At 36.5% G+C, this 72,089-nt stretch overlaps 3 protein-coding genes across 3 annotated transcripts in view; 2 read left to right on the forward strand and 1 right to left on the reverse strand.

Annotated features, from left to right (window-relative positions):
- Window positions 1-20,245: 20,245 nt before the first annotated feature.
- On the forward strand, window positions 20,246-23,399 carry fgfbp3 (fibroblast growth factor binding protein 3). The gene is given in 4 exon segments (XM_051134221.1): window positions 20,246-20,415; window positions 21,446-21,599; window positions 21,601-22,062; window positions 22,064-23,399. Coding segments are annotated over 4 exon segments (918 nt in total). The 5' UTR covers window positions 20,246-20,275; the 3' UTR covers window positions 22,226-23,399.
- Window positions 23,400-29,723: 6,324 nt separating this feature from the next.
- Window positions 29,724-32,553, forward strand: ppp1r3ca (protein phosphatase 1, regulatory subunit 3Ca). The gene is made up of 2 exons (XM_051134065.1): window positions 29,724-29,917; window positions 30,517-32,553. Exons 1-2 carry the CDS (start codon window positions 29,904-29,906, stop codon window positions 31,472-31,474), a joined length of 972 nt encoding a protein of 323 aa, XP_050990022.1. The 5' UTR covers window positions 29,724-29,903; the 3' UTR covers window positions 31,475-32,553.
- A 32,243-nt stretch (window positions 32,554-64,796) lies between these two features.
- pcgf5a (polycomb group ring finger 5a) overlaps window positions 64,797-72,089 on the reverse strand; it is an 11,572-nt gene continuing 4,279 nt past the window's right edge. The window contains exons 3-9 of the mRNA XM_051133468.1: window positions 71,780-71,876; window positions 71,624-71,679; window positions 71,441-71,500; window positions 71,199-71,344; window positions 71,009-71,107; window positions 70,642-70,731; window positions 64,797-67,279 (exon numbers count right to left, since the gene is read on the reverse strand). Of these exons, the coding sequence (XP_050989425.1) occupies window positions 67,232-67,279; window positions 70,642-70,731; window positions 71,009-71,107; window positions 71,199-71,344; window positions 71,441-71,500; window positions 71,624-71,679; window positions 71,780-71,876 (596 nt within the window). The 3' untranslated portion in view covers window positions 64,797-67,231. The remainder of the gene's footprint in view (window positions 67,280-70,641; window positions 70,732-71,008; window positions 71,108-71,198; window positions 71,345-71,440; window positions 71,501-71,623; window positions 71,680-71,779; window positions 71,877-72,089) is intronic.

Here is a 72,089-nt window from a genome sequence, read left to right on the forward strand (position 1 = left end):
GTTTTCTTCTGGAGCATTAGTGAGTATTTGAACCTTCTGTAATAGTTGCATATGAGTCCCTCAGTTATCCTCAGTGTGAAAAGATGGATCTCCAAATCATACAGTCATTGTTGAAAAGGGTTTAAATACACAAAAATGCTGAAAAACCAAAGAATTTTTGGGACCTGAAGGATTTTTCTGAAGAACAGCGGGCCGGACAAACAAGGGACTCATGAACAACTATCACTAAACAAAAAAACAAAGCTGTGGATCATTCAGGTAACAACAAAGTATTAAGAATCAAGCGTATGTAAACTTTTGAATGGTGTCATTTTTATAAATTCTACTATTTTCTCTTGTGGACTATATGTAAACGTCTTTTATGTATAAACATTTTATTCAGGTCAGTCCTAAATAAAAAAGAACATGCATTTTGTATGATCTCTCTTATTTTGGTAAAATGTATTAACATTTTGCTTATTCTGCAAGGTGTATGTAAACTTTTGACCTCAACTGTATTAAAAAATAAAATAAAACAATTGTATACATCCGTTAGTGCTATAGGTTAGCACTTACAAGCCATATATAAAAGCAGTAGTTGTCTACGGAATGTTCACATTTATGAGGCTAAGTAAATGTGTGTGTGTGTGTGTGTGTGTGTATGTGTGTGTATGTCTAACTGTGCCAAGGTTGTATGTTAAGGCAGTAAGAACCGGCAAACACCTGCTTTTGATGCAACAAAACCAACACCAATTCTAAGAAAGATGTTATGAAATGTTACGTTCTTAATGAAACAAAGATGATATTTGAATTCTGATCTGTCATTAGTACTGCAGCACACTCCAGTCTGTAGTAGTGCTTCCAATTAGCTTGTACAATCTTCAGCTCTCATGCGCAGACCTCTCGGACATGCAGGAACAGCAGTTGAAATAAATAAGTGAAGAAAAGGCAGGTGAATAATGAGAAGTTAAAATGCCACATGAATCATAGACAGTTTCATGAAGGTAGAGGTCGCAGGCCTCAAAAAGGAAACAGTGCAAGAGACAGAGACAGAATCCTAATATACTTTCATTAAATGTGACTTGCTTGTCATGTTCACAAAACATAAAAATAAATAGGATAAATGTCACAAAAATAAAGATATATAGTGGCGATGTGATTTCTTGCTGCAGCTGTAGTCCCAAACTGCCCATTACAAATGAAGACGTGGGTTCAAATCAGAAAAAAGAGGAACGAGCCAGATTCTTTTGTACGAGAGACTCTTCCGGAAACTCTGGAGAATGATGGTGGCCACATTCATCAAGGATTCTTACGTAAAGCCAATACATTTCAAACAGCTTGAGAAAAACTAATGTCACATATCAATATTTGAATGAGCGCATAGGAAATCTATAAAAATAAAAGGTGAAGTGTTGCATTCTGAGGAAGTCTTGCGCTTGAAAGGGGAAATCCAGGGTCACTAAAACATAACCTGATACCGCTGACCTGTAAAAATATACATAATGCATTTATGCCAGTGAAGTCATGCTGAAACAGTCTCTGACACATTCCCACAGCCTAAGTCATGGCTTATTGACCTGATATGTTCTAAAATCGATTAAGATCAGCACACAGTGGAAAAGGATTTCACCTTTGTTATTAATACTGAATACAGCTTTATGAATGAAAGATGAGTGGCACAGATAGTCAAACCACCCACTGTGTTTATGCTGCAAATAGATGAGTTTGATTTGAAATTCAATATCATGCCCCATTTCAGTCAATTTCTCTGCAAGAGGCCACTACGCACAACATCTGCAGCGGGCCAACAGAGAATTAAAAGAGGGAGACAGAGAAATTCTTTCCTCAAGTGAGTATGAAAAAAGATGCGAACATTGAAATAATCCTCATTTATATTGTGATCATCATTCTGAAACAAAACAGCCATGTTCTTGCTCCAGGCTGTGTGAAAAGCCTCCTTACGATGACTGTAATGACCAACTCGCTCTTTTCCCAACGGTAAAGTCACACAACCTTGCAGTTCATTTAACTCAAAATGCATTGCGCGTAAACAAACTAACCACAAAACCTCAAACCACCTTTTCCCAGAGAGCTTATGTATGATTGAGCAAAGTAAATCTTTTGTTATTGTCTCAGGGAATTTTTTTAATCAAGTTGTCAAACAGTTCCAGTCCTGCCCCATTTTCTATGAATTTTGCAGTGTTTGTTGAGGACACAAACAACGCATCTGTAGTTTTTGAATGTGCAGAATGTCAGAGTGCTTCAGAAAACAGTACGATATTGCTGCTGCATCATATAAACACTGCTTTCTCAGAGCCACATATTAAAAAGTGTCTTTAAAACACTGAAGAAAAAATCTCATTCAGTGTAGCAAATGTTTTTTCTAAAAATGGAAAACATATAAATATCTGAGAATAAAATAGCAAACCGCATTGGACTCGGTACAGAAATGAACAGATGGCAAGTGCAATCATACTCAGAGCTATGCCAGAATTATTTTATGAGATACAACTGATGCAGTGCAATATTATTAGAAGTTTTCATATATCGTTAGTATTTAATGCTAGAAAAACTTTCATCAATAACAACTCCTACACACTAAAATATGTTTTCTCCTAGGAGTGGAAAACTCCATTTCTAACACACACACATTCAAACACATATATACAGTTGAGGTTAAAAGTTTACATTCACCTTGCGGAATCTGCAAAATGTTAATTATTTTACCAAAATAAAAGGGATCATACAAAATGCATGTTATTTTTTCTGTGGTACTGACCTGAATAAGAGATTTCACATAAAAGACGTTTACATATAGTCCACAAGAGAAAATAATAGTTGAATTTATAAAAATGTCCCTGTTTAAAACCTTACATATGCTTGATTCTTAATACTGTGTTGGTACCTGAATGATCCATAGCTGTTTGTTAGTTTTTTTGTTTAGTGATGAGTCCCTTGTTTGTCCTGAACAGTTAAACTGCCCGCTGTCCTTCAGAAAAATCCTTCAGGTCCAACAAATTCTTTGGTTTTTCACCATTGTTGAGTATTTGATCCCTTTCCAACAATGACTGTATGATTTTGAGATCCATCTTTTCACACTGAGGACAACTGAGGGACTCATATGCTATTACTATTACAGAAGGTTTGAACTGATGCTCCAGAAGGAAAAACTATGCATTAAGAGCTGGGAAAACTTTTTGAATTTGAAGATCAGGGTAAATTTAACTTATTTTGTCTTTTGGGAAACATATAAGTATCTACTTATGAAGGGTAGTACTAAATGAAAAACAAATGATATTTAGGCAAAATAAGAAAAATGTACACATCTTCATTCTGTTCAAAAGTTTACACCCCTGGCTCTTAATGCATAATTTTTCCTTATGGAACATCAGTGAGTGTTTGAACCTTCTGTAATAGTTGCATATGAGTCCCTCAGTTGTCCTCAGTGTGAAAAGATGGATCTCAAAATCATACAGTCATTGTTGGAAAGGGTTCAAATACACAACAATGGTGAAAAACCAAAGAATTTGTTGGACCTGAAGGATTTTTCTAAAGAACAGCGGGCAGTTTAACTGTTTAGGACAAACAAGGGACTAAAACATCATTTTTATAAATTCAACTATTATCTTCTCTTGTGGACCATATGCAAACGTCTTTTATGTGAAATATCTTATTCAGAAAAACTAATTTTTTATGCTTGTGAAACAGAGGGATGTTAAGTTATGAATTCAATTACAAAAGCACATTTTAATATTTGTATAACATTATGACCATTATATCTAACTCCATGAAAGTTGTCTTAAAATTCTGTTGAATTCAAGATGCCAATTCAGGCCAGGTACATTAGGGTTATGTTACTGATATGTGTAAAAGGGAGAGTAAAAGGTTGTGGAGCAGGCTTCAGATAGCCGGAGGCTTTCAGTACTCTGGGTCTGCTCTCCTCAAGAGCCTCATCAAAATTGCAATCACCCAGCAGCCTCCGTCTTTCGTTAGTGTGTAAATCAGACCTTCAGAAGAAAATTTGTCTCTTTTTATCAATCACTCCTACCCCCTCTCATTTTTCTCTATCTCTCTTGCCTTAATTCTGTCCCCACCTTTGTGCCATTTAGTCCAATTCAAACGGCTTTATTATAATAACTGTCACATTATTTCCAAAGTTTAAACTTTTTCAAAAATGGGATAAGAAAATTGACAGGATAGAAATTAATATATATATGTGACCATGGACCACAAAACCAGTCATAAGTAGCACGGGTATATTTGTAGCAATAACCAAAAATACATTGTATGGGTCAAAATGATCAATTTTTCTTTTATGACAAAAATCATTAGGATATTAAGTAAAGATCATATTCCATTAAGATATTTTGTAAATTTCCTACTGTAATTATATCAAAATTAAAATTTTGTTTAGCAATATGCATTGCTAAGAACTTCATTTAGACAACTTTAAAGGTGATTTGCTCAACATTTAGTATTTTTTCCACCCTCAGATTCCAGATTTTTAAATAGTTGTATCTCGGCCAAATATTGTCCTATCCTAACCAATACATCCATACATCAATAGAAAGCTTATTTATTCAGCTTTCAGATGATGTATACATCTCAGTTTAAAAAAATTGACCCTAATGACTGGTTTTGTGGTCCAGGGTCACATATATATATGCAGGTGAAAAGTCATGTGCCAGTAGCCAGTACCCATATCATTTCACTATGAATGGTGAATACTCGGTCAATGAAATCTTTAGAAATCTTATTCAGCAAAAAATTACAAGAAAAAGAAATCACATCATTTGGTGGAAATGATGGTGGAAATGGACAAATAAGTGACAAAGTAAACAACTCACCCAATCAGAATTCACAGTTTCGCTCACGTTCATATCTGAAGGCACTTTAAATGGTAAACAGGTGTTTTTTTGTGCTCACTCAGAATAGCTACGATAACCTTGCACCATCACTTGGAATGTGCCCTTTATTTCATATAGACATCTTTTCACAATTCTAGGAGTCTGTAGATACTTTTTTTTTTTTTGCCTTACTGCTTACCTTAACAAAACAAAAACAAAAATCTCTTGAATTTCTATTGACTTTCGAGAAGGGGAAGAATAAAAGAAACGAGAAAGAAAAAAAGGTAAAGTACTATTATAAATGCATTAAATAATTACAAATATATTTACTGAAATGATGCTATAAATTAAAGGATTAGTTTACTTCCTGATCAAAAACAACAGTGTAAGACAGTTTGGAAGTTGGAGGAGAAAATTAGATTTTCGAGATGAGTTTTTCACCCTACCCTACCTTTCTGAACCAAGGTACACAGACGAAGTACTAACCACACGTGACCTTTCCAACATGATTACATGATGCATGAATTTGTGAATGCATATCGCATAGCTAGTTAATACCCTAGGTAATATCCTTATTTCTCAGCTGGGATCGTGTTGAGCCCTTTGAAGCTGCATTGAAACTGCTGTTTGGACCTTCAGACCTTAGGACCTTCGCTGGCCACCATTGAAGTCCAATATATAAAGAAAAATCCTGGAATGTTCTCCACAAAAACCTTAGCTTCTTTTTGACTGAAAAAAGAAAGAGATGAACATTTTTATTCTGGAAGTGAACTTCTCTTTTAACCCTTTAACGGTCACCCCCATTTTTGAACATAGAAAAAAGTGCACTTAAATTGTTATAATTCATGAACAAATACATTTTGTAATATGATTTGAAAGTCCCTTTTCCATGGTAATGCAAGGACTGATTTTAAAATGGTTTTCAAAGGATGAATGTATGAGGGTTTTAGCTTTCAAATGATTTATAATTTCTGATGATTTCTAAAACGTGATAGGGAAAAAGGCAATGAAAAAGTCTTTTGTGACAAAGGTCAGAACGATGTAGTTATGATGTAGATTTTTAAGGTGCACTCTTGTCATAAATTAATCTATTACTGTTAAATTTGTAACAAAAAACAGTTGTAAAATATCTATTTAGGAGTCTTAGACCTTTCCAACGATATATAGTTTGTCATGATTAGATTAAGATTTATTTGTAAAACAGTGAAGTACACTTAGGCGTCCCACTGAGAGGATGGAGACAGTTAAAAGGTTAAGGTACAAATGCATCAAAGAGTCCAAAAAGAGTCAATTTCGTATATACCTTTGACCCAAAACCCATTTTGTGTCATGGGGGTATCTTGCCTATATTTCCAAGTAAATATGCATATAATGCAGGCATTTTAATACATTTTAAATTGTTATTTTGTAAATACACAAATACATTTCTCATTTGTGCAAGTAGTTATTGAATGACAAATCTACATTTTGGCAGATAATAGTTATATACACTGCTTAGTCGTCTGCTTTCAGTAAAATCTGCTAAATATAAAGTGTTTGTGCATCCTGCCATTGTATGTTTACCTTGAATCAACCCAACACATGCTGGCTTCAAAGCAGTGGGTGAAAAATTCAATGCTTTATTTGTTTAATAAAAGCATACTTTGAGATTGTGTTGACAAACATGTGTATAATGCATTATTTTAAGTACATGTATTGCTAAGTTTAGCACAGCAAAATACAATGTGATCTGGTTGCCATGACATCCTCACACACCTGCTGCTGATCTGTAATCATAGTAAAATCACTTGAATATGTTACACAGAGTGCGAATTTGTACGTTTATATAGTAAAGCAAAAAGGTGACTAACCAAATCAGCTGGCTCGGTTTGAAGTCCATGCTCAACTAATTGAGAAGCTGTTTCATCACTTGCACCTGTAATGACTGGCAGTCACGATATGTTTCCTTCCTACACTTTCAGGATAATGCCTGTTATTGTTGAAACTTTGAGGGGGTGTCTGTATTCTGCCCTGCACCGGAGAAAACCTAGCCAATTGGCCAGTAGAGTTGTTATTATCTGAACACACACTGTGAGAAAAGTGATTGTGTTCCACATGCAATTTTAACTTATTACACTGCTGGAAGTGTTACAGCAAAACCGGATCTACAGTTTGTTTGATTATAAGGGCTTTTCCACATTTAGTCAAAACCTGCCATGTGGTCAAATCAAACTGACAGTTCAAGGTCCAAATGCTCAAGAAACATGACAAAAAGCAGTTTTGAAAGTGACTTTATGCTGCAATTTAATGAGCTATGTTCTGTAATCAAAAACAGCATTAACAAAAAAAAAAACTCTACATCAAGAACATTTTCAAAGGGATAGTTCATCCAAAAATGAAAATTCTGTCATTTATTACTCACCCTCATGTCGTTTCAAACCTGTAAGACCTTTGTTCATCTTCAGAACACAAATTAAGATATTTTTTATAATTTTTTATAAAATCCAACTACCACATTCATGGCACAGTAAGGTAGTAAGGACATCGTTGAAATCGTCCATGTAACATCAGTGGTTCAACCAGGGTTGCCAGATTTTCACAACAAAACCGGCCCAAATACTACTCAAACCTAGTCCAAAACTAGCCCAATCGTGTTTCAAGGGGGGTCCCCCAATAAAAATTATGTTCCAGGGGTAAAATACACGCTTTTTGGCAGGGTTCCCCTGGTACACTTCACATTCCAGAGGCTAAATATAACATTATTGGGGTCGCTTCAGCCCGTGGACATAAAAAACAACATGCCGTTTTTCCACTATCGGGAACCGTTCTCTTTGCTCAACCGTTCTATTCCATGCCGATCCAGGCCAGTTGGCACAGAGTCCAAAAAGAGTCCAGGTCCCTCAGTGTGAATGAAGGTCCAAAGATGAATGAAGGTCTTACAGGTTTGGAACAACATGAGGGTGAGTAATTAAAGACAGAATTTTCATTTTTGGGTGAACTATCCCTTTTACAGAAACCGCTGAACTGCACCATTGGTATTTTTAAGATGAGATAGGGTGAATAGGGTAAAAAAATTAACTAATAGTTATCGCCTTATCCAGTTGATTGACTACATTGATAATTGCAAACATTTTTGTATTACAAGTTTTCTAAAATGTTACGTTTAAATATGCAAATTAGGCATTATTTATATGTACTAATTTGCATACATTCTTGTTAAATTTTTTTGACAATTAGAGTCAAAAGCTTTTACAGAGGGAATTGTGAGTATCTAATTTTTTCACTCCATAGCTCAGAAAATACTTACACTGTAAAAATGACAGTGAATTTAACAGTAAAAGACTGTAAAAATGCTACAGTAAAATCCTGTTAAATGGTTAACGGCAAATTCCCCTACTATATACGTTGAAAAACTGTATTGGACATTGGATGTAATTTCACAGTAGTATACTGTTTTTTGAATTGAAAAAGAACAAAAATTTACAGTGAATAACTGTAAATTGTCATTCCCAGAATTCCTTCTGTTACATTTTAGATTTGGTGGGGGATTTTTTCTTGAAAATATGTTTCTTCTTAGTTTTTACTTATCAGTTTTGTTCATTACAGTTGTATGTTACATCTAATGTTGTTAAATTAATGTTTATTGCATTATTTCAGTTTCATGTATGTTACCATGATGGTGTTTAGTGTTTGTGTGAATGACACTGTGCATCTTTTGTATATATGTTATTATTTAAAAGCTGCTTGTGATGTTCTTTGGTTCATAATGTGATTTTCTCATCACCAGCTGATTTTGGTGGTTATCAGTGTATTACAAAATTACAAAACAGATTTCAGTACTTCAATATATTGATTAACATTACATCAGTTAAATTTTGGTATTTAAATTTAAGTTAAAACCGTAAAACCTAAAACGTTGCTTTTTTTACGGTAAAATTCTAGCAACCACAGCTGCTGTTTTTTACTGTAATTTTTACGGATTTTTTTGCAGTACAGAACAGACAGAAAATGTTACTAATTTTTGGGACATTAAATGTTGTATATAATCAAGCAAATTATATATAAACAAATCCCTCTGTAAAAACCTTCAGGACTTCAGGATATAGACAGGAATAAAAATGTAAAGTCTGGTGTGTGTATGTGCTACTGAAGCGGAGATTTATGCTCAGTGTAGGAGAAAAAACTCATTTTGAGAAAACGGCCTATAAATATGTATTGTAATTGAAATCTATTGACGCAAATAGATAAAGTGCTATAAAAGAAACACCTTTTGTCTTTTTTATGTTCTTTCCACTAGTCTGAAAAAAACACTTGAAAAACCAAAAGAAAAACCAAAAAGCCCAAAATCTCAAACTTGACAGGTGCATGAAAAACAGTGTTTTTGCCTGCAGTGTCTCGCCTTAAAGGAGAAGTCCACTTCCAAAACAAAGATTCACATACAATTTACTCACCCCCTTGTCATCCAAGATTTTCATGTCTTTCTTTCTTCAGTTTGAGGAAAACATTTCAGCATTTTTCTCCATATAATGGACTGCTATGGTGGCCCAATTTTGAACTTTCAAAATGCAGTTTAAATGCGACTTCAAACGATCCCAAATGTGGTTGTAAACGATCCCAGCCGAGAAAGAAGGGTCTTATCTAGCGTAATGATCAGTAATTTAAAAAAATATATATATACAACTTATATACTTTTTAATGCCAAACGCTCATCTTGTCTTACTCTGCCTGTACTGTTTTTGTTCCGGTTCATAACAGTTAGGGTATGTCGAAAAACTCCCATCTCATGTTCTCCTTCAACTTCAAAATCGTCCTATATCGTTGTTTTACAGTTTTTGTTAGGGGGGTTTGATCTTCTTTGCATGTTCACTTTGCAAAGACTGGGTCGGTACTTCTGCAGTGATGTAGGATGATTTTGAAATGATTTTTGAAGTTGAGGGAGAAAATACAATCAGAGTTTTTCGACATATCCTAACTGTCTTGAGCCAGAATATACAGAGTTCAGGGAGAGAAAGGCAAGATGAGCGTTTGAGATTAAAAAGTATTTCAATTGTATTTTTTAAAATGAAAATAACCGATCATTTCACTAGATAAGACCCTTCTTCCTCGGCTGGGATCATTAACAACTGCATTTGGGATCGTTTGAAGCCACATTTAAACTGCATTTTGGAAGTTCAAAATCGAGGCACCATATCAGTCCATTATATGGGGGTGAGTACATTATATGTGAATCTTTGTTTTGGAAGTGGGCTTCTCCTTTAATGTTTTTACAATCATGAAGTGGAAAAGAAATGTCAAGTGATGAGATAAGGTAAGAATTTGCATAATAAATAGGCTTAAACTGTATTATGTATAATACAAAATCCATTTTTTAATATTGAAATGTTAATGAATTAAATAACTAAGTGTTATTTGAAGTATTAAATCATGTTGTAAATCTTATAGAAGGACTACAGCATTTCTTTCTTTCTTTCTTAACTAAACCACTGAAATGGTGTTGAAAGTTCAGTCTGAATATTTTCCAAGTGATTCATAAAAAAATCACTCAAGGTTATTCCCTACATTCTCTGTGTGTAATTTCTCACTTCTAACATTTTAGATGGAACTCTATAGTCTACTACACTGCCATTGAAAAAAATAACAATGATTATGGCACAGGATCCGCTCTGTTAATATTCGAAACCTTGTGTGTGATCGTGATGGTGCCTGTGAAACAGGTTTTGCTCTGAAAAACAAGCTTTTTGTCCTGAAACCAAACCTGATATTGCAGCATGTCATGCTGAGACTTTTTCACATTATCCTTGGGACCCACATGCACTAGATCCAGAGGCGTGTCACTCTGAGTTAATACTAGGTCATTTCAACAACCCTAATGACCCTCTCTCTTTTGAGACACATCATTATGTGGCTGTCTGAGAGAACAAGTAACTCAATCACTCAGTCACAACAGGCTAAAGGGCGGCTCTATCAACAAGCCAATCAAGCTGCCATCTTATATCCACAAATGATCAATATGACACGGCATGTTTATATGGCAGTCAACCTTCATATATAATAAAAGCTGTTAAATACACATGCACTTGCTGGTATGTAGACGCACAACCATTTAAGTGTGTATCACGACTCTCCAGCAAGCAACACTAAGCACCTACAGCTTTACTCACTAATTAGCTGAGTAGCCATGACAACAGCAGCGTTGCTCCCAAAGGACTGTTGTTAGCGTAATAAATCGAGTCATGTTTGTGTGTGTCTGTGTGTGCGCGTGTTTGTAATTATCACCGTTTGACTTTTCTTTGCAGCACTCTTGCTCTCGCACTCTTTGCGCTTTAATTAATCACCAGTTTGGCAGTCAAGTTTCTTCAGGTGCATTGTAGAGAAATCTGCAGTAAAACATTCTTTACCTCATCAGACTTTTGGGTTAATGTGCTTTTAATTTACAGCACAAGACTAACGCCACTTGGGAAATTATATCTGGAATTGTTTATTTGGGCAGTGGCCATTTATTTGAATTTCAAAATGTTCAGACTTCTGGCCAGATTGTGTATTAATCTAGTTTGTACTTGAAACTTGGCATTGTGTACTGCACATATTGTTGCCTCTTATGATAAATTGATGCCGATGTTCCTTGTTTGTAAGTTTCTTTAAATAAGTGTCTGCTAAACGAATAAATATAATTGACAGTCACAACGTGTGCGGAAAAAATGCAAATGCAAAACAAGTTTATGCATTAGCTTGAAAAAAAGATGATATATTTTAAAATGTCTTTTTAAAAGTACAAAAATGACCAGTGCATGAAAAAACAATGGTTTCTTGCCCTAAATTAAAAAGGTAACTACACTGTAAAAAACAATTTGTTGAGTCAACTTAAAATAATTTGTAACCTGGCTACCTTAAAATTTTAAGTTCAGTCAACTTAAAAAACAGTTTATTCAACTTAAAATGTTAAATTATACTAAATGACAACTTAGATATTTGAGTTGAATTAACTTAAAATTTTAAGGCAGCTGGGTTACTTACCCATCTGTTAAGTTTAGCAAACACAAATATCTAAGTTGTTACTTAGTACAACTTAACATTTCAAGTTGACTAAACTTATTTTAGTTGACTGAGCTTAAAATTTTAAGGCAGCAGGGTAACAAATTATTTTAAGCTGACTCAACAAATTGTGTTTTTTATTTTTTACAATGTACTTCGATACTCTGATTTGTAAATCTTGTAATAAATATTTCCTATAGACCTCACTGAAGACTGTAGAAGATGTAGCTTTGCGCTTCTGAACAAGAATGGTTTCTTATCTTCTCTGCAAGACAAGTTTTTATGAAACTTCTGTTATATTCAATGTATGAAGCTTGAATCATCGTGCCAGTGACTGTTCCAGAAGCTGAGTAAGCTCTTTGCTTTACTTCCTTGTCATTTTAGGATGGCTTTTAGGTACTGTAAATAAGTTGCAGCTTTGTTGTTTTCTTGCTTAGTTTTGTTTTGACAGCTGGAACACTGTCTTTAAAATCCAGTTTGGTGGCTATATTGCATACTAAGCAATATATGAAGTTTTGAGGAAAGCCACATGACACTAAAAACACTTTATTATTCATAAAAATATATAAATAATAAATCACAAAATAAGAAAAGCCTGAAATATACTGTAAAGAATATACAGTGTGCTTATCTTTCTTTTGCCTTAGAAAACTACTTGCAGGTTTGGGCAGCTGATGCTACGTGACCACTGAAGGTCAGTTTATTTTCCAGGATAACTTTTCACACACTAGGAGACAATGATCATTTGACCTTCACTTCGAGAGACAGTGGGGGAGGCTTTGGCTGTGATAAAAAAAGAACTCAGTTTTATCAAGGTTCATGACAATCAGTTGATGAGTAGCCATTCAAGTAGGCATTTTTGAACGGTAGGCTGATATCTTACCTACCTAAAGCTGAAGAGACAAAGAAAATGTATAGTATTCTGTATTAAAAAACAAAAGGCATTTTTTTCATAATATTACGGTGTATGTTTTCATAACTATATGTTTATGGTGATTTTTGAAATCATCTATCTTCTAGAAAATGTGGTGTCCGAGGCAAGTGTCTGCAAGCAAATCAATTCTTTCAACTGAGCCAGTCAATAATTACTCCCAGTATTGATCTGACATTCAGGAGACTGATGACAGTTGGATTCTATCAACCGCTAAACTAAGCTACCGATTTTGGCACTTTGGTGTGAAATACATTTACCCTAAAGCTATTATTCCCTCAAATCTCTCACCTAAACAACACACACTTCACATTTAACTGTGTATTTATGTGAATAATATGTAGAATGATGCCAGTTTCAAGAGTAGGCCTACATTTAGGGGTGACTTTTATCATAATAAGATTGTTGATTGTTGTGAAATAAACACAGCTGTTATGTTGCTTATCATATGGCATATTTAAATACATGAATACATGAATACTGTTTTGAGCTAAAATTATTTAATCATTTTACTTTTCATTTTATCAAGTAAAAAACAGTCCACATTGTAAACAAATTTTAAAAAAAATAAAAAAATAAAAATAGGGCACAATGCATTACTGTACAGTATTACAAAGAAGGAATTTTCCACCTGTATTTTGAATTTTCCACTTTATTGCATTATGTTTTACAATTAACAGAAATGTCATTAAAAATTACCAGTACATTTTTGTGCACTAAAATATACAAAACAATCAGCCAAGCAACAAAAATAAAAATACACTATTACAGTAATATTAATAACAACATTTCCTTGAGTAATTTCCAATACAATCCATAACTGAGATGCAAGATTGTGTTATAAAATCTACAGTGTCATTTTGAAAAAAAAAAAAAAAAAAAAAACAGTAAAATTTTGAAATAATTTAACTATTTAAAATTCCTATTTGAATATATTTTAAAATATTTATATTAATTTTTTTTTTTTTTAATGTATAATTTATTCCTGTGATTTTAAAGCTGGATTTTTAGCATCATTACTCCAGTCACATGATCCTACAGAATTCATTCTAATATTCTGATTTGCTGCTCAAAAAACATTTATTATTATTATAATGAAAACAGCGGAGTAGAATTTTTTTTAGGTTTCTTCACTTTTGATCAATTTAAAGCATCCTTGCTAAAGAAATGTATTAAAATATATATTTTTTATTATTGATTCCAATAAATTTCACTGCTTTTGAATGGTATAGTTCGTTTATAATGTTACAAAAGCTTTTTATTTCAGATAAATGCTGATCTTTGGATCTTTCTATTCTTTAAAGAATCCTAAAAATTCCTAAGAATATTGATAATAATAATAATAATAATAATAATAATAAAAAAAAATGTTTCTTGAACAGCAAATCAGCATATTAGAATGATTTCTGAAGGACCAAGTGACACTGCAGACCGGAGTAATGATGCTGAAAATGTAGCTTTGATCACAGGAATAAATTACATTTTAAAATATATTCAAATAGAAAACAGTTATTTTAAGTAGTAAAAATATTCCAAAATTTTACTGTTTTTGCTGTACTCTGGATCAAACAAATACAGGCTTGGTGAGCAAAAGAGACTAAACATTACAAATCTTACTGTTCAAAAACTTTTGACTGGTAGTGTATCTGTGTATAGATATGTTAATATCTTCTTAATGAGTGTAATGAAGTGTTACAAATCATTAATTAAAAAATAATAGTCAGAAAAGTACACACTCACAGCACATGAGCACTGTGGTTTTTCCTATGTTGATCACTTGGAGTTGTTAGCCCTTGCTGTTGTTTTTTTGTTTAGTCACAGAATCCTCAGTCCTCTAGTGTGAGAAAAGAGAAAGTCATATCTGTTAGTTTGTGGAAACTAAAGTAAAATGAAAAAAGTTTTCTTAGAAGTGATAAAGGACCTTGTTTACCTCTGAGTCAGAAAGAGGGCTATAGAACAAATCAAAGAAGTTCAAGGAGATGAATGCACTCTGCTGCAGTGTGAGAATGCTGGACATTCAGAACTCAATAAACCTGCAGAGAATGTAGAACATTTTGCATTCTATTCCGTCAATGTGCCAGCTGATTACAGAAAATACACCTCAACAATGCTTAGCTTGTTATATATTTCTTTTGCGTCAAGCTGAAAGTGTAAAATATTCACACTAATTCACACAGACACGCAGACAGTAACAAAGGGCAGTGCAAAATATTGATTCTATCCATTTCTGTAAAGAGAATGTCACATTGTCAGGTTTAAGGTTAATGTGATACAGAACTTACATTTAATAATAAGCTACATAATATAAAGGTCAATTACTTTAAATGTTATCATTTGGCTTCAGAAGACCTAACGTTTTTGTCCTTTTACCAGCATGACAGACAAGGTCACTGAATCACTGAACTGCTGTTGAGAAAAAGAAATGTAAACATTTTTTACTTTCAGAAATTTCAGCTTTTTCCAAAAGAAACGTTTCAATGCATATGGGTTTGAAATAGTTCTGGGTAAAAAATATAAATTTCTCTATTTTAATCGATTCATATCAAATCCCAGGAATTGATTAGTCTAGCCTGTTTTCATTTAATGAACGAAACATAGTGTGCATCCCAACCAGTAAATCATAATAAGCTTTGTGCTTTGTTGCTTTTTATATGAAAAACAAAGTCTCCGATTTCAAATTCTGTCCATTTTATTACAATATTCAAACAACAGTTCTCATTTTGGTGCTGTTTAATAAGAGTGACAGATTGTTGTAGCGCCTCAGTTCAGAGAAGCGGCAACTCGAAGCTCCACTTTAATACCAGTTTAGCACAAAATAAACGTGAATAAACATCCGAAGGTATGTTAAAAGAAAGAGTACTACTTATCAAAATCCGTATCCTGTCTAATCGCTCAATCAGTGTTTCAACCGTGGAAGGATGTCAGTATAACAGCTTGTAAAAAATGTCACATAACATCACATTTACCTCAGAAAAAACATATTCGGTGACCATAAACTTGTTAGTCAGCTAGAAAAATTAACTGTAGAGATGAGAGTTTGCTAAATATATGCACCATATAACATATTTCTTAAAATTTTTTTACTGTTCTTCAATATTTTACATCCCTGCTATAAAAAAAATAATAGAAGGCATCACAGAAATTCTAATGGTTTCCACTTCTAATGGTTTAACCATTAAAACCATTTCCTGTAGTGTGTTTTGGGACAAAAATCAAATTGGAGTAAAAATATAATTATGAAATTGTGAAGTTTATAAAAACTTAATTGAGTGTAATTTAAGTGTTTGTATACAAATCAGTTCATTTTAACCCCCAATATTATAATGTAGTACCAGCTGACTCTCACGTATAATTTACAGCTTTATCTAAGAGATTTTCTTTCCTTGAGGAAATTTGCCATGTATCGTACCTGATATATATCCAAAATAATCAATATTGATTTGAATCACAAGCTTGTGAAGAGAAATTTAATCGTGAGATGCATGTCAAAACCCAGCTCTAGTTTGAAACATGTAAGACTGTTCTTTTTTTAATTTGTAAATCTAAAATTAGGCCAGGTATCTAGAAACATTTTACTTTGAGTAGTAATTTAACCCTCTCTTTATATCAAACATATGCTTGAAGGATCCCAAATAGACAGTCAACAGAAATCAATTACAGATCCATCAGAGGTCAGAGGAGGCATGCAACAATGTCTGGCAGAGGTGCCGAATGCTCTCTGGGGTGGAAGGGGTGAGCTGAGCGCCACCTGTCCTACACAAAACAATAATCACTACTGTATCTTGACTAGGTGATGGCCTGAAGCACCTTAGCTGACTCCACACATCTCCATCTCTCACTTCCAAGTCAAGTGCCTGTAAGTGGGGTGTTGTCATGGTGACCATATTCATAGGGTGATCATTTGTTCATTTACATAGCATAGGATGGTTGAAAAAATCTGAATTCCATGCATTCAGATCCCGTTTGATGGGCCTGCAGCTGCCCAGAGTGCCTCGGCCTCCGTCTGATTCACAATTAGATTCTCCCCCGTCATTAGCAGCCCGCAAGGTCGACACGGGGTGCATCTCGCCTGCTCGGTAATCACCGTCGATGGGACTGGATGGCCACTGCGCTCGCTGATTGCAGAACCGCTCGGCAGATAAACCGGGACTGGGTGTTGAAGAAACGCCGTTCTTCATCAAGGACTCGTGTAGTGTCATCAGCCGCTCGCTGAAGAATATTATCTCACATATCATCAGTCGTTAGGGGAGAATAACAGACGCAAGGACTTCGGCATTACGCCAGAGAGGAGAAAAGTGTCTGAATGTCATTAAAATGAAAAAGGCAGAGTGGCTGGATTGCGACTTTGAGTGATGTGTCTGTTGACAGGTGCTGGGAGCACTTCACTCATCTTACGCTCCGCATAAAGACCTCTTATTGACTGCAGCCATTACATGAATTCAGCTGCTGTGCTACCACAAGGGAACGTAAAATTTCTGATTTAACCTTAAATAGTGACACTGTTGTAGCAGTGTAGGGTACAGAAAGAATATGTACTTTTTATGCTTCCAAAGTTCCAAAATATTCCACAAGCTGATATGATTCTTTAGGGTCTTAATGAAAAGTCTATAATATACTTTGGTTAAAAATTCTCAATGGTAGTGTAAAACAACACCCTTTTACCTTGTCAAAATGAGCTCTGCATCAACCCATTCTGATGGATTGTTTCTTTAAGTGCAAACAAGCTCTGCTCACCCCGCCCCTCTCTTCTCTCTGTGGAGTGACTAGCTGTGCTCTGAAAGATTGTTTACTTTAGTCGCATTAAGCATGTTTAGCCGCAAAACTTGCTAACTAGCACATTATTAGGAAAGGTGATTGCAGAAATTCATAAAAAAACCTTTTACTCACTTCTGCTGTAGGTGAAGCTGGATCCCGAATGATTTGTGCGAACATAGACACATTTATGTAGATTGGGAGGCGCATTCCCTTCACAAACAAACGTAATCCACTGCATCTTCAGCAACTCAGATGTCGGGAGTAAATGACGATCACTACGTTCATTATTACATCCAGCAACACAACACCTCAATCGCTCAATCGGAGATATTCTTGTCTAACTTACATCCCTGCTCCGGCATCGAAACAATGGAGGTCAGACTGTTACAGCTGATTTAGGGCGGGTCTGAGGTAAGACGTTTACGTCAATCAACTATTGTGGGAGCGGCCTTTGTCGATGTGACGCCACAATGACAGGCATCTGGAAATGGCTCGATTTGAAAAAGGGGATATTATTTTTACAGATTAATTAAAAACCACTGCATGGATTTTTATCATTATAGGGTAGATGTGTACATATACTGCCAACACGCTAGTCAAACGAGTGCGGAAATGGTACCGGCAATGAGGCAACTTCAGTAGAACAACAGTGAACAGTGATGTTGTCATTATGTCAGTAAAAACGAATTTACCTGTTCTGTCAGCTGTTATACTGTGCTCGTTGGTGTGCTCTTCAATTGCATGCACAAACGTGGCAGCATGCACTGCCTGAAATGAAACTATGAGCATTCGTGCTTTAAGTTCACCAGTGGCAGCTCTTAAAGTAATAGCAGCCAAATATCCTAAAAACCCAACTACTGTGATGTCAATTATTATTAACCAAAGAACAAAAGAAAAAAGAGGAAAGCAATAACTTTAAGGATTTATCTACACTCTAAAACAAATGTAGTTTTTTTACCCAAATGCTGCCCGCTGGGACTTTTTATTGGGTTATTTTTATATATTTTTTACCCAGGTGCTGGGTAATTTTTCTGTAATTAAGTTGCTGGGTCATTTTTAATGCTGGGTTATTATTTTACCCAGCCGCTGAGTTACAGTCAGAACATGGGCTTTTTGAGTCCTCTACAGGAAAGACTGATTCTCAGCATTGCCAGTTTGGTGCACTTCTTCAGCAAAATAAAGGTTTGTATACATTTTATTTCATTTATAAAGTCTTTACTGTGTTGTAAATTGTATTATTTAGTAGTAATAGTAGTAGTAGTAGTAGTATTACAAGAGGTTTTATCTAAGTCCACTTTATTTTTAATGTAAGAGCAGGCGTCGACGTTAGAAATTTGAATGATGCTTCCGGTGTCGCGCACTTGTTTTATTTGTACAAAGTCTGTTTTATATTGCAAACTAGTAGTTCTTTTATCATATCACAATCACAATTTATTATCATAAACATAATCACACTGGTTTGTAGCACAAATAGTGTTACTGTTTAATGAAATTTGTTATTCTTCTAATAGCAGGTAATGAATTGGAAATCTAGCACAATCAACAAAATAATTTACTTCTGTGTTGCAAAATAAGGTAGATAACTCCTGTAGAAACCTAAATCCAAGCACATCTCCACCACCAGCAGAGGGAGATGTTGCTGCTGTGATCCCCACAGTCTGCTGAGAATCCACTGCTGAGATTTTTTCTGCATCTTAACAAGAACACATTCTTTGAGCTGAAAACCCTCACACATGCCACACATTCTTCTCATGCTCAATTCAAACCACTTCATTAATCTTCAAAATGAAGAACTATGCAGAGCATCTCAGGGCCATATTTAATATCCAAACTGATTTTGTTTTCTCAGTGGCACTCACCGGTCAGTCACTTGATAAAGAGAAGGCAAATGCGGACAGCAAAAACATGATGTAGCACACAAAACCTGCACTGCAGTTTATCCTAGGAAAGTGTACAGACAAAAAGAACAGCAAAAAGCCTTTTGATGCAGTGAGCAGAAGCAGACTCTATTCGTTAATTTGATTCCCGCAAGCTCCTCACTCATGAGATGCTCATAGCTGCATCACTTTGCCGCTGAGCTCAACACGTAATTCCCAAAAGCACATTCAGGGTTTGGAACGAATCCAAACTGCCCGTGAGGCCCTGAGCAAGACAACAGCCATGTACGACGTTACCAGCGTCTGCTGTGGGTCAGCAGCTGGGGTTCGGTTGGTATGGAGACACAACTGACTATCAAGAATCTGCATTATCTGAGCGGAAAAAGAGCAGAGCATGACACGGCCACAGGGATGGTTTAGGATTAGAAAGCGTTGCCATATACGCAAGCATAGACGCAAATGCAAATAACACACATAAATACAAAGTTTTTCAAGTCTACAGTATTGCTTTTAACTAGAAAAATGTTTAAAGAAAGTTCCCCTTAGGGAACTGATCCAAGGATAAGTACATTTAAAAAGAAACATGCCCAAACAACAAGGAAATGTTGTTTGATGTTTTTAGCATTAAAGTAATTAGCAGTCTCACTTTTGAATCAGTTCCAATTATTTTTAATGATTTATTCAAAGACAAAACAAAAACAAAAAACTGTTTTTTACTATTTATTCATGTTGTAATGAGGATAAGCGAGAGAGAAACTGAAAGATTGAGTGAAAAGAGACAAAGACGTGGAGAAAAAGGATGGGGTGAGGGGTGTCCATTTGTCTTCGGACGAGGAGGGAGGTGCCAGATTCTGGGAGGTTTGGATACCCTATTGATGCCCCCAAAAACCATCCAGCCCCTCTTTCACCGCCTTTTTTTTCTTTATCCCTCGATTTCATCCTTATTTCTCCCCCGTGCTTTCTTATCCTTCCACAAGCCCCTCTCACTCCCAGTCCTGAAGGAACACTCGGCTCGGTAAGTAAAACAACACTGAGAGAAACGATAATATGAAACTTTTTTTTACAATGCAGGTGCGTGAGTGGCATAAAAAGAAGGGAAACGTATCATATACCTGTACTAGTTTTCTTTATAATAGGATGTGATTTGGCGAATCATCAGGCTGGTGTTTAATTAAATTGATGTACTGTATACATACTCGTCCTTATGTATTCAAATTTTGTAAAGAGAACAAAATGCTAATTATATAAATAAATTAAAAAAATGTAATTTTGCCATTTTAAATTTGGAATTTAAAAATTGTTTATTATTTAATAATTATATAAAATAAGTAAATGTATTATTTAAAAAAATTAAAGTCATTGTGTGTAGTCTGTGTACTATTTTAATTTTTACTACTATTTTATTTTTTATTTCATTTAATATATTTGCATTTATTTTTTGTAATTTTCTATTATATAGTTTTTACTCAATTTTTATTTTAGTACAGATAAACTAAATGAAAATTAGGAACTAGCTGAAATTTGAAATATCTTATTTTAGTTAAGATATGTGACCCTGGACCACAAAACCAGTCTTAAGTAGCAACGCTATATTTGTAACAATAGCCAACAATACATTGTATGGGTCAAATTTATAACATTTTCTTTTATGCCAAAAATCATTAGGATATTAAGTACATTCCATTAAGATATTTTATAAATTTCCTACCGTAAATATATCAAAACTTAATTTCTGATTAGTAATATGCATTTAAACTTTAAAGATTTTTTTGCACCCTCAGATTCCAGATTTTCAAATAGTTGTATCTTGGCCAAATATTGTCCTATCCTAACAAACCATGCATCAGTGGAAAGCTTATTTATTTTCAGCTTTCAGCTGATATGTTGTATAAACCTCACTTTCAAAAAATTGACCCTTATGACTGTTTTTGTGGTCCACAGTCACATATGTTATTTCAATTCAAGCCACTAATATGTTTATGGTTTTAGTTTTAGTAAACTATAATAACCCTGCATCATGTACGTTTTTCTTCTCTGCTTTGCAGGTGCTGTGATTTCGTCTCCATTCTGAGGGTGCTGTGTGTACCCCGAACCAGGGATTTCTTCCATTCTTTGACTTGCATTGACACGGCCATGCGAGGGCGGGATCTACTCTTCGTCTTTTCCCTCCTTTTCCTTGTCCTGTCATTCTCTGAGGCAAAAAAAGAAGTCCAAGCAGCCATCAGATGCAGTGACTGGCTCAGACAGTACACCAGTAAATCCCTCACTGGGGTCAGGTCAACTGAGCACAAAAGATGGGCACCGCTGCACCTGGGAGACGCTTGAGAGAGGAGCTAACATCCTGCTCCAGGTGAGCTGCACCGCCCCAAGTGAGGAGGGGCTCGGACCTCACTACACGTGCCAGTTTGCTGGAAAACCTCAGGAATGCTCCATCTACAGCACTCAGTCCTCCCAGTACTGGAAACAGGTGGTGAGCAAACTGAAGAAACGAAAGAACGCCTGCGAGGGGGAGAAAGTCCTAAAAACACGACTGTGTAAAAAAGCGCCCAGCGCATCCCACATGAAGCTCACGGAGAGAAGCGGAGAAGAGACGACCACGCACACGAGCAAGAAGATGCCAGAAGAGAACAAACAGAAAACGGAGGCACCCGCGACAAAAGAAAAAAGAAGTACAGAAGAAGAAGGAAGAGGAGGTGAAGAAAGAAGAGGATGAGGGGTTTGGAGTCATGAATGATGGATTCTCAGACATGGTGCCCGCTGTGAGCTACTGCGGAGAGGGATGGCATTCTGTCTGCAACTTCTTTGTCAAGTTTTTTGATGGTTAAAGAGAAACATCTGCTATCAATGCTTTTTCGGACCCAGCGGAGGATAAAAATGTTGTTGCATGTGAAAAAGATGGAAGGGTATGGAAGCCCGTCTTCGCCACTGAATTAAAATAATTTTATAAAAGGTAACTGCGACTTTTTATCTCACATTCTTTTTTTTAGAATTGTGAGATACAGACACACAATTGCAAATTATAAAGTGATAATTGTGAGATGCAAACTTGCAAATCAGAATTGCGTGATATAAACTCGCAATTTCGAGTTATAAAGTAAAAACTGCAAGACATTAAGTATAAGAAATAAAGTCACAATTTTAAGAAATAAAGTCAGAACTCCAAGATACAAACTCACAATTCTGACTTTTTTTCTCACAATTGCGAGTTTGTATCTCGAAATGGTAACATTTTTCTCAGAAATGCGAGTTCATATTGCAGTTCTGATGTTATAACATGTTATTACATCAGAATTAAGAGATATAAACAGACAATTCTGAGAACATATCGGTATTTTTCCCCTCAAAATTGGACTTTATTGCGAGTTTATATCTCACAATTCTGAGAAAAAAGTCAGAATTATGAGATAAAAACTCACAATTCTGACTTTCTTTCTCGCAATTGTGTTTATCTAATGCAATTCTGAGAAAAAGTCAGAATTATGAGTTTATATCTCGCAATTCTGACTTTATAACTCACAATTGCGAGTTTGTGTTGCAAAATTGTGAGTTTATATCATGCAATGCTGTAAAAAAAGTCCGAATTGTGAGACAAAAAGTCGCAATAACCTTTTTTATTTTTTATTCAGTGGCAGAAACAGGCTTTTATACAAAGATGACGCTGTCTGGTGTCAAAAAAATTACTTAGAAGTTGTTCAACATCTAGTCTGCACCCTGAAAACATCATGGATAAGAAATCCTGTTGTGAAGATGAAGACAAATAGACACAGAGAATTTAGTTTTTGTATAATATTTAACAATCACACTAATTACATTAATTCACACGCTCTTAATAACAAAGAATGACGTGTATATTGTAACTAAACCTGTTTTAACTTTTTGTAGATATGCATAATCGTATTTTGTATTCCACACATGACCTTTTTACTTATTATGAAAATTGCTGTATATGATTATTGCCAATAATATTCAGATCAATAAAAATACATTTAATTAATTAAATATGCATATATATTGTATATTTTTAAGAAAAATGTTCTAGATATATGCATCATTCCGTCATTTATAGATTGAATCGCAGTGCTTCACACAGCTGAATGACAAGATTTAAAGTCATTCAGATCTCACGTAAGCTGAATAAAAGAGCCTTGCATGAACTATTTATATGGAGCATTCATGTGTATATAGGTGTTTGTCAGTGAGTATGTTATATTCAGACAGCTCTGTTGTGCACTCAGCATCACAGTCAGCCGTATCAGTGGTCTAAAATGACGGTCACAGAAAATCGAGGAGCTCGTATGATAGTTCAAATCGATGAAATGCACCATTTAAGTGGCTTTCACCTTCCCCCCACCATGAGCCAATTGGCGAAGAAGAGGAAAATATTGTGGGGGAGAAAATGGCTCTTTTGTTCAGGCTTTTCTGTGGTCTCACAACTGCCTACAGCGACACATTTAATAAGCAAGCTGTGCAGCTAAATTGTTGGACAAAGAGGCTAGATTCAGAGTCATCTGTTGAAGGCTTAACTTGCTGCCTAAAACATTCTGAGTCAGCCAAGCAGGCAGAGATAGATTACAATATTATGTTCATAGTCACAAATGGATTTTGTCAATAGACTCAGAAGCAGGGTTAATACAACAGATTCATCTTTTCACCTCTGCATTGGGAGAACGATATTACATAGATGTCTAAAGCTCTCTGGAGTGCAGATCTTTTGTATATTATAAGGATAAATGGACTCCTACTGACTTTGCTTTGTTAAATTCAACTCACCTGTAAAAGTGACTTTCATATGTGCCAAATTGGTATCTGGCATAAGCAATGTCTGTAATACATAATCTGATCACCCAGAAGCATACAATTTGAAATTTGCCATCTTTGCTCATGCTTTTTGAAACAATTGCCAAATATCATGTGAATTTTCATGCTGCTCTGACAACACTAACTGGATGATGCTTAATATTTATTTATCCAATGTATTAATTACAAGTCTAGAAACAGATTTTTGAAGTATCAATCATTTGTTTTGGTCACAAATCAATTCAAAATGATGAAAATCAGATTAACTATGATTCAGTGAAGTAGCTATCATTCAACAGTAGAAAACACAAAAAATAAATAAATTATTGATGTGCGACATAAAAAAAAAAAATACTAAATCAAGTCATTAAGAAAAGAGAAGAATTGAATCAAATCTTATTGTTAATCGGATCAAATGGTTCTGAAATGGCAAAAATCAAAGATTGTGCTCTGAACTATAGCTGCAATGAAGTGTATTTACTGTCAAGGCCAACACGATAGGCATGTTTAGAGAAAGACTGTCAGGCATTCTCTTTTCTCACTACAAAAATTGCTGTCTGAAATATATAAAATAAATAATATTTCTTTAAAAGAACTAATCACCCTTTTTCTCAGCTAAATATTTGGCGAGGTGCTGCAGTTGTAGTTGCGTATTTGTATGTGCGTGTTTGTGTCTTTGCCTGTGCAGGGGATTTGCTGGAGATGGACGTCTATTGGTAAACAAATAGCTTATGGGTTGAGCTCATGTGTGAATAAAGCAATAAGCCCCAAGAAGCTGTGGTTTACAGTGAATTTATAACAGCTTAGAAGGTGCCTAATTCACTGTAAACCATAGGGTTCACAGGGCTTATTGCTTTTATAAAATGGATATTCCATATACATAGTAAGGTTTCACAAAATAAAACAAAGCAAATAAAGTGTAATGATATCCCTGTTGAAAAAAACAGTAGGTTTTGATGCTGGGATGCTGGTTTTAACTGGTTTATGCTGGTCCTTAGCTGGTCATGTGCTGGTCCAGGACCATCTTAAACCAGCTAAGGACCAGCTAAAACCAGCATCCCACCATCAAAAACTACCTAACCAGCATATGCTGTTTTTTTCAACAGGGATTAATAAAAAAAAAAAAAAATCATTATTCTTCCAAACAATGTAGTTGCAATGTGGTTGCAATCAAGAATCAAGGACTGGAACTATCCGTTTTATAATGGTACAACTTTAAATTCCACAATATTAATCAGAGTTGTGAACAAGCATTATGTAGAATGTAAGAAGGATGCTTGAGTCAAGAGCTTTAGTCTCCTATAATCCTCTTTTTAAATTCATAGAGCTCTGACTTTGGATTAAACCATGTATTAGTCGTGTTTGTTTTGTTAATTTGCTGCATACACAACACTTTGGGTTAAAAATCGACATCAACCTCTCTCCAGGGAGAAGAGAGGAGAGCAGTGTTTGAGTATACCTAATTTAAAAACTAGACTCATCCTAAATGGCCCCGCTGTCATTTGAAGCATTGAAAAGTCCGATTAATTTCTTCTTTAATCATGTCCTCTCATTTGTTGCGTTTGAAGGTCCGATTCATTGTAGCAAATCGGTTTGCTCAGAAGGTTAATGTAAATGAACAGATTAAAAAAGATTCGAATTTATGTAGACTAGTTTGTACAATTTAATATCTGAAAATGATGTTTTTCTTGTATTTTATGTGAGTTTTAACTGTTCAGTGAGATGGATGGAGACACATTCAGTTCAACTATTTTTCATTAATCAAGGACAGTTTAAAAGAATTGAAATTTGTTAATTTACTTACTGAGAGCAAATGTCCCTGAGAGCAAGTGTCAACAGAATAAAACACAATAAAACAAGGCTGACGGTTTAATGCCCATCATCTCAGAAACCAGACCATTTACTTCAATATGAGAAATACATAAAATGTATATACATTGTGACTTTTTTTTTTTTTTTGAGTTAGCTAATATTTCTAAGCAAATTACATAAATGATGCTCTCAGCACTTTATTCAGTTCACTTAAATTTATATTTAAGAGATCTGAAATGCTAGTAAAATTGCAGTGTTTTCGAATTTTAGGTACTTAAGTGCTTGTATATGTCTTTTACAGACAGTGAACTATTGTCCATTACACGCTGTGTTTGGAGGCTGAATCTCAATGAGCTGCACATCTTCAGCCCAGTCTATCAAACAAATACACACTCAAACACACATACTCGCTTTCTTACACAGACACATCATTTACTAAACAGACTGGCTCTTAGTCTGTGCACATAAATCAAGTGTTTAAAACAGGCATTCAGCCAGATGCCCCATTTAAGGCCCCCTTTCCCATCCCGATCTACAGGGAAACAACAGCAGCCTCCCCAAAACCCAACTGGGACCCCTGAGAATCACACAAAGGGACTCAAGACGCTTCCCACATCGGAACAGTTTTGTACAAAGTGGAGAAGTGACCCATTCGGACACCCTTGCAATGTTCTATTCTCCAACCTGGCCTTATGCCACATTTACCCTCTTGAGCCTTACACCGATCCAATAAAAAACTGCAAAGACTGACACAAGACACAGAAAATTAGTTCTGACATAGCAGAGGTTGGAAGCTGTGCCATGTGGAAACACAGGGCTCATGGGTAATTTGGCCAATAAGAAAATAATAAGACACCAGTGACTATTTGAGAAGTGTTAATGTGTTCACAGTATCAGAATTTCTGCTGCCTCATGGAATTCAGCTTAAAATAAGCCAAAAAAAAAAAAAAAAAACATAAAGAATAAAACACACAAGTTTTTTTGCACGCTCAGCATCTTGTGTCAGTCCGCATCTTGGCACACGTCACAAAATTGCTTCATTAGTGGAAGCAGCAACGTTATTTTTAAAGATGATTTATGGAAGCAGATTAAACAGCCAACCCAAGGTCCTACAGTAATATAATGTAAACCTGTATACACTACCAACTGCAACACACACATTTGTACAGAAGGGCTGGTCATTGAGTGTGATTCAATGCCTGTGAGCTCTGAACAGAACAACAGCGCCCCCAGCTGGTTGAGAGATATTAATGCATATCTCCAAGCCTGACACCTGCAGTGCTGTTATTGGGAAAGTCACCTGATGGCAAGCTAGCAAAATATTTAAGGGAAAAAATGAACGAAAAACTCATCAGTTTATTGAAAAACAAAACATATTTATCTAGATTGCATTTACTTAATTAATAATTAAATGTCTTGTGGCGACCCAAGTTCAATTCCCGCCTCGAGGTCCTCCGGCGATCCCGCTCCCCTCTCTCCGCTCAGTGCTTTCCTGTCATCTCTCTACTGTCCTGTCCATTAAAGGCATAAAAGCCCAAAAAATATAATACATTGAAATAATATGGTAAGACACACCAATTTGCAATATCAAGCAGTGAAATGAGCTGTTTTGTACAGCTAAAAATAGCTGGACGGAGATGTGACTGGAAGCTAGACCCATAAAATTCACAAATAGTAAAGCTCTTACAGTAAGCACAAGGCGGATACATATCATTAAGGATAATTTCTGTTTTTGTTTTGGGCCATTAAAATGTTCTGTAAAAACATAATCACTGCTGAACTTGAACTGGTCAGTAGAAGTGTCTTACAGTTATTGCAACATGTAAAATAACGCTCTATGCCAGGCTTTTTTTTTTAGATGGCTTGGTGTGGTGCATCGACCCAAACCTAGGTAGTCAGGAGAGCATCTGGCTTACTGATTGGCTAAATTAGGTCATGTGTTTGGAAATCTGGCTGACATGAGACTGTCCTATAAAACTAGACAGTCTGTGCTTGAGGATGGTGAAATACACATGAAACTGCTATGTGACTTACCACATTGTTTTATATTACATTCTCCTTCTGTAAAGATCTATCTATCTATCATCTATCTATCTCTAAAATAAGATTTTACTAACAAGACTTTTGTATTAAAAAGTTTAAAATGAATACTTTCTTTATAGTGTCCACTAGATGTCTCTCTCCACCATTGCATAATCCAGTTGGTAACAATCGCACCGATTAAAACATTGAAGTTTTGTGCCACAGCCAAGTTTATTTCAGGCTTGTGTGCCATAGTGGGGTTTGGCAGTGCGACACAAGGCTTATTATGCAATTATAAGGCTGTAGCCTAAGCATATCCTTATGCCACAGAAGCAAAAATGTTTATGGATGTGGTAAATCCTTGCAGATGTTATTCTACCACAAATGCCACGAAAATGTATATGTTTAAGTTAAACTGTGTGATTAAATGCATTTTAGTCAAGTAGTGTTAAAGTTAGCCTACATGACATGAGGATATTAACAGACCACCACAATAATACTTTTAGGTTCATGCATTCAGCTAACTTAAAAGCTTATACATGTTATCCCAATGTTACATATAGCTACATATTCGCAAAACTTTTGCACACCCGAGAGATTTGTGTTTGCCAGCAAAACGCAAGTTTTGTAATTAAATTAAACGTTTTGCTAGCAAACGAAAAGTTTCTTGGTGAAACGCAAAAGTTTTGCGAGCGAACGCAAAGTTTCTCGGGGGAACGCAACGCTTTAGTGAGAGAACGCAAAAGCGTTGCAATATAATTTCCAATCCTATGTCATATTTTCTCATAACACCCCCGTACCATATTCCCCGAGAAAGAGAGGACTTAGATGTCATATTTGCACATGCTTGCTAGTTTTCGCACCCCATTGGGCTGATAACCGCTAATCACCAAAAACATACAGTCGAAACAGCTTCAACATTTGCACATCAATATGGAAGGTGCTAAGGTATTGATCACTGAAGGTGGACATCTGGCCATGCACATCAATCAATCATGCCATCACTTAATCGTTAATCAAACAATGATTACTAAATGGTGATAAAATCACGCAACTATGAGAGAAATAGGCAAGAGACTGACTGACAGACAGAAAATGTAAGTTTTTAAAATTAGTATTGCTTGCACGAAGGACTTTGAAGTTGGTGTGCTTGTAATATCAGATTATTCTATCATACGCCACAGTCATGTATGGAGCAATATGGACCTTTGGACCATGGTAAAATCAGCAGACACTGTAAGGTCTTAACGGTAGTGTTATACACATTTGTATAAATTGTTAGTGTCAGTGCTAACTTTAGTTCGTGGTTTTTTGCAACCCACAGAAAATAAAGATTAACTTTATCCATGACCTACATTTACAGGGCAAACAACCACGTTCAATAGATTAAAGATTACCCTGCTGGGTCACCTCTAGCTGAATGAAGATAGCCTAACATTTGCATGTTTTGAAATAAAAGAGAATATCAACTACAATCATTACTACACCCAAGATGATGTCAGTTTAACAAAATCACGGTAATTGGCAGTAAATATTCACACGCGAGTGCGATATAATTTGCACCAGCAGGGGTCCACGGCTATTAAATCTATTCCAGTGATGATTGGTCGACACAAAAATATGCGGCTCGGCTGCCGGCTGGCTGGGGAGTGGAATATGCAAATTAGCGGCATGAGGCTTTAATAAGAGGCTCGACTTGTGCGCAGCGTGGAGTGGGTGTGTCGGCAGAGCACAGAAGAAAGGTTGTAGTTCTGGGGGCTCCTAAAGAATTTTTACATTAAAACAAGCACTCTGGAATTGCTTCAAACAAATCCCGTCTCCCCTGCAATGTGCTTTGCTCAAGAGACCACTTTAAACTGAAGCACTTTCTCCATGAGTTCCACAAGGTAAGAAGGTTTTAAAAGTTTTAAACGTTTTAAAAATGCAAAGTGTTTTCTGGTGCCACTTCAAGTATGTTAAAGATTTTTTAAAAAAACAAAAACTGACTTTTGATTATTTTATTTTTAAATTTCCGAATCCAGATTTAAGCGATAATGACCATCTTTATTATTGTTTGTTTGTTTGTTTTTTTTTATGAAGCATTCTAACAAAAAGTGTTCGAATATTTAATTGTTGCTATGGTTACTTGCCGGGCCAACGCAATTTAAATTTAAATTCGCAAATTCTTTTTATTATCATATGAAAATATGCACTGTAAATAACTTTTGTGCTTACTGAAATGTTTGAAAACCTAGCATATATATTTATGTGTAAAATCAAACTGTGCTTTTAAGAGCCCTACAACCTTTTGTTTTGACTTCCTGTGGGGGGTTTAAGTACCGCTGTCACAATCATTTGTCATTTCCACTCATGTCTAATTTGTATCGTTTTGTTTCATTAAAGCAGACTGCTTTCCTCCTAAAATATAATTTTATAGCATCTTAAGAAACATTTTAAAGGCATTGTACTCACACATCTGGCTTGTCTTTTGTCTGTATGTGTTTAGAGTTCTTCATCTCCTGAGTCCCCCAATGCCGGGTCCAGTTATGCCCGTGGACGTGGCTGTGCAGCTGTACATCACCCATTCACCCCCACTTCGCAGCTTCCTGAGCTCTTATGAAGACTACAGGAAACGCAACATGGTCAACACCTGCTACAAACCCCTGCGGCCCTGCTTGAGCTCCAGAGCCCACCTGGAGCCCCCTCGTCTGGGATGGCAGACCCCAAAATCTAAGGCTAAGAAGAAGGTCGTGTTTGCTGACTCAAAGGGTATGTCATTAACGGCGGTGCATGTCTTCTCAACTTTTGATAACAGAGAACCAGCTCCATCCGAACTGCAGTTTGACCTGGAAGACCTAGAGGACATCACAGCCACTCTCCATATCAACTCAGTCCAGAGCAGAATTCTAGACTTTCCGCAACCAGCGGCAGACTATCTAGATTTCCGTAGCCGGTTGCTAAAAAACTTAGTTTGTTTGGAGAACTGCACCCTTCAGGAGCGGGCCCTCACTGGTACCATCAAAGTACGCAACCTGGCCTACGAGAAGATGGTTCACGTGCGAATCACTTTTGATACTTGGAAGAGCTTCCAGGATGTGGAATGCACGTTTATGAATAACGTCTATGGTTGTCAGGATACAGACACATTCTCATTTGCCATTGAACTGCCTGGGTATGTGCCTCCTCAGAATAAGGTCGAATTTTGCATTAGCTACAGAACTGGAGAGCAGACCTACTGGGACAACAACGACGGTAGAAACTATGGACTGGTTTCAACGTCTTGGCAAGAAAACAACACATGGAATTCGACAAACCAAGGAAAGAAATCGAATGAATCTAAGAAGTTAGGCAGGAAAACACAAGACAAGGAAGTTTATAATTGTAAAAATCCGCTCCAATCCAATGGCGTTTTTCCAAACTGGCAGAGTTGGGGACGCATTACAACCAGTGTCCCCTATTGGTGACTAGAGCGCACATAATTAACTATCCAAATGTGTTGAAAGGTTTTAACGACAATATTTCTCTCTGTATGACAACAGAAGAAGATTAACAATCTCTTAAAAGCTCTTAATATGATTTACCTGCTGATTACTTTACAGTAGACCTAGATCAGCTGTCTATTGCCAGATTAATGAGGGAACAGAGGCTGGTTGAAATGGTCACAGAGTGAACTTTGTTTCTTCAGATGGAACATGTTGCTGCAGTGCAATACAGCATGTTTCATTCTTTTGTTAAGTAAATATGTGTGATGACCCCTTTCCTGAAGAGCTAGACATGTAAACAAGACCACTAAGGGGTCTGGAGTAAACACTTTGTTATATCTTTATCGGTTCGTTGTAAAAAATGTGCCTTTGTCTTAGGTGTGCTAAGAGAATTTCTTTGTTAAACTGCTGCCATTGTGTGCCACATCAACAGACTGTGCACTATAAAAAATGATACCAAGTGAAAATCAAATCAAGAGAATATATCTAAAGCCTGTGTCTCGCTAGCCAATTTTCAGCCGATTATTTCCAGTTGAAGATTCTGTTATGGAAGAGATGAACAGTTGGTATGCAACCAGTGAGATTGTCCTTCATATTGAAGGGGTAGCCTTTGCTGGTTACAAACTTAAAGAGGGAAAATAGAAATTTGAATATTTATCATATTTAATAGTACTCCATGAATAAACCAGCTTTGTAATTAATTTGGTTTTGATCATTTTGCTTATCAAGCTTTTTATCTGCAAAATGCACATGCAGGTGTCTCTTTTTTCATGTTTGTGTTGGATATGTGAAATTTTATGTGCTTAATTTAATGCAACTGAATGCAATAAGTTAAACAAATGGCCTGATAATGGTTTCTGTGCCTTCGGATCTGCTCATTGTATGTTTTCCATTTATGTTTTAAGTGCAATCCAGTGAATATGAGTGGAATTGGTTGTGATGTTATGTTTGAATCAGGTGTGAAGATAAGAATGGCTGTATTTTATTGAAGAAAGAATGGATGTCTCTGTAAATGAGTATGTATTTGGTGTGATTTTTCTAAAATAAAAAATTAAATGTCACATTTTCAGATTCTGTTTCTCAATAACTCTAGTCAGAGTAAGTGAGAATATGTCTGATCTGCCAAAGTGACAACAATATTGTACTGGTGGCAATTAGGCTCATAAAAAGCATTAGGACAAAACACAAGTGATATTGAAAATGGAGTTCTTTTACTCTTCTAGAGTTAAAAGCAAATTGAGTGCTATGTTGACTAAAGTATTCAAGTTCTCAAGCAGAAAAAAATGAGAATAATGTAGATTTCTTAGAAGAAGAGATTGGTCAAGTTGATGCAGTAGCCTGATACCTGGGCTTTATGAATATATCCATGTAAATCAAAGCTTATGAATAGCTTTTATCAGCATATAAAGCTCTCTTTAAAATCATAAAGCAGTTTCAGTTTGAAGCGGACAGAGGTTTAATGTTAGCTCATGGTCTTCTCCACTCAGTGAGGAATGCAGAGAATGTAGAGAGCTACATTTTCCACTTTCCTACTTTTCTGAAATTTTTCAAAGCACTTATACACATCACTTCAATACAGAGAAAAGGGAAACAGATTTAAACACGAGACATCTGATAACCCTGGATATGAACACCCTCTGCCTGGCCATGTACTGAACATACAGTTCAAAAATACCTAGCCTCGTGCCAAGCCTATTTATTAAACCAGTGAACAGAGGAACATCATGTTGATAGTAAAGGTTCTTTTAGGTTATTCCGATATCAGTTGCAGTGTACGCACTGATAACCTTAAATAGCCAGTTACAAATATAAAAAATACCTAAAAGTAGCACTGTACGATAAGAAATATACAAGGACCACAACATGCCTCTTTAGGGCAACTGAATTGGGCTAAAGAAAAACTCCACAACTTAAAGACTTTCAAAAAAATAGGAAGAAATAATTTTGCTAATTATTTTGGATAAATATATATATATTGGAAAAATAATTATTTTGACTGGAGTAATGATGCCAAAAATTCAACTTTGAATTCACAGGAATAAATTACATTTTAGAATATATTCAAATGGAAAAACATGATTTTATAGAGTCAAAAAAATATACTCTTTTTGCTGTACTTGGGATCAAATAAATTCAGGCTTGGTGAGCAGAAGAGACTTTAAAAAAATTTTAAAAAATAAATTAAAAATCTTACTGTTTAATTCTGGAAATTAGTCTTTTTATTTCCTGAAAGAACATAACAAGCTGCATCGTGAAAGACAGTAAAAAGTCAAACAGGCACTTAAATGTGTGGTATAAGGCATGTGTATATCTCTTTGCACAAACACAACCATTCAAATCGCATATGAATATGCCGGCAAGTATTTTGCACCTCTTACCTCATTCTTGTTTGCCAATTCTCAACGGGAAACCCAAAGACAGGCCCAAAGTAATCATTTTAATGTGTTTTTTTCTGTCATTTGGACAACATGACCTTAGAAATAGGCTTTAGTGGCTCAGGCTCATGATATTTCAACTATGTGAAATACTGTTGGGAAAATGACTCAGCTCTTCCCTATAACAGGCTCACAGTTGCTTACAAAGATACTGGTTTCTTGTAGAAGAAACATTCATGATTTATGAATACGTATGTGCACCAAAAAAACGTGTATGTGGATTAGTTTTGTAAAAACTCATATTTTTAAACTGAATTGTGAGCTATATAAGCGTCATACAGAGTCTCACCACTGCCTCACCCTGTCTCAGCGATCTTTTTTAGTCTCCAAACCTTCAGCCAGAGCAGGACATTTGCCTCCATTTTTCATGATTCTAAAACTGAAGTTGTGCAAACATTAGAGGGCTGAGAGAGAGAGAGAGCTGGTCTGGGGCAGCAGCCATAAACAGGCCTCAGAGATGGCAGGAGAACAGTGCAGCATTCACAATCAGTCAAGAACAAGGGCTCTCTTACTGAGTGAGGAGGGAACTGGAGCGGAGTATGGAGTGGATTTGTCCATACAGCTGTGATTTCCTGCTCTGCAAAGCACTCTGTAACCATAAAGGGCACAGAAAATGTGTTTTTCCCCGGGTGTTGGCTTTACCAACTCAAAGATTTCATTTGCTTTTTTATTTCCTGTGGACGAATTGTAAACATGTGGCGTGTTTGGTTTTTCTTGATTCAGGTTCTGTCTATGCACAAATATATCCTTGTATGATGTCTTTCATTGTTTAATTGCTATCCTGATATTCTGACCTGGCAGTTTACATAGAGTGTTATCTGATACTTTTGTACAGTGTAATTCTTCTGCTATTTTTAAAAGGGATATAGTGCAGCTGTTGACACCAGTGCTAGCAGTCCATAGAAACCCATGACTCAGAATTTAGACTGCTCTCCTTCAAATACGGATTCTGAATCTGCATTTGGCCAGACTCTAACAACACTTTCATTAATTCTACTTCAGCGGTGGACACCACCCTGTTTACAGTTTGCTTTTGCCAGTACTTGGTCAATGAGCCATTGTTTGAGTCTGGTATGAAGTCATCCAGCAGCAGAAATGGCTTGAAGACTGTGAGTTTGGTCTCTGGCAATTTACATCTCATTTTATAAGGTGCTCATTCTGGAAAATATTCTTAATTTTGTTCCACTTAGCTGAAAGAAGTCATTTTTGCCGAAACTCCCAATCAGTGGTTGTGCACATGTATATATAACTCTGAGCTTTGCTTGTAAGTAGAAAAAATGCATGAGTCACAGTTGACCTATCGGTAAGCCCCCTCAAAAGCAGATTAGCCAATGGCATTTGAGTATCAGTTGCACAAGGACTGGAACTTGGATATCTTTAGGTTTCATTGCCATAGAGAAACACTTGAAGATCTGAAGCTCTCATTGGTTTGATGGTCTTTATGCTACAAAAATGGTAAAACAATTTGGATTCCAGGTATACTGAGAGGATAGGCAATGGAATTTGGAATTTATTTTATTATTCAACGTTCATTTTCTGGTTTGCATACAATTTTCATCTGCTTAAGCAGAACTTTTATGTCATCTTGTGCTTCACCAAGGTATCTCTGGCTACAACTATGCTGAAGTTAGTGAGTCCATGCTAACGTAATAGCTAACTGTTCTCACATCATGTACAGTGTAGGTCAAAAACACATACGAAACATTTCGGTGCCTGTCCATATTAAAGTGGTTAAATACAAATTAGTTTAATCTTACCCTGCGGTACATGAACACTGTTAATCCTGGATGTTGTCACTTGCGATCGTGACGACCAAAACATGAGGCTTCTTCCACTTGCATTGCGATCTGTAGAAATTATGTTTTTTGAGGAAAACATTTCTGCATTTTTCTCCATATAATGGACTGCTGTGGTGCCCCGATTTTGAACTTCCAAAAGGCAGTTTAAATGTGGCTTCAAACGATCCCAAATGCGGTTGTAAACAATCCCAGACAAGGAAGAAGGGTCTCATCTTGTTACGTAGTTGCTGCGTGCTGGATGGAACGAGACGAGAGACGAGATAACAAGTAACAATATATTTAATATAAACTTCTGGTAGCATAAGCTGGAACAGGCAGGAACACAGAGCGATAATCCACACACGTAGAACAAACAAACGTTAAAGACCGACAAGGGGCTAAAGACAAAGACAGACTTATAAAGGGTAACTAATAATGACAGACAGGTGAACCAAATAATGCTAACAAGGACAAAACCAAATCAGACAGATCAACGGGGGGAGACAATGGGAGAAACCAATAAAACAAACAGACAGAACTGTAACATTACGCCCCCCTCCGAATAGGCGCGTCCTCGCGCCGTAGAAAACAAAACAAAACAAAACAGACTAGGAGGCGAAAAAACAGAAAAACCAGAGTCCATGGGGGAGGAGGCTTCGGCGGAGGACGGAACCCCGGAAGGGGGACAAAAACCAGAGTCAACAGAGTCCAAGGGGGCGACGAAGGTGGGAGGAGCCAGGGAGGAAACAGGAGGGACCCGGAGCAGGAGAAGCAGAGGGAGACCCAGACCGCAGCCATGATGACCCACGGTGGAGCCGATGGAGGGAGGAGCCATGGTGGAGGAAGGGCTGACGACTCCAGGGGGCCGACCGACAGAGGCGGAGCAGCTGGCGGAGGAGCCCGAGGCGGAGACGGAGAGCCGAAGATCCAGGGCGACACCGAGGTTCCGGAGGGCCAAGGCGGAACCAGAGGCTCTGGCAACCGAGGCGTAGGCGGAGATCCAGAGGTCCGCGGCGGAGCCGGAGCAACAGAGGATGAAGGCTGTGCCAGAGGGAGGGAGGAGGTCCACAGAGCCGGTGGGACGGAGTGACGAGGCGCAGCCGTAGGAACAGAGTCCTGAGGTGATGAAGGGCCGACGACCGACCAGGGCGGAGCCGGAAAGACGAGGGAGCCCGGTGGAGCTGGTGGACCGATGGGCGACGATGGAGACGAGGGCGCTGAGAGCCGTGGTGGAGCCGCAGGGTCGGAGGGCCGAGGCGGAGTTCTGGACTCTGAGGCTGGAGGCGGAGATGAGGGATCCTCCAGCCCTGACGCCGATGGAAGCTGGCAGACCCGCGGCGAGCCCACTGCACAGGTAGGCCAGCACCCACTCGATGTAATCGTCCCCAGAGTTCGTTCATGCTCTCTCTCCATAGAGGACCCTCCCCGGACAGCTGCGCCTTGATGGTGGGGTTCAATCCCACCCGATAGAACGTGCACAAGCAGCTGTCCGGGTAGTGTGTGTGTGGCACGAGGTGCATAAAGTCTCAGGTGTGGTCCTCGAGAGAGCGATTCCCCTGCTCCAGGATGATGATCTGAACGGCAGGATCCATGAAGAAAAATCAAAAACAAAACACTGAGAAAAAGGACGAAAAAATAAACGTAGGGGAATCACGCCGGGTAAACTGTTTTGGTCGGTCGTTCTGTTACGTAGTTGCTGCATGCTGGATGGAACGAGACGAGAGACGAGATAACAAGCAACAATATATTTAATATAAACTTCTGGTAGCATAAGCTTGAACAGGCAGGAACACAGAGCGACAATCCACACACGTAGAACAAACAAACGTTAAAGACCGACAAGGGGCTAAAGACAAAGACAGACTTATAAAGGGTAACTAATAATGACAGACAGGTGAACCAAATAATGCTAACAAGGACAAAACCAAATCAGACAGATCAACGGGGGGAGACAATGGGAGAAACCAATAAAACAAACAGACAGAACTGTAACACATCTAGCGAAACAATAGGTTGCTTTCATTAAACTGCATTTCGGAAGTTCAAAATCGGGGCACCATATCAGTCATTATATGAAGAAAAATGCTGATATGTTTTCCTCAAAAAACAATTTCTTTACGACTGAAGAAAGAAAGACATGAACATCTTGGATGACAAAAGGGAGAGTAAATTATTTATAAATTGTTGTTCTGGAAGTGGAGTTCTCCTTTAACTATTTTCTGTATCCTCTGAAGGGCAATAATCATTTTAAAAACATGAGGCAAAATAAGAAAAATGTACGCATCTCCATTCTGTTCAAAAGTTTTCACCCCCGGCTCTTAATGCATCGTTTTTCTTTCTGGAGCATCAGGGAGCGTTTGTACCTTCTGTAATAGTTGCGAGTCCCTCAGCTGTCCTCAGTGTGAAAAGATGGATCTCAAAATCATACAGTCATTGTTGGAAAGGGTTCAAATACACAAAAATGCTGGAAAACCGAAGAAATTATGGCACCTGAGGGATTTTTCTGAAGAACAGAGGGCAGTTTAACTGTTCAGGACAAACAAGGGACTCAACTATAACTAAACAAAAAAAAAGTGTGGATCATTCAGGTAACAACACAGTATTAAGAATCAAGGGGATGCAAACTTTTGAACCGGGTTATTTTTATAAATACAACTATTATTTTCTCTTGTGCATGTATTGTAGAACAAGAAACAAGAATGTTTGGTTTATTTGTGGACTTATGACACTCATAATTGTTATTGGCCATTGGACTGGGCACTAATAAAGTTATCCTTACCTTAATTAATTATTATTTTGGTTTTTGTCAGGTAAAGTTTTGAAAGTCTGTTAGATTTAAGAAACATATTGCAAAAATGGACTTACGCGCTTTCTGGAATTCATGAAATCTTTTTTTAATGAGAATAGACTATATCAGCAAGTTTCTATAAACTAATAATGGACATAAAATGTAAAATATACTCAACAGGAGCATATCTTTGTGAAGTGAAACTGATTCAGCAGTGAAGAACACATTTTTTCTGTGGACTGAAGTGAAGCCAAAAGAAATGGAAGCAAATCTCATCCTCAAGCACCTCAGAGCTATGCAATCTCAGAGTTACTGTCACACGCATACTGGTTTCTTTTTTTTGGGGGGGTTGGGGGGGGCATTCCATAGGTGATATAGTTTTTATACTGTCCAAACTGTATTTTCTATTCATTTACCCTAAACCTACCCTGCACACAAAACTTTCTGCTACTTTATTTTGTAAAATTTATAAGCTGTTTCAAAAAAGGTACCCACAAGGTTAAATTTTACTGGCATTACTTCACTTGTGACATTTGGTCCTCATAATGTAGGGAATACCAGGTACACATACACAGGGGTAATGGGTTTCTTTCCACTCCCACAAGTCCTTCAGGGTCTTGAAGTCTTTCACTGCATTACAACCGTATACATGAACCCAGTGAACTCAGCAGATATATTTAACTCACTTGCACAGTCTGGTTTGTGTGTACACACACGTGCACATAGCCAGTCAAGCCAAGTCTAAACCTTAACCCTAAAATACTCTAAAAATGGATATTCATTTTGTTATTTCCTATATAAACCATTTTACATGTACACCTTTTTTTTTCTAAAGGGGATGCCCCACAAGCTCTTCTTTCTGGATTTCCTATTCCTCTGAGGGCATTTTCAGTCATTTTGTCAAAACAAACATAGCAAAACCTGCCCACATAGAGACAATTCCACTCTTGCAGAAGATAAGCAGAGATTGCAAACTCTCATGATGCAATGAGCCCCAGACTTGCACATGCTGATCAAACTTACTAAAGCTCTTTAAATAACATGATTAAACTCAACTCCAGTTCTTTTATGTCTGCTTACTAGTAAATATCATACAGCTACATCATTTAGAAATAATTGTAATATTTTTATGGCCTGTATTATATATTTTTGAATATGTAAAATTAAGAAATGATTCTGTTCTAAAGTGGTGAGTCTATATTGTATGTATGTATGCTTAGTTTCTTTTGTAAAACTGGTTGTGAAGTAAACAGACAGCCTGACCACTTAGTCTCATCTTCTCAGTGTTAGTCACGTGACCAGGACATGTCTTTGTCCACCCTGTCTTCACGGCTAAACACCGTGATCACTAGAAGTTCACTGGCTACCATGGTCATGTGACCAAATATTGCATTGCTTACACGGTGGCCTGCACATGGTGACAGAAATAGCTGTGTTGTGACATAGATGTGTCTTGGCTGTGTGTCTACGCTCACTGGGAAATGCCTAAATAAGATAATTTATGAAAATTGATATTGTTACATGTATTAGATCAAATAATCAACTAAACACTACTAAATATTTCATTGTATATTGCAAAGATGCACTGATATGTTTAGTTTATGTTGCTTTTGGCTAATATGTGAGTCATTTTGGACAACACAAAAGTGAATGTTTTCCGTAACTCTTGACATTATAAAAACGCACTGTTCAGAGTCAGTCATGATTCATTTACTCCACATGCACGTGTCCAATAACGGTGGGTTGGCGAGGTAAAGTAAGTAGTATTTGGCCAGCCATGTAATCTCCACATGAATAGAGGCTTCATGTAAAAATAAAAAAAAAACAGTGTTATTTACACATTTTCTGAGTGTATGGCATTTCTCAAAAGTACCTTTTCTTGTGTCTGTGGCTGTAATAGAGTAACAGTGTGTTTTCAGCAGCAAGGAAGGTCATTTCTCATTAGCAATGTGCCTGTGATACAGGATATGAATGCCTGAGCTTCTTCTATTCCTGAAAGTTGGCAGAGAACTGCATATATCATAATATACATCTCATGAAAGATCAAAAAACAGACACCAGTCATTCATGTTCACACGTGAATAGACAAATATGTACTGAGCCATATAAGAGGAATGAAGCATATACATGTGAACAGGGTGTTGGTGTAAACAGAAGGATTGTTCCACAACTCTGGGCTAACCTTTGACCTGGATAGTGATAGAGCAGATAGTGTTCTCTCGACCGGTATTCATAGTAGCAGAGGACTCTGGTTTACCATGACTTTCGGGGATAAAGTACAGCTAGATGTGCAGGGAATTGGCAGAACTTGTGTCCATGCATGAGTGCAAGGAAACATTTTTGCGACAGAGTAAACAGATACAAAATTATTAATCAAAAATGTGACTTCATTTTTCTTAATTGAAACATTATAGCAAATGATTCTGAATTACACCTTAAAATTCTTGTAATTGCAACTATAGATTTTTTTGCAAATGTTAAAATGTAAATTGTTTGCTCACATTCAAGCACTTATTACATTTGTAGCAGCTTGTTTTTAGTTGTCAGACCACTGCAGTTATTTCTGCCTTAGGCCTTCAGCAGCTATAGTCATAATTTATGATGGTATGGGACAGTAAATAAAACTAGTTCCTTAATTAGTCAGAAGCTGTTCATTCATTTACAAGTGTTGCTTTTTGAATTGCTTCTAATGTATGATCACCAATCATTATCAAATTTAGATTTTACACTGTAAACATACTAATTAGAACTAAATAGAACTAGAAGGACTAGAAGAAAGAAAGTGATACACATTTGGAACAACATGAGTAACTTATCACATTTTCATTTAAGGCTGAACTATCGCTTTAAAGACTCACAGCCTCTTAATTGAGCACAAAAAATGACATAAAAACAGATCATTTCATCCTGAAGTCTGCTGTTTTTAAAATGCTATTAAAAAATGTAAGATTAAAGTTTGAAGCTGCAATTTCTGACTGGTCTTCTGTCTTTCTTATATTTGCATACTTTACTGTGATTGGTCTTTTCTTCCATACAACTAATTTTCTTCCATATATGTGACCCTGGACCACAAAACCAGTCTTAAGTAGCACGGGTAAATTTGTAGCAATACCCAAAAATACACTGTATCTTTTCTTTTATGCCAAAATATTATATTGTATCTCTACCAAATAGTATCATATCCTTATTTATTCAGCTTTCAGATGATGTATAAATCATGACTGGTTTTGTATTCCAGGGTCACATTTTTTTGTTTGTTTTCTATATTTACTGTCACCTTTACAAGACTTTATGTGTAGATTCTCATTCACAGTCAGCAGAAAACAAGATCTGATGCACCTTTCGTTTTCACTGAAGCAAACTGTAAAATCTTAGCTTACCTAAACCTAAATACTAATGCTAAAGCTATGTTTCCTTTGCAGAACTGATTTCTATATTTAAAACGTATTGCATAAAAAGTAAATAACTATTAGTGATTAATAGATAAGTTACGGTCTGTGTGATTACTGGTGGAACTCCAAGTTTAGAGTTGGAACAGGATGACTATAGCTGAAGAACAGAATGGGCTGCAGGTGCACACATTGACAGCTGATAGGACACTAACTCAAATATGAACTTTTGCAAAACAGAGTCACATGTTCTCTGTTTGCATGTTTTGGAGTATCATGTAGCATTCTCTGTGCAGGGTGCTTTCAGAAGTTTTTGATGTAGATTTACAATTATTCAGATACTAAGTACTATGTTAAAAGATTTTTTGGTCACACTTTATTTTAAGGTTCAATTTTCACAATTAACAAACCATTAACTAACCATTAACGACTTCTGCCCCAATAGTTTAGGTATGGTGTAGGATTAGGAATGTAGAATATGGTCATGCAGAATAGGTGCTTTATAAGCACTAATAAACAGCCAATATGCTAGTAATATGCATGCTAATAAGTAGCTAGTTAACAGTGTAAATTGGTCCCTGTTCTAAAGGGTTACCACTTTTTTAGAGGCAATTCTGTTTGTACAAAATTAAAATTTTTGATTTTTCACAATAAGTCAAGTTGATCTGTTGACTAAAGTATAAAGGCATATAAAATTTTACCTCATATGGCAGTTTTGTTGAATTCTTAGTTTGCATTTGATCAACATACTTTCCCAAAAAAGAAAAGAATTTTTCCAAAAGTTAAAGGGTTAGTTCATCCAAAAATGAAAATTCTGTCATTAATTACTCACCCATATGTCGTTCCAAACCCATAAGACCTTCATTCAACTTCTGAACACAGATTAAGATATTTTTGATAAAATCTAAGAGCTTTCTGACCCTGCATAGACAGCAATGAAACTACCATGTTCAGGGCCCAGAAAGGTAGTAAGGACAAAAATAGTCCATGTGACATCAGTAGTTCATTCATAATTTTATGAAGCTACAAGAATACTTTTTGTGCACAAAGAAAACAAAAATAACGACTTTATTTAACAATTTCTTCTCTTGCATGTCAGTCTTTGACATGTTCACAAGATTAGCATGACACATGCATGTGATGTTGTTGATGCAGGAGTTGGTGTCACAATTAGCATTCCAGAGGCTAAATATTATGTTATTGTGATCGCTTCAACCCGCAGACATTAAAAACAACCCACGGCAACAGTGTTAAAGTAGCCCATTTCCACAGGAAAACCACAGACTTGGCAACACTGCAGAATGTCCATCTCTCTAAATTCATCATCTGTACATTCTGGTTCAAATAAGGAGGCCTGTGCAAAAAATTGCAAGTCATCCTCTCCGTCCACATCTTCAGACATGTTTATGATGACTGTTTTATGTACAGAGTGCGTCTTCTTCTGTTTGTAAACAAGGCCCAGCGCATCCAGGTTCTATATCAGAACACCGGCTCCTGTGTCAGCAGCGCTACACGCATACTAGGGTGACCATCCGTCCCACTTCGCATTGTACCGCACAGCATTTTCACCCCTTGTCCTGCACGTCACATATTGAGAATATGTCCTGCATTTTCATCAGTCTGTTGGTTTTTAATTATCATATTAAGAAAACATGTAGCGTTCTTTTGCTTTTTTAAGAAAGCTTTTTATTTATTCATTTTAGTGCATAATTTCCACACAAAGTATGTGCGGACCTCATTAAATGATCTAGCACCACTAACAGAAAGGTCGAGCGCACATGGAAAAACACGATATTTTCCATTCATTTTAAAGGGTTACTCCACCCCAAAATGATAATTTTGTTGTTAATCACTTACCCCCATGTCATTCCAAACCCGTAAATGCTTCGTTCGTCTTCGGAACACAATTTAAGATATTTTGGATGAAAACCGGGAGGCTTGTAACTGTCCCATTGACTGCCAGTTTAATACCACTGTCAAGACCCAAAAAAGTATGAAAGACATTGTCAGAATAGTCCATCTGCCATCAGTGGTTCAATATGTTGAATAAAATCTTTTTTTTTTCTTTGCATACAAAAAGTATTCTAGCACTTCATAAAATTCAGATTCATTTTGGGGTGGAGTAACCCTTTAAGCAATTAAAAAAAATGATGCAGCTGTCAGACATGACTTTCTTTTTATTTTAATAGTTTGTTTGAGTTGACATGCTTTCTCTCGCTTACATGTGCGCATTCAGAAACATAAATAAGCGCATATGACAACGGATGTAAATCAGTATTTACATAGCATAAGAGCGGAAAATGTCTCACATGTGTCCCGCATTGTCCCGCAAAAAAACATCTATGTCCCACAATAGATCTAATGCCAGGTGGTCCCCCTATCGCATATATCATGGTACTTTCATGAACATGTGACGGAGACTGATACGGAACAAAAAAGAAATTGTTGAATAAAGTCGTTAATTTTGTTTTCTTTGTGCACAAAACATATTCTCGTAGCTTCACAAAATTAAGGTTGAACCACTGATGTTGCGTTGCTGTCTATGCAGGGTCAGAAAGCTCTTGCATTTCATCAAAAATATAGTAATAATTTGTGTTACGAAGACGAGCGAAGATCTTACGGGTAATTAATGATAAAAATGTCATTTTTTGAGTAAACTAACCCTTTAAATAATAAGAAAAACTGTAGTTGTCAATTGCATATTGACATGTACAGCATGTTACACGTGTCCCACACGATCAGGTACAAAAGAAAACATTTCCACCCCTTCAAAACACACATACACAGTCAAAAGCCTATGGATTACAGATTATTGATTGAGACCTGTTGGCCAACATAGGTCAGATTTCATAGGAAGCTATACTTTGGTGGAGCATTGCAGTCCTGCTGTAACACATTCAGTGAAAAACACCCACCACATCAATTGTAGTGCTAGTCTTTGATGCTACATTACCAGACTATCATACACCAAATGACCTGCAGCAAACGCATCAGACTGCGAGTGTAAACACATTTTACAAGAACGCTCTGGTCCTTCTGTCATCGACACACCCCCCAATGATATGCAGATCAAAGAGGAACCTGTAATCTTATGTTCATGGCTCTTCTGTGCATGTTGAACGTATTTGGGAGGAACACAGGCTTCTGTTTTTTTTTTGTTTTTTTTTTTACTTTCCAGTCATGAGCCCAGCAGACTAATGGCACGTACGCATAATGTTTGTTTACAAGTTTTTGCTCAATGATTGCAGTCTGCTAATCTGCAGATCGATTTTCAGTTTGGTAAATTTATGATTAATCTGAGGATTGATGGGGCACACTTTATTTTAAGGTCCACTTCTCGCTGTTAATAAACCATTAACTACGACTTTTGCCTCAATAAACTCCTAATTTGCTGCTTGTCAGTAGTTAGTAAGGTAGTTGTTAAATTCAGGTATTGGGTAGAATTAGGGATTTAGAATACGGTAATGCAGAATATGTGCTTCATAAGTTTCAATAAACAGGCAATATGCTAGTAATATGCATGTAAATAAGCAGCTAATTGGTCTAAGCAGGACCAACTGGTCCCATAAAAGCAGGAATTGGTCCCATAGTAAAGTGTTACTGATTAATGTTCGTCTGGTTTTTTTTTTACCTTGTATGTAACGACATACTATGGCCTTTAAGATAATGTAAAGTAAGATAATGTAAAGTGTACAGTGTACCTATCTAAGAATGTTCTGGTAATATAAGGTAACTAGGGTAGGGTTAGGTTTAGGGGTAGGTTAAGGCTTTTGTAACTTATTACCTAGTTATTGTAATTACTACAATAAGTGTGTGTGCATGAGGAACAGGACTGTAAAATAAAGTGCTAGTTATCTCTCTGGATGCGAATGGGCCTTTAAAGTGTTAGATGTTTGTGTATTTGTCACTTGTATTAGTTTTTATGGCAACACTTTACAATAAGGTAAATTTGTTATCATTAGTTAATGTAACATGAACAATCAATAAACAATACAATTATTACACTATTTATTTCACTATTCTGAGTTAATGTTAATTAATAAAAATACAGTTGTTCATTGTTTGTTCATGTTAGTTCACAGTGCATTAACTAATGTTAAAGGGGTCATCGGATGCCCATTTTCCATAAGTTGATATGATTCTTTAGGGTCTTAATGAAAAGTCTATAATATACTTTGGTTAAAAATTTTCGGTGGTAGTGTAAAACAACACCCTTTTTACCTTGCCAATATCAGCTCTGCATAAATCATCTCATTCTGGTCGAGACTGCTTTAAATGCAAATGAGCTCTGCTTGCCCCGCCCCTCTCTTCTCTCTGTGGAGTGACAAGCTGCTTGGAGAGATTGTTTACTTTAGCCGCATTTAGTGCGTTTAGCCGCTAAACTTGCTAACTAGCACATTATTAGGAAAGGCGATTGCAAAGATTCATAAAAAAACCCGGTAACGCTTTAGATTACAACCCGCAAAGAACTACGTAAGTAAACTGAATTTACGGTGTATGTTTCTGTAATTATAGTGTACCTATAAAGAACGTACATGTAGGTATAAGGGAACAAAATGTTACGTTTTGGTAATAGAGAGTAACAACCAGATATACAACCTGCAAAGAACTGCGTAAGTAAACTAAAGTTACGGTGAATGTTTCGTATTTATATTGTACCTACGTGTAAGTATAAGGGAACAATAGGTTACGTTTGGGTAATAAGGGGGTAGCAAACAGATATCCTACAAATAATTTATAATGGATTCATTTAAAAAAACTTAACAGGTACCTGTTCTATTAAATCGTAAGTTTGGTGTATCTATACGTAAGCTTTTTAAAATTACTGGGAAAATATACTCTTGTTCCATGTAGTTACAGGGTAAGTGTGCCCTCTGCGGGCTGTAAATTAAAGTGGCGATTGTTCCCCTCCTGTTCAACGAAGTTACAGGGTACAATACATATAACAACGCGACGTAAAATGTGGTTCTACAAAATGTACATTTATTTACATTTTTACAAACATTAAATGTACAATACTGACATATTTACATCATCTAAACATTTAACGTTTACTTCATATGAAATTATAACATTTCATTCTGTTCTGTGATTTCTGTTGCCAGCTCGTTTCCAAGAATAGGTCTACATAATGTTATCATGACTACACGTTAAACCCTTAAAATAAATAATATTCCTGCAATCGTTTAATCATTCATGTAATATTAACTTCGTTTGCCGTGGTGGAACACAAAGGCGTTTTCTCTAACATGCTGTGACTAACAATAGAACCATAAAATACACCGAACACGCATCATAATTACAAATTAAACAATTTTATTTGTGTGCTGTAACCCAGATCTTCAGAATCCATACGATTTGCGAGGACCAGAACCAAATTCAAGGCTTTGTCCGGCGATCTTCATCTCCATCTCTAGCAGCGAGTCCAGCAGCAACAGCCGTAAACCCGTGCTAAAGTGCATTTTGCGACAGGAAAATCGGACGTTCATTGGCTCTCGCCTGCATTCGTCACAGATTACGACATGCCGTGTTTCTGGTGAGATGTGTTGGAATGACGCGCGGGCGCCTTCGAGGAGTGGATCAAGACAATAATCTGGATAATATTTTCAGCGATTAACAATTTAAATTCTGCTCTCATCCTACTGCACCTCAAACCTACTGTATTCCCCCAGAGAGGACTGCGGCTGCAAACGCATCGTTATTTTGATTACTTTTTGTATGGCTGTTGACATTTTTGCAATAAATAAATGATTGTGATTGCACTTTCCTGTTTTTTATATTTTTATTACTGTTCAGTCATAGTTAACGTTAGGTTTAGATGTAGAAGTGGGATTAGCGACTATAAAAAATATTTTTAGATATATTTTCAGATTGTGTGTTTATGTATTGTACCTATCCTGTAACTTCGTTGAACAAGAGGGGAACAATCGCCACTTTAATTTACAGCCCGCAGATGGCACAATTACCCTGTAAATACATGGAACAAGAGTATATTTTCCCAGTAATTTTAAAAAGCTTACGTATAGATACACCAAACTTACGATTTAATAGAACAGGTACCTGTTAAGTTTTTTTTAATTAATCCATTATAAATTATTTGTATATGTTTATGTTTTCTACCCCGTTATTACCCAAACGTAACATATTGCTCCCTTATACTTACACGTAGGTACAATATAAATACGAAACACACTGTAACTTCAGTTTACTTGCGCAGTTCTCTGCAGGTTGTATATCTGGTTGTTACCCCCGAATTACCAAAACGTAACATAGCCTATTGTTCTCTTATACCTACACATACGTACTAATAGGTACACTATAATTACAGAAACGTACACCGTAAATTCAGTATACTTATGTAGTTCTTTGCAGGTTAAATATCTGGTTTGTTATCCCCTTATTACCCAAATATAACATATTGTTCCCTTATACCTACATGTACGTTCTTTATAGGTACACTATAATTACAGAAACATACACCGTAAATTCAGTTTACTTACGTAGTTCTTTGCGGGTTGTAATCTAAAGCGTTACCAAAAACCCTTATACTTACTTCTGCTGTAAGTGAAGCTGGATCACGAATGATTCGCGCGAACATAGATGGATATATGTAGATCAGGAGGGGCATTCCCTTCACAAACAAATGCAATCTACTGCATCTTCAGCGGCTCAGATGTCAGGAGTAAATGACGACCACTATTATTACATCCAGCAACACAACACCTCAATCGCTCAATCTGAGATATTCTTGTCTAACTTACATCCCTGCTCCGGCATCAAAACAAAAGAGGATGGACTGTTACAGCTGATCTGAGGTAAAATGCTCATATCAATCAACTATCGTGGGAGCGGCCTCACACCGACAGGCATCTGAGAATGGCTCCATTTGAAAAAGGGGATATTATTTTTACAGATTAATTAAAAACCACTGCATGGATTTTTATCATTATAGGTAGATGTAGATTTGTACATACACTGCCAACACACATTAATGTTCAAACAACACGTAAAAGTGAACTTAGCATCCGATGACCCCTTTAATGTTAACAAATACAACTTGAGATTTTGGTAAAGCATTAGTAAATGCTCAAATTAACATTAACTAAGATTAATAAATGCTGTAGAAGTTTATTCTTAGTTCATGGTAACTAATGTAGTTAACTTATGTTAGTTGTAGAGACTTGAAACTTGGAGGGATGGAAGTAGTCACAATCGGCCTGACAGGGGTGCTACAGCGAAATAACTCCCAAACCACTAGTAGCAGACTCAAGTGTCTTATGTCATTGAAATCCTCGGCTCACACCGGACAAAACTCAGATTTGACTGTGAGCCTGACAAAATTTTCAGGTATTTTGCATTTTTTGAAAAACTAGTCCAAGGTTTTTTACCCGATCGGAACCAAATCAGTGCAGAAAGATTCTCTGGAGAGTGAATCTCAATAAATATAAAAAAAAACCTTAAACTTTCGACTTACTGTCGTAAAAAAAAAAAAAAAACGTTTAAAAGGGGCAGGGCCACTTTTAGTAAAATGCCTATAACTCATAATGAGATAATGAGATATCTCTGCTAAACTTAGAACACTTATGAAGGAGCTCAATCTGAGGTCACAGGACAAAAATCACAGAGTTTGGCCATTTGGGGGTGCGATAAGAGGGGAAAAACATAAAAAATGGCTATAACTGTGCAACCATTTGTCCTATACCAATATGAAATCAGTGTGCACGGTCTTGGTCCAAAGTGCCACCAGTGTCTACAAGGATATTTGCGTATCTCAAAAAGCATGGGCGTCATTGGCAGACGAAATTTGACCACCTGTTAGACAAGGTAAACAAATGCTGATTGGAACGAAACTTGGTGGGCCTGTTGAACTCATAGCCCCAAAGGGCTGAGAGAAATTTGAAAGAAATCTGCCTCTGTGGAGCGATGTTGCATTTTTCAGGGCCGTAAAAGGTTTTTCGCACATGCACAATATTCATATCATATGATAGAACTCCTCATTCTGGACAACTTTGCCTCTAGGAGCACTGCTGTCAATCAAATCATTTGTTAAATGATTAAGAAGATGTCAAAAACTTACTTTTGTAATTTAGTCCGAGGTTTTTTGCTTAGTCTGGAAAAAAACACTGCAGTACAATTCTTTGTACTCTCTAAGCCAATAATTATCAAAAAAAAAAAAATTATTTATCCTTTGGGAAGCTATAATGAGGTCTTTTAGAAAAGGGGCCTGTCCAAATTTACCCAAATTTAAAAAAGCATCATATTTTTATGACAAATTACCTGTATTTGCTAAAAATGCGTTTTTTCAATCACCGATCACTAAAAATTATGACTTTCTGTATTTGCTTAAGTGCCTGAAAGCGCTTGAATTTTTCAGTTTTAGTTATTTTAGTAATCAAGTTCAACTAAATGAAAATGAGAAATGCTGCCTGAAAGAAAGAAAGAAAGAAAGAAAGAAAGAAATACAATGGTAGTTTATCATTCTATTCAACTAAATGTAGAAAAGAGGAGAGAAATCCAGACATGACCCAGTCAGACTCAAACCTAAGCCCCCTTTAGTTCCTACATGCTCCAAGCAGGAGCACAGTCCACTAAACCACAGTTCTGTCAACACCTGGATGATTTATAACAGATGTGGTGTCTGTAATGGAAACTCAAGCCTTCACACTCTCAATTTCTGTCCGAGTCCAAACCTGACACAGACCCAGCATTGCACCAAACTGTTGCATAAGAATGACAAAAAGTGCAACCCCCATATGTGTCAAGGTTCTGTTGTGTGTTTGTATTGGTGTTTGTGTGAGTGCCAAGTGATGAAAAAGAGCGCAAGATAAAACATTATATATGTTATAAAGCAAGCAAGAGAGAGCGTGCTTATGTGATAAAGGCAGTATAGGGTGGAAGGTCAGTGGTGTTGTTAGACCACAAAGCATCTGCTTCCACAACATTTGGCATCTTCCCCCAGTTAAGTGACCCACATACACTCCATTAGCCAATAGCCAACCAGCCGCCCCATACAGATTTACCGACAAGGGTCTTATGCTAACACAGACTTTGATCTCATAACAAACCAGTCCCAAATCTGCAAACTGCTCGCTCTGGCATTCCCCTCATTTAACACGTTTTACCTCACTTTCCCTTCTTTCTTTACATTTCTTTTTTGCACAAAAACCTTTAATAAATGGACAGTGATGGAGCTTGTTTCTACAACCTGTACTGCTGCGCTACTGAATACAGACTTTAACACACACTCTCAACAATCATAATCGCAGGTCTTGTACCATGCAATTATTTATGAAAATAAAAGACACATTGTATAATTTGCCAATTTTAATCAATTAATTGCTTGACGGAATGAATTGGGTCATTATTTATAGAGCTACATGGACAGAGCAAGTCATTAAGACTGGGGTCATGGACGCCCACTGAGGCATGAACAATTCATTATCCACCATTAAAAGACTCAGCGGCTTCTATGCTTGAATAGACTCACAAAGAGCAACAAACTCACACCGAAACACACATACAGACACCTATTTCTGAAAACGTGTATGTTTACACACAAAGAGACGGGGCAGTTGTTAAATAAGGGGTGCCGTGCTGCTGAAATCAATTGAAAACCTATCAACTACTCCATAAATTGCCACACAGAGAGCCGAAATGTGATTATCAGGTGAGCATGTCACTTTCGCTGTAAGAGTAGCTATTACTCACAGGCTGACATGCATGCACAAATTTCAATGATCATTAAAAGTTACCACACGTTTCCTTCTAGAACCCACGTGATATAATTATTCTCGAGATTCACCAAAAACTTTTAAGAGTGAAGTATGAGGTGGAAAAATCTCTCCATTCACAGTAGCCTATTAATTAGCCATAATCCAGTTATTTCAAAGGGAATCCATCCCAGGAGCCTTTGTTATTAATAATAAGAACCTAGTTGCATGTAACAAACTAAAGGACAACTACAAAAAAACAAAGACACAAATGAAATAAAGAGGGCCCTATAAAATCTTTTTATTTTTCCTAAATTCCATTTACATTTTTCTAGACTCTATTTTAATGGTTACATTAAATATATATATATATATATATATATATATATATATATAATTAATCAAAAAGCATGTCTAATTAATTGAAATCATGAAACTTGCAAAATTTATCAGTAATTTATTAAAAGTTCAACAAAAATTAGATGTTTTTAAGGCCCTATGAAATTCGTTTTATTATTTTTCTCAAATTGTTTGTGAACCTTTTTTTCCCATTAATTTTCTGGATTCATTACATTTTAATAATCAAAAGTCTAATGAATTTATGAAGGATAATTAGACTTGATAAAGAATTAATTTATTATAGGCTATTCAGAAATTTTCAGAAATACTGTGTTGTATATTTACAATTTTCTGGTAAATAAATTCTGGTAAAGATTTTTTTTCTGGTAAAAATCCTTTAAACATTATTTTAATAATATTTTTTATTAGTCGTAGTACTATCCTTACATTAAGTAATATGTTAATATATTTCTGACTGTCAAGAACTTTTATTTTGACGGGTTGCTGTAAAGACCTTAAGGGTCTTCATTATGTGGTGATAGTTTTCCGCAAAAGAAATGATAAAATGCTCATGAATGACTCTCAGAGCGGTACGGGTACTAGGAAAATGCAGAATCGTACCGTTTTTAAAAGCAGGGTATTGCAATACTTTTTCAAGTACCAGTATATCGTGCAACTACTGTGAACTATGTAGTACTGAATTGTGGAGTTATACCGTTGATTTTTTCACTATTTTTATGTTCAGTATTTTGGGCGGGCCTGAAATCATAGCCCTTTCTCAATATGCGTTCTTGTCTGTACTTGTGTTCTTATGTACTTGTGAGGCGTCATCAGTTGTTGCCCAAGTACTGTTCCAATTCAGAGTTCACATCTAGCCAAGTACACTTCAAATCCCCAGATGTGTTCTTGTTCTGCCTCTTTCATCAAGGATGCATTTCGCTCCAACCAGCGAGCATTAATGGCGGTGGAGAAAACCTGCATAATTTTAAAAATAATACTGTTATTTTGTCATTAAATGCAGTTTTAAGAGTATTTCAGGCGAGGATGTAGTTGTTTAAAATTCAAATCTGCGGTTTATTTATAAAGACTATTTGAAAATTTGCTTTGCTGATATCGGAGACGTGAAATCCAGGTGATCACGGGGCACTCAGTGCTCATGTACACCGCCGAGAGCGCCTCACCTCGGCTAGTCCTTCTAACATTTGTCGCTGGTTCTGATGTCTCTGTAGTGGTTAAACATGAGGTATAATTCATTCAATTCACTGAGCATGGCCCCTCCCCTAAAAACTAGAGCGCATTAGCATCAGTTACTACAGCCTACAGTTTGCTACAGTAGCTAGCAATGCGGTTGCGATAATTTATAAAACAGCTCGGTCTCCATTCAGGTTTTAGCTGTATTTGCCAGTTGAGATAAGAGGTAGCTTTCCCGCGAGTGGGCGTGGCTTCAGCTTAGACAGCGGACACGCCCCCAGCATCTAAGACCAGATAATACGTCTTATTTTTTCAAGATTTTGACAACTTACTTTATTTACTTGGCTTTTTTTTATCATTCCAATTTGACTGGGTAGTTAACAAAATTTTCTGTGGTCTGACAAACTCATAACACATATTTAAAGGGGTCAGGAACTAAAATCAAAATTCCCTTTATCTTTTGACACATTAAAGGTCATTGTACTATAAAAACATCCTGTAGACTAAGTTTCAGAACTCGTTATCATTAGTCTAAAAACAGTCTGCCAAAGTGACAGGTTGTGTAATGTGCCACTCTATGATGTAATAGTGTGGCTAAACACTGCCTCCACAGGAGAAGATCAACACGCTTTTTTCACTTAATTTTACTGTGTATTTGTTTACAAACAAGTCACAATTCGATTCAGGATTTTCAGATTGAAACCAAAAGACGATGCTGTCCGGATCCAACAATAATGTTGCACCACACAAGTGTGAGTTACTGTTTTTATTACATGGTTATTATTGCTTGTCTGTTATTGCAGATTTTTTTGATATGTAACTGAGTATTAATGTGTTTTTGACCTAAATCACAGCAGCGTCCATCTGTGAAGGATATGGCCTGTTAAACATATACAACTGTTAGCCAATCATAGCAGTGGGTGTTTACTTCAGAGTCTACAAACAGTAACGCCTATTTAAACAGAACGTTTGGTTAAGGGGGTCACAAAAAAGGATAGAAAATAGCTTATTACTTCTAAATTATGATGTATTTTGATGTCAAAATCTTGATAACATTATAAATATATGGACTTCAGAGAACATTACAAAATGAAAAAAGGCAGTTTGATCTCTTTAATGTTGCTTTACACAGATGTTGAACTGCAATTGTAAAATTGTTTAATGAAAAAAATGCCATTCAGTGTACTCTGAATGCTTCCCAGCTATATTATAAACTATATGACCTGAAAAAAAGGCATTGTGATAAATGAACACTCTTGTTGACTATAACTGAGTGTGGTACTTAGTGGGGTGACCCAGAAACAGGGAAGAGTGTAATAGACTACCCCTCCTCTCTGAGTATAATGTCACTGAGAAATACATTTCACTTTATCAGAGGGACTGTTCCACCATTAGTGTACTCCAAGTTTCTTTAAATATAACTCGGGCTGAAGAAAAACTGGTTTTAGATATAATGTCATGTAGTTGTGGTAAAGGTCTATACATCTTTTTTAAAAGTAGGGCACAGGGAAACTGTAAAAGTACCACTTTGAACTTATAGGTAAAATAATCCACTTTAAACTAGACGAAAAGGGCAGATTTAAGGTGGAGTGTTCAGACAGAGCACTGCATTTTACAGTTTATAGTTTTACAAGCATTAACATTTAATATTCTTTTAAAAGGATACAAGTCCTTGAAATAGCAGACTGTAATGTTCCCACAGCATAAGATAAAATATCTTAATCAAAGGCCTAATGCCAGTTTAGAAAGAAAAAGATACACAAAGCCACAGAGTCTTTAGCACTAAATCAGATCAGGCTTTCTAAACCTGTGTTTGCCGCAGATTTTTAAACTATTGAATTTCAAGACTTTTTAGTCCTTTCATGGACTCATTATAACTACAAAAGAGTCAAGTCAAAGGCTGCTACTAACTAATTTTGTGTTTGTGCCTGGACTGTTAGGTTATGTCGAAAAAATCCCATCTCATGTTCTCCCTCAATTTTAAAATCATCCTGTATCACTGTTTTTCCTTTTTTGTTAAGGGTGTTTGATCTTCTTTGCATGTTCACTTTGCAAAGACTGGGTCGGTACTTCTGCAGCAATGTAGGATGGTTTTGAAATGATTTTTGAAGTTGAGGGAGAAAATACAATTGGAGTTTTTCGACATACCCTAACTGTCTTGAGTCAGAATACACAGAGTTCAGGGAGAGCAAGGCAAGATGAGCATTTGATATTTAAATTGTATTTTTTAAATGAAAATAATCAATCGTTTCGCTAGTTAAGATGCTTCTTCCTCGTCTGGGATCATTTACAACCACATTTGGGATAGTCTAAAGCCGCATTTAAACTGCCTTTTGCAAGTTCAAAATCGGGGCAACACAGCAGTCCATTATATGGAGAAAAATCCTGAAATGTTTTCCTTAAAAAAACGTAATTTCTTGACAGCTGAAGAAAGAAAGACATGAACATCTTGGATGAGAAGGTAGTGAGTACACTATATGTGAATCTGAGAAGTGGACTTCTCCTTGAGGAGTGTTCAGGTAGAGCTCTGCATTTTACAGTTTGTAGTTTTACAAGCATTAACATATAATATTCTTTCAAAGGGGCTACAAGCGCTTGAAATATCAGACTTTAAAGTTCTCACAGCAGAAGATAAAGTATCTTAATCAAAGGCCTGACACCAGTTTAGCTGAGGAAAAGGATACACAGAGCCACAGAGCCTTTAGCACTAAATCAGATCAGGTTTTCTAAATCTGTGTTTGCGGCAAACCTTTAAACTATTGAATTTCAACACTTTTCAGTCTTTCCATTGACTCATTATTAGCACAGGTACAAAAGAGTTAAGTCAAAGGGTCCTAACTAATTTTGTGTTTGTACAGACATATCCTATACAATATTTTATTATTAATAGGGAAGCTCAATTAAATATATTTTTAAAAGAAATGTATTTCAGAATGTATTTCAGGGCCAAGAAAACTCATTCCCAATTTTACAGGATACCCTGCATGTTGACTAAATGCAAATGTGGATGGAATTACCTAATTAAGATCAAAACTAGATTTAGGTTTTTTTAATTTATTTATAATTATATATTAATATATTGTATTTTTAAAATAAATTTGTATTCAAATGTGCTATATTTTCACAAATATTTTTCTTGGGTTGAAATATATAGAGAAAAATATATATTTTTATTTTTTTTATATATTTTTTATATATATAAAAATGTATATTTATATATTGTATATTATTTTAATATACAATAAATGGCAAAAATCTATTGGTATAAAATATATTTTGTTATGTATTTTTGTACATATATAAAAATATATATATATATTTGAAAATATATATTTTTGCTGTTTGGGATAAAGAACTGATTTTCCAAAACATAGCAGGAGGTGCATTGTTACAGACAAATTAAAATTATTACCTTACTGTGATAGGAGACGCAGATGCAGTTGGTGACATACAGTGACAACGCTGTGTCTGTATGTCTCTAAGGGTGACACTGTAAAGCATTTTGTTCACAAAGCTTTCATTGTTCGTTTAGTGCTCATTTGTATAAACTAAGTTATAATGTGTCAGCAAATAAAGGCTGTATGGCTTCATGCAGGTTTAAATAACACTATATGGACAAAAGCTTTGGGACTTTATTGATATTGAATTCTAAATACATAGACTTTAATATGGATATGTTCTCCTATAACAGCTTCCACTCTTCTGGGAAGGCTTTTCAGAAGATTTTGGAGTGTTCCTGTGGAAATTTTCCCCTGTTCATCCAGTAGAGCATTTGTGAGTTCAGGCACTAATGTTGGACGAGAATGTCTGGCTCGTAATTTGTGTTCCAGTTCATTCCAAAGGTGTTCGATGGGGTTGAGGTCACTTGGCATTTTACTAGGTGATGTGATGCTAGCATGCAGCTGCTTGGCAATGGAAACCCATTCCATGAAGGTCCTGCTACAGTACTTGGGCTAGTATTGTTTTAAAATGTGTTCTGGCTTTAAAAGTTGTGTAATGTATTTCTGCTCATAGATGATTAATATTCATATGATAGTCTACCAAAAAGTTTTTAGCCAAATTGCCCGTCAGTTAAAGCAGAATAAGCAGTCGAGGCAGCGGTCATGGCAGGACGCCTACAAAGACATAATTACTATCTTTGTATTATCTAAATAGCTTTGAGTCTTTTACTTCTGTGTTGTTTATGGTGGGTACTCAAGTGTTACATAATATGGGGTTCACAGCAGTGTTCTGAAACACCTGCAAAAACAGGCCAACTGCATATGCCAAAAACACTTATCCACAAAGTCACACAGATTATATAACATGCAAAAAAACAGATGCCAATTCAGGTCAAATAGCTGCTGTGTCTGGAGATATCTGAACTTTAATATGTGAGTAGTTTTGTTGGTTTTGGCTGCTTCCAGTGGATCAGTTAGATTTGTAGGAACTTGAGCATATCAACATAAAAGCCCACAGCCAAATCAAACTGAAGCCTTTTAAGGTTTCTGAAAGCTGGATTTTGTCTCCCCCTCATGGGATGTAAGGTGAAGGGGCCTATTATTAGTGATGTGGTCAGTTTGTATGTGGGAACTGTTTTACTCCAGGGATACACCCATAGTCTTCCTGACACAGACCCTGGGGTTTCCATCAGCCACACAGGGCGTCTTTTTGCAGTTTAGTGTTATCATCTCACAAACTACAGAATGAGCACCCCCTGCTGATCGAGGGCTTTTCAAGCAACAACATGAACTTTCCCATTCAGCTTTAGTGAGTGGGCAAGCGAAATCTATCCACCTTTTTCCTCAGTGTGGATGGTTGAGGCTTTCGGTTTTATTATCCTCTATAGGGAAATAACGAGAAAGATAACAGTGTGCAGTAAACTGTAAAACTGTTTGCTTTACAAACCAGTGCGTTCATAATTAAGATAAGAGACTAAAATAAGACACACCAATTTGCAATATCAAGCAGCAAAACGAGTTGTTTTGTACAGCTAAAATAGATGGACGCGATGAGACCGGAAGCCACACCCATAAAATTTACAAATGGCCACGCCTACTCTTACAGTCAAAAAAGTTGTATTGCTGTGTTCAAGTCCACCTGGGACGTTCGTATTTACGAGCTGACAAGTCGTCATTACGACGCCAGGTGCGTTCAAGTCATTTTTGGTCGGAACAAGATGGTGATTTTCCTTTTCTACGTAAAATTCAACAATTTTTTAAAACTCTGGATACAAAATGACGAATAAAGAATGTGCATCATTGTGTTTTTGCTTTTTTGTGTTTTTATTTAATTTATGAAGGTGATGTAAACTGCATCATTATATATTCTTTTGTAATTATACAATAATATAATATTTTGTATATGTAACTCGTAGAGTTATTCGAGTTATTTGTTATACATTTCAACAATGTTTGTTATACATTTCAACAAATTTACCGTCAATACACACACTGCATATTGTCTTTGGCTGCATCCATTGCATCCGACACGTTTTTTTCACTGACACGCCTCCAGCTCCGAAACTCTGGGCTTAAAGGGGTCCTATTATGCTCTTTTACAAAGCCTTGATTTTGTTTTAGGGGTGTACTAGAACATGCTTTCATGCTTGGTGGTTCGAAAAACGCATTATTTTTTAACATAATTTACATTATTACAATACATTTCTCCCAGCCTGGCACATATGGCTCGATTAGTAATAAAGGCCCGCCTTCCGAAAAACGAAATGTGTTGTGATTGGTTAGCTCTTCCACTGCGTTGCGATTGGCGAACAGCTAATACAGTGTTTCAGTACTGCCGCGACCCTTGTTAAAGAAGCAAGTTCTGTGTACATCTGTTAGCGCAAAAAGTGATTAAAGTGATTCTTACGTTTTAAATATGGATATTTTTCTTACAAAATGCATCTATTCGCTACAGGAGGCCTTTATTAACCCCCCGGAGCCATGTGAGGCACTTTTTTATTATGGATGGATACATATTATTGGACTTGTTTTGGACTGATGAGGAGAACACCCTGTCTGTGCAATTCTAAAGCTTGGGAGTGCCAGGATATATTTTATTATAACTCTGATTGCATTAGTCTGAAAGAAGGAAGTCATATGCACCTAGGAATCATGGAGGGTGAGTAAATAATATGCTACAGTAGTGTTGGGACCTAACATCAGCCTGTGAGATCGCCAATACATGATATTTTCATGCTAATGTATTTAATTATTTACATACTTAGTTTCATTGCCGCAACCAGCTCCTGCATAAGGCTAAAAGCAGCCTAACATTATCAAAGAACATAATCACTGATTAGCCTCGCCTATTTTAGTGCAAGTTTATGGAAAACACTCGCGTTATTTTTCGAAATTCGAATTTCCGTGGGCGGGATTTTATTTAATGATATTCTCATAACCGGTTGTGACATCATTGCATGCGGAAAACAAAGGTTGTAGTCCAAAGAAGCCGTTCCTTGGGATTTTTTAAATAACTAAATATCTCCTTTTGGAGTGGACTTTGAGATTTGTAACTTAGATCTTTTTTATGCCCAAAAATTCACACCACACACTGACTAAAGTTAAAAAAGTGAAAAAGCATAATAGCACCCTTTTATAGAAAATGTGGAGTTTCCCACTCGTAATAAAGACTTTGTGGTGGCGTTCATGTGAATTCAGCTCAAAATACGATCTATCCGGCATGACTTGAAAGCACCACTCTTTACGCATTGTAGGCCCTTCCTAGTAGGGCTTTTGACTGTGAAAAAAGCAGCATGTGGACTTGTAATCACCGACATTAGCCTACTACTGTCTTGGACTTAAGTTGTGTAAAAGAACATCCTATGTTGTTTATCAGTATGTGCGTTTTACTCGCCGAGTTTATGTACTTGGACAGTTCAACACTTGTGAGGTAAAAACTGACTAGAAACTGTAAAACAGCTTTGAAACAGTTAATTAAAATTAAATTAACGCGACTGCACTCGATTGCATTTGTTAAATAACATATGCAGATTGTTCGTTTAGGTGAAATGTCCTGTATTGTCATTTCTGGGTTTATTTAATCTGCAATTATGCGTACGGTTATCTTTGATTAATATATTAATCATCCCAGAAGGAGCCATTTCCCCCGCACTTAGTATGAATATTTAAATAATAAATATTGAATGAGTCCTATTTCGAACAGCAGAGAGCGCCACAAATCAACACAGACTGTGTAGAAATGTTGCTGTTAGTTTGCTAAGTGAGTGGCTAAAGCATCCAGTTTAATAAAATGACAGCAACTGGGCATTTCAGTGGGCAGAACAGGCCAGAACATATTAGATATTTAAGGATGTGAGTCAGTCTGGATGGAAAAGTGTGTCTGAGATGCACCCATGTCCTGGCTGGGTTGTGGAGCTGGATAATGTTTGTAAGGAGGAGGTGATCCATTAGCACTGCTTTGAGGTTGAACATGGTTCAGACGCTGGTTCTGGCAGGGAATGAGCTCTGGTGAAAATTCACGAGTACAGGTGAGACATCCTGAAGTGCAACTAGACTGATTCTTTCTGAAAACACAGCCGAGTTGCAAGAACTGTAAAATGAGATGAACTTGACAAGTGACAGACATTTTAATACAAGTCATCTCTCTGACAGGTGAATTAATACGAAGTGTCTTCAATCCTTCAAACCTCAACCATTTGTTGGATACAGAGGTGAAGACGGGACCCCATTTAAACTTGGGCTAAAATAATTTGAGTATAGCACCATATTTAATGTATTTAGTTAGCAAATTCATTAAATCTAAAGTACAGAATCATTTATATTTCAACAGCCATTATTCCAGTCCTTAGTGTCACATTATATTTCAGAAATCATTGTAATATGCAGATTTGGTGCTAAAGAAACATTGCTTATTATTATCAATATTGAAAGCAGCTATACCGCTTAATATATAAACAGTTATACTACTTAAGTAATAATTTGTAACATTATAAATACATGTATGAACCAGTTTATTACACGTTAACCCACAAGCACATAAACACAAATGTGTACAGATGCATGGGTTTGCTGTATAAATATGTTCTAGTCTTGACCTTTGGCACAGTGGTGATATCATCAGTAAGATGACAAATCAGCACAACACTGTGATGTCATTCCTAAAGAAGAAACACTGTGGTGATGTCACTCCTATATATGATTCTATTGGTGCCATGTGTCTTGTTCTTTAGGTCCAAATATGGAATGTCACGAGATCTCTGACATTAACCTAATGACTTCATGCGAGGAAGAGGTGAGAGAAGTAGAGAAAGATGATGATTGACAGCAGCCTCCTGGATTAGAGAGGTTCCAATTACAGTTGATCATCCATGTTAACAAGATCCAAAAGAACACAGGGCTACCAGAATACACCCAGAGATCATCTCCAGTATCTGGCTAGTGACAGGTCTATAAGAGAACAGTTGTGTCAGTGAGTCATTCAAGAGGGAATATGACTGTGGCTTTCATGAATGATGCAATTAGCCTATGGATGCTAACAGGTTAATGCACACAGCAACAGTATGATGCAACAAAGTAGCAATAAGTGTAGCGGATAACAGATCAAACACCAGTTGTGTCTCCCTGCCCTCTCTTTATCCTGTTTCTAAACATCTAATTTTAGATGCTCTTGTGTTGCCAGAGCAGGGTAGTAATTGATAACATGTAATCTGGATTATATAATCAGATTCCAAAAAAATTAAGTACTTGTAATTAGATTCAATTACATTTTAAAATACTCTTAATCAGACTAAAGTTACTTTTTTATGAATTACACGATTACATACTATTTACACAATAGCAATAAATTATTCATAATGCATTGATCCTCCCTAATTCCTCTTTTTCATTTTTTAAATGTTACTTTTTAAAATAGCCTATACCGCTTATATACATTCAGAAAGTCTTGTGAACATTTACATAAACACCAGTCATTAGTCTGGGTAGCTACAGAGCATTTGACCACTGGATTTACAGAAGTCATTTCAGGTTTAAAAAGTGATTCAACACTGTATCAACTACTGATGAACACATTCATTTTTATTTGAATTATCAATTAGTAGATTATTTAATGTCTTTGGAAGGCTTTTGTCTTTCAAACACATTAAAATGCACAAATTCACATTATTTACATGTGATTCAGGGATTCACACCTTTTGGTCATTTGAAAATATATTTACCTGAAGTTCCCCAGAGATTTTAAAATACATTTTTTAATTAAGTTTTGCATGTTCAGGTTAATGGTCACATGACATGCAGGTAAACAAACAATTTGTTAAAGTTTAAAAATATTTATTTTAATTGAACATTTTTATGATTTAATTAATTATTAGCCTTCCATTAAACTCACAAACCCCCGCAGTTCCTTTACAAACTCCAGGTTGGGAAACCTTGACGTAATGTAACGTTTAAGGCACTTCATGTTGTTAATAACAACAAATAGAATATATTTTCTTACTTTTTGTATTTTCATATCAATATGTACAAGATACAAGTACAAGATTTTCCTACTTAAATCAATGTGATAAATGATTTGGGAACACATTAAAAATACTGTGAACTAGCCAATGTAGTACTGAATTGTGGAGTTAGATCTTTTAACATTTATTCATTATTTTTGTATTCAGGATTTTTTAGGCGGGCCTGAAATCATGTCTCGATGACGCACTGGAGGCACTGAGCATGGGCCCTCTTCCAGAACAAAAATGTACAGATGATGTACTCACCCCCTTGTAATCCAAGAAGTTCATGTCTTTCTTTCCTTTAGGACGATTTAATGTAGGGTGTGAATGAGTGAGTGAGTGTGTCCCAGCACTGGGGATGCACAAGTTAGTGCACTTTCAGGGCTGGGTTGCGGCAGGAAGGGCATCCGGCGTAAAACGTGCCAAATCGGCTGTGCGGATCACTCTGCTGTGGCGACCCCTGATAAAAAAGGGAGCAAGCTGAAGAAGAGAGAGAGAGGACAATTTAATGTAGGACGATTTTGAAGTTGGAGGCTAAAATGAGATAGGAGTTTTTCAACATACCCTAACTGTCTTGAGTCAGAATACAGAGAGTTCAGCGAGAGAAAGGCCGTAAAAAACAGTTTTGATCGGTTATTTTCTTATTCTTATTTTTTTGCTGGGATCGTTTAGAGCCTTTAAAGGAGAGGTCCACTTTCAAAACAAAGATTCACATATAATGGGGATCATTATATATTTATATCTTTACATCATCCAAGATGTTCATGTCTTTCTTTCTTCAGTCGTAAAGAAATTATGTTTTTTGAGGAAAACATTTCTGCATTTTTCTCCATATAATGGATTGATATGGTGCCCTGATTTTGAACTTCCAAAATCCAGTTTAAATGCGGCTGTAAACGATCCCAGACGAGGAAGAAGGGTCTTATCTAGCGAAACGATTGGTTATTTTCATTAAAAATATACACTTTAAATACTACCTGCTTGTTTTACCTGCTTGTGATCATTTAAAAACGAGCTCAGTCATCCATTGAGGTTGTAGCGGTATTTGACAGTTGAGAGAGGCAGCAGCTTTCCAGCGAGTGGGTGTGGTTTCAGCGCAGACCGCAGACACGCCCCCAACATTTGAAAGCAGAACCTTATTGTATTTACTTGTTTTTTTATCATTCACATTTGGCTGGATAGTTAATAACACTTTTCTGTTGTGTGACAAACTCCGAACAAATATTTAATATTGCTTTACAAGGACTTTAAAATGGATTCCTGCTTTTATCCATTCTAAATAAGAGGAAAACTCCCAGCATTTGTGCATGTGTTTGTAATGTGCTTCCCCTTTTCTTCAGTAATGGTTTAATGTTGGAGTGGTAGCAGGGGGTGGAGGGATTCAGTCTCACTTTCTCTGTTTAACAAATGAGCTGTGAATTCATCCTGACTGAAAATAGAGTTGTTGTGACATGCCATGATGAATGAGAAGACTAAAAAGAGATAGACAGTGGCAGGCTTTTTTTGTTTATTTACATATGTGTGGTGAACATGAGTGTTCTGGACATATTTATATCCGGATCTATTGTTGATGTTGGCATATTATGTAGATGTCACGTTTAAAGTGTTTTGGGTAACCAAATGCTCTGTAAACATCCAAACAAACTATTCCTGACATTGTTCTTCCAAAATCCTAAATCATACATTTTAAACACTGAAGTTTGTAACTTCAATAAATGTTGCTGGGCATGGACATATTTGTGGTTAAGTATGAGCTGCCTTTGCCCTACATGAAGTATTTTTGACCTTCTCTTTTCTAAGATGAACAGCAGGGCCAACAGACAGCTGAACAAGTGATGCACAGACTAACAGAGGAATGCATGTCACATTCCACTTCCTTGTGCATGAGAGGGGGAGAAAAAAAAGTGAGTGAGAAAGAGAGAAGCTGTGCATAGAAACAGTCTAAAAGAAGGCGCATTCCTGGCTTTGTTTTTCGTTGTCAGATTTAAACTCACACTAATATCATCACATACTTGAAACAGTGTTTTTAAAGATTGCCTTTCAACAGCTTCAAAGGCTTTAGTCCATAAGGACATATGAATAGGAAAAAGACTTCCTAAATCCTTCAATCTAGGACGGGTGTTAGATCTAACAGCAAGTTGTACTGTCATCCAAGTATAAAAGATTTCAGAATGTTCCCAGCAAAATAAAACACATTTCTGGAATGTAGTCAAAGAAATTAGAGAAAAAAAAACAGACTGTTTTTCATATTTTAATGTTCATTAATTAAATAACAATAGGTCATGAACAGCATTAGGAAGCTTTTCATGTACAGTGCGAACATTTACAAGGGGAACACATATAGCAGGCGGTGGGACGTATAAAAAAAGAATAAATTACCCCAAGCAGCATCATCTATTAGGAAAAGGACAAGCATTGACATAAAATCTTTTGATTATAGGTTCAAATATACATAAGTGCTTCAACATACAAAAATACATTGTATTTATAATCAGAGCTCAAAGACACTTCATATTTGATTTGCATGTTTTCTTAGTGGGGAGGAAATTGGATTTTGGAGAGCAGCCAGTGGCCTTTGTCCTAAACAACAACATCAACAATTCCACTGAACTGACAGAGAGTGCAGAGGATTTTTAAGATCATGTTGGTATAACATGAAGGTTTAGCTTGTCAGAAGAAACATTTGGACAAACATATTTCCACTATTGGTACATATGGGTACAATCCACTGAAAACGGCATTGCCAAGATATTCAGTCTCATTCTGTATGCATCTTTTGATTAACTGTATTGACTTACAGCATCTCTAAAACCCACTGTTATGATTGCTTGATTCCAAAGCTGAAGTGGAGAACAAACCCTCATTTCACCAGTTGTCATCACCTGAGATGATCCAAAACGAATGTAATTCTGTTCCTCACTGAGTACCATCATATAAAATTTTCTGAGGAATAAAATTGGCAAAGCTCCATGTTTTGAACCCTTAAAGGGACAGTTCACCCAAAAATGAAAATCCTGTCATCATTTACTTACCCTCAAGTTGTTTCAGCCCCGTGCAAGTTTATTTCCTCTATTGAACACAAAAAATATATATATTTAAAAAAAAAAAAAGAAACTCATACAAGTTTTTTAATAACCTGAGGGTAAGTAAATGATGACACAAATATCATTTTTGAGTGAACCATCCCTTTAATTCTCAAAAAGCATTCTGGGAATGTGCATAAAATTTGGCAACAGTTTGGTGTTCACTTATTCCTTATAATTATGAATTCAAATGGAATACTCCTATCATAGGCTACTACACATACATTAAAGATTAACATTGTCATGTAAACATAGAAAGTTAACCTATGACCTTATCTGAACTAATGCTCCAAAGTAACACTCTTAACTAGAACATTTAAAACAACGTGAAGATTGAATCTCGAACCTCGAACTCTCTCACAAACATGTCCATGACTTGCTATATGCTGCGAAAGTGGAAAATCACATTGAGAAATATCAGTTCGGACTATACAGTTGTTTTCCCACACAACACTCGAAATCCACTGTAAAACGTGTATTATTAACATTCTGGAGCTGCTTTTAAGATTCAAATATCTGTTGAGGTGAATTTGATTGTTTTATCTCATTTCTAATTAAACAGGAAACAACAGAATGTTTAGCCTGTGAGCCAAAGCTGCTCTTAGAGAGATGCAGCTGGCACACTTCAGTCATTCCCCATTCAACTGTTTTTAAAGATGAGATTTCTCAGTGAATTACTGCATTAAGCATATCTGGCATCAGTTATTGTTAGATCAATTCTATTAAGATAATGATCTGGTTTGGGTAAATGCAAGATTTGGCCTCAGCTCGATGTGAAGGAAAAGCGCTTACCCAGAGTGCCTTTCAAGGCTGTTATTTTGGGACATCTACAGCGCTCTCATTCAATTCCAACTGAATGAGATCCATCAATACTTCAGACCAGAGCCAAAAACACCATTGGAGAAAAATGAGAGAGTGTGAGGGAAGATGGAAAGCGGCTGAGAAAGAGAGAGTGAGTTTGTGTGAGCAAACGAAAAGGAGAGAGAATGATGACATGAAAAAGAGCCACTGAATTTATGAGGGACAGTGTGGGCGGTGAGAGCAAGAGAGGAAAGTAACTAAAAGGAAAAAGAGAGAGTGTAAAGGTAACGCAGAACAGCAATAATACAGCGAGACATTTGGATTCGCCTCTAGTGCAAACTCTTGGATAAAAACGGCTAATCTAAAACCTAGTAAGACTTCTTCTTAAAAACGTCTCCATTTCCCCTCACTCCTGTCACCTGGCCGGGACGCTGAGTTTTTTGCTTACTGTCTGTGCTAGATTGCTATCAGATAATCCCAACGGGCCGCTCTACGCTAAGGCGTCGTCATAGAGACAACATGCAGAGAAAGCTTTGGAGGAATATAATCATCAAACTTGATACAGTGCCAGTGGGTGGAGCCACAACTGTCAAACAGGAACAAGAAGGAGGGAGGAATGGAGGAGTAGAGGCTGAAGCAGTGCACAGGAAGAAGAGAGCAGTCCTGTCAGTCATGGGGCTTTGTGTTGTTGTCTTTCAACGGAGGCACAATCATTCAGTTTTTCTGCTTTTTGTTCATCTCTCGACATGAGTCTGCATGAGATTTCCGCAAAGCTGTAAGTGCTGTTTAACCGAAGTCGATTCTTGGACGGTACTCGAGAACCATGGGATAAGCCTGGGGTAAAAACGAAAGTAGAGAATGACTTCAACTTTGAATATCACGGTATCAGTTTCATTATACCATCACAGCTCTTTATTTTACTTTTTTTGGTGTGTAAAAGGCAAGGGCACAGACCTAAGGGCATCGATGTGTCCTCTGATTTTGTGTCAACCTCTAGTGTGTGTGTAACTGGAGAAATATGACTCATAGATCTGTCAGTAGCTGAGCAGTTTTTTTTTGCTCCTGCCCCCCACAATCACCACCAACTCAGCGACAGCTGTTCACACTTCTCATAAGCACACACACACACACACACTCACACACACACATTCAAACACATCCACATATTCAGGGTCAAACCAACTTTTCAATAATTTATCTGTCAGAGTTCTAGTCCAGGGGTTTTAAAACTTTTTAAAGGGATAGTTCACCCAAAAATGAAAATTAGCCCATTATTTACTCACCCTCCAGCCATCCTTGATGTATATGACTTTGTTCTTTCAGTCTGAGTTATATTAAAAATTATCCTGGCACTTCCAAGCTTTAGAACGGCATAGACAGGTGTTTCTCTTCATCAGTCCAAAACAAGTCCAGTAAAGTGTATCCATCCATAATAAAAAAAGCGCCTCACACAGCTCCAGGGGGGTGAATAAAGGCCTCCTGTAGTGAATCGATGCGTTTTTGTAAGAAAATTATCCATATGTAAAACATAAGAATTACTTCAATCTAGTTTGTGCTAAGAGCTGTACATGGAAGCAGCTCCAGGCTGATGACATAGGATGTCGTGTTGTACATGTGCTGGTGAGTCTTGTGAAAACCAACATTTGTTTACAGGAGCAAATGAAGCAAAGTTTTCTAACTTCGGCAAAGGAAAACCAGTCTTCTCTTGGTTTATATAGAAATCCTCTAACATGTTTCTTTACAAATCCTTTTTTTGTACTTCTAATTCGTGACCGCTGTTTTGTTTTGGTTTCTCCATGGTGCCTACGTGTTTATCACATTTGAGCAGCGGATGCGCAAATCTGACGCATTAAGTCATTTGCCTGGAGCTGCTTCTGTGTACAACAGTGAGATGCACATTCTAGATATGGATATTTTTCTTACAAAACCGCATCAATTTGCTGCAGGAGGCCTTTACTCACTCCCCGGAGCTGTGTGAGGCACTTTTTATTATGGATGGATGCACTTTATTGGACTTGTTTCGGACTAATGAAGAGAAACACCTGCCTATTGCCATGATAGAACTTGGAAGTGCCAGGATTGTTTAAAAGAAGGAAGTCATATACACCTAGGATGCCTGGAGGATGAGTAAATAATGGGCTAATTTTAATTTTTGGGTGAACTAAACTTTTAATGCCAAAGAGACCCAATTACTATGATCCATAGCTGAGGGACCCCCTTCCTAAAATATAAAGGTGGCTATAGATTTTCATTTATAAAAACCTATTTATACTGTGTAGAAAAAAAAATACTAAGAGTGATATTATAAAGACAACATGTTTTCAAAATTACATAATAAGCTTTTATATTGTCATTGTACTAAAGGACATAATTGAAAATTCAATGTAACAGAAGAAGAAGGTCTCCCCCATAGTGTGACGTACATCCAAGTGAAACGGATTACTGACAAGAAATTGAATGGCAGGGTCATGGTTCATTACATCGGATGTTGATTGGATAAAGACAAATTTGAATGCAAGCTTGCAGTCAATTGAAAGATAGGGGCAAAATGGACTAAATGATTGGAGACATCTGTTATTTTATGGGAAGTTCACGGTTTGATTAAAAATGACAAGTTCAGAAAAAGTTACAAATAAAACATGAATGAATTGTTTACAATACGACAACATGCGTTTAGAAAATAGATTTTTCCTTTTATACTGCCTTTCAAATACTATCTGGTTTTGTTTTGTTTTTTCACATTTAAAGAGTTTACCCAAAAATTAAAATTTTGTCAATAAAATAAAAAATGAATGTCGTTCCAAAACTGTAAGACCTTTGTACATCTTCAGAACAAAAATGAAGATATTCTGAAATCTGAGATGTTTCTGACCTTGCATATAAAGCTACAAGAATACTTTTTGTGCACTAAGAAAACAAAAACAACGACTTTATTCAACAATTTCTTCTCTTCTGCGTCAGTCTCTGCTGCGCATTCATGAGAGTATGTACCATGACGAATATGTGCGCCTTTCACACTTTGTCAGCTGCACCACATGCATGCACTTTGGTACTCTTGTGAACGCATGTTGGCTGATACGGAGGAGAAGAAATTGATGAATAAAGTTCAGAAAGCTCTCGGATTTCTTCAAAAATACCCTAATTTGTGTTCCGAAGATGAACGAAAGTCTTACAGGTATGGAACGACATGAGAGTGAGTAATTAATCATAGAATTTTCATTTTTGGGTGAACTATTTCTTTAAGTTTCGATTTATGACCTGTCTTTAGACAGCAGAATAAAATAATATTAGTCAAAATTCAAAATTCTGAATGTGACTGTAAGTGTAAAAAAGAAAGATCAGTTTATATTAGTGCACTTCAACTTTGACAGCCATAGAAATACATTTTGTACAATTCTCTCTTTTTTTTTTTTTTTGCAGACCTCCTATCACCCCTTTGCAGGTAAAAAGTAATGTTGCAAAAACACATAAACACACACATTTGTTTTTCAACAATGGCGGCAACTTTCTAATAACTTCTGTTGTTTTTATCCTGAGCTTATTATATTTTTCATCCCTGAATCCTTAAGCTTTCATTGATTCATTATTAAAGGGGTCATCGGATGCCCATTTGATATGATATGATTCTTTAGGGTCTTAATGAAAAGTTTATCGTACACTTTGGTTAAAAATTCTCAATGGTAGTGTAAAAAAACACCCTTTTTACCTAGTCAAAATGAGCTTTGCAATAATCAACCCATTCTGATGGATTGTTCCTTTAAATGCAAATAAGCTCTGCTTGCCCCGCCCCTCTCTTCTCTCTGTGGAGTGACGAGCCTGTTTACTTTAGCCGCATTTAACGCATTTAGTCACAAAACTTGCACGTTATTAGGAAAGGTAATTGCAAAGATTCATAAAGATACTCACTGTAGGTGAAGCTGGATCACAAATGATTTGCGCGAACATAGACGAATTTATGTAGATCGGGAGGTGCATTATTGAACATAAACTGCCAACACACATTTATGTTCAAACAACATGTAAAAGCGAACTTTGCATCCGATGACCCCTTTAAGAATGTTTAAAAAGCCATTTTCCTCGTGGGGATGTTGGGCAGGTCCATACAGTGTAGGTGATTTTTATGTTTTGCTATATTTGTAGGAACATTAATTTAGAACAATACTGGCAAAACTTGATCCATACACATATGCACTTACACTGTCACCCTGAAGTCTCCATCGAGTACGGTAGATGAATTCCAGGGTGTGGTCTTTGCCCATGATCTCTCCGTTACACAAAACATCGAGCTGTAAGAAACAGTTACAGAGTCAACAGAAGGCAAATTATCATGAAATCAAATAATAGGCACGTTGTGTGTTACATACACATTTAGTGAAACGTCTCATAGAACAACCACGGGAACAACTGTCATTGACTATCAAGTTTCACAACTGATGGGAAAAAGCTCATTTATTAATATCTATACTGAACTGTGAAAGGAACCTATTAACTCTCAATACACACAGAGGGAAGCATTTGCTTGTGTTGACAGCCCTCTGAGACTGTAATAAAACAATATTTTACCTCATAAGAGCTTGGCAGCTTCAGTTTTACACAGAGGAACTTCTTAATGGTTCCCACCGTCACACGGGTGGAGCAACGGATGAATTTCTTCATTAAACCCTGTTACAGAGACAAAAAGTGCAAATTATAAACATACAACATACACTTTTAAATCCGTACACATATTTTGAACTATACTGTCTATATGTACCTTAACTATGCTTTCTCCTGATTGGCCATTGTTTCGTAGACAATCCAGACAAATAGCAATCTGAGGATCACTCCTGTGGTAGTCTCCACCTTTCCCATCATCGTCCTCTTCATCACTTAGACGAGCTTTCTTAGCTCTAGGGCCATCTAGAAGATTGACAAAGGAAATCTTTGTAACCTTTAACCTTAAAGTAATTTGGTATATACTGTATGTGTACATGTGACTGTGTGAGAGAGCGTTACCTTCTCCGTTTGATTTGATCTTATTTTTTCTCCAAAACTCACTTTCCTGTTGTTCCTCCTCTAGTAAATAAACACAATCATTTAAAGAAACTACATTAAGAAGCAGTTTACAGACACAGAAACACTTACAGTGCATTACAGAGAATAAAGCATGTGTGTCTGTGTATTTATATACACACTCACTCTCTCTTAGTCCAGGCACCAGCTTGAAAATGATCTCCTCCAGGGTCTTATCTAACCTGCAAAGAGAAAGGCCAAGATACCATAAAAAACACAGGAGGACTTATGTGTGTACTTAATCTGTGTATGTGAGAAATGAGTGTGGGTGAGTTTGGGTACCTCAGCATCTCTAAAGGGTTGGTTTCATGGACTTGTATCCCACATTCCGGACACTCATTACTCTCCTCAAAGTGCTGAACGATACAACTCTTACAAACTAGAGGAAAGTGGAATAAGAGGAAAAGAGAGAACAGAAGAGAAACGAGATTGAGTGGATCAGGTCAAAGTACCGTTTTTATTTGCTTTTTGATGGCCCAAACATGACACAGGTCACTGAAGTTAAAACAATTAAAAACAAAAACAATATATTTTTAAGCCACTATATAACTATCAGATATCTTTTTTAATAAAAAAAAAAGAAAGAAAAGTG

This window comes from Labeo rohita, chromosome 17 (assembly GCF_022985175.1).
Source record: "Labeo rohita strain BAU-BD-2019 chromosome 17, IGBB_LRoh.1.0, whole genome shotgun sequence".
NCBI lineage: Eukaryota > Metazoa > Chordata > Actinopteri > Cypriniformes > Cyprinidae > Labeo > Labeo rohita.